Below are 72,089 nucleotides of genomic sequence, written 5' to 3' on the forward strand. Positions count from 1 at the left end.
AACAGCTATCATTTCATTATTGAAATGACATCCTATGAGGCATTATATGGTAGGAAGTGTAAGTCCCCTCTATGTTGGATTAAAGTTAGAGAGGCGAAAGTACATGATTTAGATCTGGTACAGTACACTTCAAAGATGGTTCCTTTGATCGGAAAATGTTTAAAGACAGCTTTCTGCAGGTAGAAGAGTTATGCAGATCCAAAGAGGAAAGGTATAGAATTTACAGTGGGTGACTATGTGTTCTTAAAGATCTCTCCCATGAAAAGGGTCATGAGATTTGGGAAGAAAGGCAAGTTGGTACCCCGTTATATAGGACATTTTGAGATCACGGACAGAGTGGGAACAGTTGCCTATCAATTGGAGTTGCCACCAAATCTTTCTCATGTCCACCCAGTATTCCATATTTCCATGCTTAGAAAGTATATTCCCGATCCTTGTCATATGCTGCAACCAGATACAGTGGAGTTAAATGAGGACTTAACCTTCGAGGAGCAGCCAATAGCCATAGTGGACTATCAGATGAGACATTCGGTCAAAGCATATCTCTATAGTTAAAGTCTTGTGGAGGAGCTAATCTGTAGAGGAATGCACCTGGGAGTCAGAGCGAGATATGCACAGCAAGTACCCGTACTTGTTTAATATGTAATTCTGTATTTTTATTCTGCTTTTATCTAAAATTCAAGGATGAATTTTCTGTAAGGAGAAAAGAATGTAATACCCCAAATTTTTAAATAATTTATTTTGTGTTGATACTAATGAATTTATTAATATAATTGTTTAGGTGTTAGAATCAGCATTCTTCTTCTGCCCAGCTACGCAGTGATATCTGATGGATTTGTGAGTAGATATTGATTTTATTTATAATTTCAATATTATTATATATTCAATGCATACCCATGAATTATTTATAAGTATATGTATATGCTATTATTAGGCATGCCTTGTGTTGCATTCTTATTTGATGAAATCAATGTGAGTGTTGCCTTAGGGTAATTTGGAGCTCTATGTGTATGTTGGTGCGTGTGGCGTGGTACTGGATATGGGTAAGATGGGCAAATTGGCTAGAGCTAGTCTCGCTGGGGCCAATCCTTTTTGTGATAAGTTGGGGTGAGTATGACTTTGAGTTGATCTCGTTGACCCCGCATTTGGATTATTAAGAGAAAGTCCAGCTTGAATTGATCTCGCTGGCAGGCATTGGATTAAGAGAGCTGTATAGGGGATCAGCTCCCATATGTATACATATGTTGATGTGACATACGGGTGTATGAGTGCTCCAAATTATTCTTTGAGTGCTCCAAATTATTCTTTGTGTGAATATTGTTTGAATTTGGTTGAATATGTTGGTATTTATTGCATTTCATCATTAGAGATGCATTAGTCTTAGATAGTTATAGAAATTATATTTAAAATCAATATCCTACTCTATGAGTTAGACATTTACTCCTGTTTAACTATTTTTTCTCAGGTGACAGGAGGAATCTTCAAGATTAACCTACTTTCTTTCTTGTAGGTTTATCAGCAGAACTTTTATTATGATTTTATTTACTTGTTTTATAATCTATAACTCTGCATGTACTAGTAGGGTTCTAAACTGGTTGGGACTGTAATGATTTATTTCTTTGAATTTGTAAACATATTTTATGGATATATTAGAATGTATAAGATGGGTAATCAATATGAATGAGGGAACTAAGCTCCCATTCGATTATCTAATTGTTTAAGGATTGTGGGGGTGAACGGAGCCCCCCAAATTGAGATATTTTGTGCTTACAGGTCGGGCGAACTAAAAACTCTCCATTGGATAATCTAATTTATGGTTGGACTCTGTCTATTTATTTCCTTGAAATTAGACTATAATTATAGGCCTTATAGTTGGGCTAATAATAGTTAGACTTACTACGGGCTTTGAGGGCTTTTTACTGATTCAAGTCCTAATGCCAGTTCAACCCAGAATTCGGGTCGTGACATTAATCCTAGATTTTTACCTTAAGGAGTGTTTGGTACGAAGTTAACAATGGTAATTGTTACCTTTGTAACTTTTAGCTCTTATTAATATTATTTAGATACTTAGAATAGAGTAAGTTAAATGTTAACCTTAAGAGGCCTAAGTTAATAATTATCCTCTTTAAAGGTTAAAACTTATAAGAGTAACATTTAACTCTTGATTTTTTAGCCTTTTACCAAACACACCGTAAGGATAAATTTCTATTAACTCCTGAAATATTGTCATTATTTATAGTTTGATCCCCTTCCTCTTTGTCTCTCTCCCTTTTCATCTCATTATCTCTCTCTCTCTCTCTCTCTCTCCATTTTTGTTCTCTCTCTAGCTTCTATGTCTCTCCCTTTATCCCCGGTTGTTGTATCTATGTCCCTCTCTACCTTTCTTCCCATTTTGTCCATTTCTTTATCTCTTTTTCTCTCCATTTCTGTTTCTTATTCTCTCTTACCCTCTATATGTAAGTGTGCCTCTCTCCCCAATTCTATCTCTCTCATTCATTTCGCCTTCTTTTTCTCAATCTCTCTATCTTCCACAATGGATCACAAAAGCCTCCAAAAACCAACACAAACAAACATTTGGAATAAAAAAGATAGATAATTGCACTTCTTTCAAAATAAAATCATAACAAAATATAACAAAAATACACAAGAAAATTTTAATTTCAATCAGCTTCTAAACTCGGACCCATCTTGTTAATGTTGGGTGGTGGAATCGGGGTTCTTGGGGACTAGCTTTGTCGTTTGGTTTGAGTCTATGGTGGTTTCTATGGCTTTCCCTTAGTTTTGTCTTTTTCATAGGATTTACCTAAATTAGTGTAGCAACTTAAGACAAAACCGGCCATAGGCCAAAATGTTCAGTAGATTTCTCCAACCCAATTCAAGAACAAATATTTATGGTTCTTCTGTGAACAACGGTACAAAATTCATATGATCATTGTCTTAACTTGCACCATTAAGAATCTAGGAGATGGATAGTCAGAACTCATCAGAAGGATCGTCAGAGGAAAAAATTGACTCCTATGAAGGAAATATCATCTCTTGACTTGAAAAGGGGTATTGAGATTACTAAAGCTCTGCGATTACATATGAAAGTTCAGAAATGGCTGCATGAACAGCTTGAGATTCAACGAAATTTACAGTTACGAATAGAAGAACAAGGGAGGTACCTCCAATGCATTGCTTTGATTATGTTAGAACCACTTAAGACAATAGGTTAGTGATAAAAATTTGTTCATCAGACTCTTGATTTCATTTAGATTTAATTTTTCCACCATATGTTTTCACCTGTGATAATTAAATATTGACTTCACTGCTTAAATTAAGCTCTATAATCTTAGTTATGTTTAGATTCATGGATTTAAAACCATCGATTTGAAAATTTAAAAAATCATAATTATGAAAAAGAATATTATAATCCCACCCGTTAAATTAAAGCTGAATAATAGTAATCCTCAATTTGGTAAATGGAAGCAAATCCACGACCGCCAATTAGAAAATTGGAAATGGTGGTTCTCTGTAGCACTTCGTTTGCATACGGCCTGTCGCTTGGGCCTTAACTTGGCCCAGCTAATGGAGATAATCAAATCAAGATATCTTATTTAATTAATTGTACTTATTATTTTATTGAAATAATATAATTTAATATTTATTTTTAAAATTACACTAAAATTTTATTAATGGTAAAATTCTTAATTAATATGTTAAACATAGTTTAAATTTATATTAAAAGAAATAAATTTTTTATTTCTTAAATAATTATTAATTATTTTTTTAAATATTTATTCATAAGAATATAACAATATAATATCTTATTTTTTTAATAGTAAATGATATAAATTTGTATTTATAAAAAATATAAAAATATATATCATTTAATTTTAAATTTTAAAATAAGCTAATTAGTAGAGCGATTTCTATTTTTCAAATATTAAATTGTAAATATAATTTTATATTATAGGAATTCTATTTTCATTTATTAAACTATAATGTTTTTTTTTTTTATTTTAGCTTTGAATTGAAAATTTTTTGAAAGAATTTTATTGGTGAGAAGCGTCTTGTTCTTAATAACCGCAATCTTTTATTATATATTGACACTTATCATTATCGGATTAAGCCAAATTAAATGGCAATATTTTAATATAATATTTGAAATCCAATATGCCGAGTCTCAATATTTTAACATGATATTTAAAGCTAAATGGCAAATTTTTGTGAGTCAATTTTTCAGTCTCAGCTTTAATAGGTAAATATTATTTACGGCCACTTAATTTTATAAATTTTTTATAAAAGATATTTAATATTAATTTTTTTATAAAATTTATTAAATTTTAATTTTATTTTATAAAAATTATTATAATTAAAAATTTTTATATTAATTTATTAATCTATTTATTATTTTATAAATAAAATTATCTTATTTTATTAATTTAAAAAAAATATAAGATATAAAATACATCTAACTATCCTTTTATCATCAAAACTCTTTTTTTTTCTCTATTAACAATTATTAGTTAAGTAATCTTATTTATAAAATAATTAAAAAATGATTAAGTTAATATAAAAATTTTTAATTTTTAATTATAGTGATTTTTATAAAATTAAATTAAAATTTTATAAAATTTATAAAAAAAATTAAAATTTAATAATTTTTATATAAATAATCGTAAAATTAAATAATTATATTATATATATATATATATTTACACTTTTTTTTTTTTAAGTTGTTTTAGCTAATTTTTTCAGCTTGGAAGGCTGGAGGAGACAAGAATTAATGCTGTATGCCAAAAAATCTTCCGTGCAAAAAGTATTGTCCTAATCCTACACAACATTCCCCATATTCAGGATTCGGTGGTTGGTAATGCCGCTGCTGTTGCTATTATTATTATTATTATTATTATTTGAATACATTTATTCATACTTTAAAGATATATTTTTTTTAAATTATTTTTGCAATGCAATTAATTGAATTTGACTTTTCTTTTTTAATTTTATTTTGGGTGATAAGAAAAAAAAAAACATGATTTGAGATAAAGAAGAAAATGAAATTATGAATAATATTGTCAATTTTTTTTTTATTTACATGTTTTGTATTTTTTTTCATGAAATTATATTTAAAAAGGTAAACTATAATATAGGGTTAAAATGTATATGTAAAAAATAACTTCATGAAATTTACTTCTTTGAGAGTGTTAAATAGGAAATTAAATTAAAAAAAATGAGATTATATATATATATATATATATATATATATATATATATATATATATATATATATTGAAAAATAATATCATATATAATAGAGAAAATTCATCCTTTTTCATAATTTATAGCATAATAGTGGAAACTCCGATCTTCATTTAATAATAATAATAATAATAATAATAATAATAATAATAATAATAATAATAATGTGTTTTTAATTATCTCCATTTTCTAAAAATGTAATTTCATATAAACATCCTAAAACCCTTAAGATAGTGTTTGGTATAAATGAATTCTATAAAATTTTGTGAAATTAATTTGTAAATCTAAAATTTTAGCGTTCGGTTTAAATGAAAGTTTTTTTGGAATTCTTAATAATCAATTCGATAGAATTTATTATTAACTAAATCAAATTTTATCAAAATTGATAGAATTTACAAAAAAAAATTTAAATTTAAAATCATATATATTTCAAATGATAAAATTATTCTCTTATTATATATCATTTTATTTTATTTATTCTAAATACAAAATATACCAAATAAAGAAATTCATTTATAAATAAATTTTATTATAAAATTCATTTATAAATAAAATAAATTTTACTATAAAATTAAACTAAACAGATGTAAATCTCTTTGCACATTCCCTCCTCTATCTCATATTTCCTTTTCTTGGCTACCCAAATAGAAGTACCAAATTCCATCTTTGATATGCTCAAATGTCCTTAATTGTAAATGTGACTTTTAACATTGTCCTCTTATTTGGAAACTAGAATTTTACAAGAATTAATTCAATTAATTTTTTCTTTTTTTTCTCGTTTAAAAAATAAATAAAAAAGCAAGCATGCTTATGTGAAAATTCAATTGAATTCTTTAATTGCAAATGATTTATTCTAAAGGAAGCCTATAACTTACAGAATTTTTTTTTGTTTAGACTTGGTCCACCATGGACTCAAAACACTATGTGTATGGTGAAATTCATTTATTAAATATATAAGTCTTACATATTTATATATTAAATCTATGATAGACTGAATCTAAATAAGAATTTCCCTAACCTATAAATTAATGTAACACTACTAAAGACCCGCACAAACTTAATTTTGCTCCTGGCTAATTACAAAATCATCCATTTGATAATTGCTTCTTTCATTGATGGCCTCCACGAGTTTCTGCTCATTATCTTTCCACTTTGCTCTACCCAAATCTCCTATCAACTCTTAGGTTTTGATTGATATTGCTAACAAAAGCAATTCTTATATAGCACTTGGGTTTTAAGGTTGCACTTGAGTTTCTAACATGGCATCAAAATCTAATCTCTTTCCTTCATTTATTGCAGGTTTATGTGAAGGTGAGCTGTTAATCAAAAATTTTTCTTACAAGAAATTCTTTTTAGTCCCTCATCTCACATCACTCATCCGTTTGGAAAGAGGTAGAGTAAAATAAAGTTTTATAAAGTAAAATTTTTCAAAGCAAAGTTTTTTATAGCTTTCAAATCTTCATAAATTTTTAGTATTCAAGAGAAAGGAAAAATTTTTCAAAGTATTTGGAGATTTTAAAGATAAAACTTTGTTAGCCCACTAATTTAGTGGGTTGGAAGGTTTTCAAAAATCTCCAAAAATCATACTTTAAAAAAATCTTCTATCCTTCCAAACACAAGTTCAAGGTTTTTAAACTTTGAAAAACCTTCCGTTACTTTAAAAAACTTCTTCCCAAACAAAGGGTAAGATCTATTTATAAGCTATTAACACCTCTAACCCTAGCCCCTGATTTTAAGGTTGAGCTTGAGTTTCTAATATATATATATATCATGTCAATTAAAGGTTGGATTTAACTCTAATATCAGCAAGAATTTATTGTGAAAATGTGATTTTGCATTACAAGTTATCTATGAATAATCAAGGGATGTAAAGAAATATCAATAAGCTTGTATGTGTCGTATTAGGCGATAGTTAGAGACAATGCATTAATGTCAAAGTTGCTTGAAATTGAAGGGATGAATTCAGTGTGATAACAATTTCTCCATGTACAAAAATTAATGGGTAGTTTGCCAGACTGTAATGAGAGGAAATTGACAAAAAACATGAAGGTGGTGGTGACTTATTATGTACTTTTAGCAACTTTGACACGTGAAGATGGCAACTTAAACGTAAAAGACATACGAGTTACGTCCAACAAGATTGAATAAAGATGATATGTGGTTAATGATTGGGTGTGAATGAAATTAGGGTTTTAAGTATGCTACAACCCTAGATAAATTTCCACCACAAGAGATGTTGTAGTATGAGTTAAAAATGGAGTTAATCAAGTCATGCATTGATTACTGTTACAGTAAAATACAAAAACCCAGTTGGAGATTTTGAAGACACAATATCACGTGATTATTGAATAACCGACTATTAGATGAACAATCAAACCTAGAATTATATATGAATTGTAATGTCCCACTAATTCCCACTTCGGTGGCAATTCAAATTTGGTTAACCATTTTAGGTCCAATAGTATAAAGGCTTAAAAATTATTTAAATCGGTTAGACTAGATGATATAATTGGTATCAAAATTACCTTGACTTAGAAAATTATACAAAGCTGGTGAAATTGTAAAGAAAGGTATAGTATGATCAGAGATGAGCGGTTCCGCTTGAGTCACCAACAAATTACAATACCCAATAATTTGATCTTGAGTTAGCAATTGTATACACTATAGCATAACATCAACATGGATTAATAATTCATTAAAGGAATTTATATAGCTCATGTCCAACTACTAGAAACAACTTGAGTTAATTATTTTGAGTAAAAATTTAAAAATTATTTGGACCAATTAAGTCAAGGAGTTACATGGACCATTATCATAATCTACACTATATACACGATTTTTAAGTGTCTAACAGAACAATCATGTCGTTACTAAATCCTTAACAGTGGAAAAAAAATTAGTGGGTTAAGCATTTTGACTTGGTTGATGCATGTTTATGGTACATATTGACATTAGCCCTTTGAATTGAAACCAAAAAGTGGCTAGGTTGATAGCTTAATTGGGTGCTTCTAGGCTTTAACAATTAATACAATGATGATGAGTTTATGCCAGATTCCATCATAAAATTCAGCTCATCATTACCAAGTGTGTATTATGCAATGGTTAGATTCAGGCTGGCACTTAAGAATTTTCATTAAAGTTGCTCCCCACTATACAAGAAGGCACATTGCATGCATGAGCTATACAAGGTCAATGTGCCCATACTGTGAGGACCATTTTGCTCTAAATTTCAAGGGGATAGATATAAGTTGATTAAGCAATTGAAGACAAATTCTGCAGAAATTTAAAAAATGAAATGCATATGCAATGCAGGCCCTAGTTGGTCCATGAAAAGAGAAAAGGAATGGAGATGAATCGTGTCTGGGGCTAACAACAAACACAAAAGAAATTGGTGTCTAATCAAAGCAAGTGGATTTTAATTTGCATAAACATCCAAGCACAATATCATTTTAGTCTCAAACTCCAACTATAACAGTGAAAAATCCTCTCTTGATAGGCATGTGCATGGATATTTAGAAATTTTGTCTTTTACTATTTGTTCTTTGCGTGCTAATATAATAATATGGCTGTAAACTTCTTTAAATTATGTTTTTCTAAACCAAGATTTATTTTTTTTTAAATTCCTATTTTAAATTAAATGAAAAAGAAAATTTAAAAAAATGAACTAGCTGTTAATGTTAATTTTGCACGTCTTTTTATGGCTCTTCTTTAGAGTCCCTCGTTTTCTTGTGATGATCTGACCTTTGACAGCACCACCATTTCTTTTTTTACTAATTTTTCTCTTCAACACCCTTCGTGTATTGAGCCGTTGAATATAACTCTCTCTCTCTCTCTCTCTCTCTCTCTCTCTTTATACATATATATATAAATGATAGGATAAGGGCACTCAGAGAAAGACGTTCGTGAATGTTTAACATGTATCGAAACGTATTGATACGCGTTACTTAATACGATGATACTTGTCCAGTTCTACAGTATTAGTAAGGGTTAAAAGGGATAGAAATTGTAAGCAACAATGAGACTTATGTGGGCGTGAACAGATATGTGCAAGCCTGAAACTGATGGTGACAAGTGAGCGTAGTCCTTGTCTGCTTGTATAAGCTCAATGAGCCCTTCTGAAAGGCTTTGCAAGAGCAAGGAAAACCTCCAACCCCAAGTATTGCACGTTAGATCATTTGGTCACATTAGAGTAGAGCTAAATAAGCTCTTACTCCAGGAACCAAGGTCATGAAGGTTATGACTCTATTGGGTAGCACCCTATTGATTATTGAATAGAACCAAAGAGCATATGATTATATGGAGGAATGACGTGGGTTTGCACAGTTTTCTATCTCATGCAAATGGGCAGCTCCTCTTCAAACACCAGAGAATATGGGACCAGTCAGAGGACAATAAACCAATCAATAATAGAAAAAAATTATTGAAAAAGTGATTTTGTGGATAATGAAAATGAAAATATTTTTGGGCTTCTATGCAGTGTTTCATGCAAATTCTCACCAACGTACAAACAAATACCAGAGACACAGACAGCTGAATTTATAGGTAATAATGATAATAATATGATCCGGTTACATCCAACAAAAACGACAAAATGAAAATGAAAAACCCACCCAGAGTGGTGTCGTTTTGGGGGGGCCTCAGAAATGGAAGTTTAGCAGTGGTCTTTTCACAGCTCATAAGGGTTGGCTTTCTCACACCGCCCAAATCCGTGTATCTCATCCCTTGTCACTTCTGATCTGATCACTCCCTCTCTCACTCTCACTTCGCTCTTTGCTACTTCTGTATTAAATTATTTTTTTTCTTATTGTATTTGGTATATTTTTTATGAAATCGTTTGTTTTTTTTTTTACTTGGCAGTAAAGCCCTCATGTTATGCTCCAACTTAATACAAATTTCAACTCTAAAAAAAATATAAATTAAATTACTTTTTCATTCATATATTATAACATAATTAATATTTAAATTTTTATATTTAAAAAAATCTTATATTTTAATTTCATGACACACTTTCATCTTTCTATCTATTTATATCATTTTAATTATTAATTAAATGTGATTAATAAGGATCAAAGTATTAATAATAATAAAAATTTTAAATAAAAATATTTATAATTATAAAATTTGAGGACAGTAATAATTTAGATTAAAAAAGTATTAAGGTATTGTCACATTTTAAAGTCGTTGATGTTCAGTTAGTCAAACGTCTAATCGATGATGTGAGCCTACAAGAATAATAATTACAGCTCAAATTTTTTACATTTTAAAAAGATTTTATTAAAATATTAATGGTTAAATTATTTTTAAATTAAAAATGAAATTAAATATATTTTAATTATTTTATTAAAATTAAGTTTATTAAAATATTAAATGATTAAATTATTTAATTTTAAAATTTTGGAGATTAAATTATAAATTTAATTAAATTGAGAAATTAAATTATAATTTTTCCTAAAAATTATGTTCAAATGCCAAACTTTAATTGGGTATTGGAAAAGTTTAGTAACCTTTAATTATTGTTCTTATATAAGCAGATAAAGAGGATAAAATAAGAAGATAAGAACAAAAATAGAATAATGGTTTTAATATTAATTAAGATATATGATAATATAACTAAATATGGATGATTGAGGTTAGTGTAGGGATAATAATTAATTTGTTCAACTTGCAAGACTAATACAAACCAGAATAATGATGAGTATTTAACGACATAATTAGGATATTAGTCCATTAATTATTTAATTATTTTTAGGGGAAAACAACATCATTAACTAACATTTCTTTCAATTAAAGCCAAAATAAGAATTGGTGAAGCTTCAAACGAATCTTAACTAACTTTCTATTTCCTCATTTTTATTTGTGTTAAAAATATGGCATGTTATGTTACGTAACATAAATTTTTGGGGGTTTTGATTTGATTTAAAAATTAATTAAATTTTTTGATAAATTAAATTAAAATTTAATTAAACTAAATAAATCAAAATTTTTAACTAATTAAATCGAATATTGAATCAAATTTTGATTTATCAATATGAGCTTTATTTTGATTTATCAATTTCATTTATATTTATTAATTTTAAATTCAATTTATAACCTAATAGAAATTAATTAGAAAATAAATTATTTCATTTCATTTCATTCTACCAATGTTTTATTGAAAATTAAATGGAATAGACCTAATTTTTCAAAATTAAAAATTAAATCAATCTGAATTAGTAAAAAGTTAACTTAAATTTTCAAATTAAATAAATATTTATACTTTTTAATTAAGGTTATATAAGTATTTATCCACAATAGGCCTTTGAATTCACACAAAAGTTAACTAAAGTTCTCAAAGAATATATAAATCTAATGGATGTTAAATATTTAAGCGATGTAAAACTTTTCACATGCCCTTCACTCTCACCTACAGCCAAGGCTCTAATATAACAGTGGGCCTTTGAATCTAATCCAAAAGCTAGCTCGTAAGTTAGAAATCTTCAAAAGATATACAAATCTAGTAAGTGTCAGATATTCGAGCGATGTGAAACTTTTCGTACAAGATATTATTTTTTTAATAATTAAATATTATTTATTATTTTTAATTAAAATAAAAATGAAAAAAGAAATTGAATAACATGATAAATAAAAATTATTTAATGTTATAATTATTATTTTAAATATTTTATTAATATTTTAATTTTTTTTATACTTATTTAATTGTTTTTTTTCAAGGATAAATGTTGGAGTACGGTGGAATCCAGTGGGAACCGGCCTAGCCTAAGTAAGTTAGAGGACAGAAGAATGGGATTAATTAAGTAAAAATTAGGAGTTAGGAAGTTGGGTTATGTGGAAGTGTTTGGTTGCATAACACATGGAGATATGAGTAATACGACACTCGTTTTCAGATGATAACATTCACGTGCTCCATTCCCTTTGTCTCCTTTCCCTTCTTTTGCTCTCCTCATCAACATGTCATGCTATTCCACTTTTGCCTTTATAATTTGCTTTTCCTTATCCAATTGTTATTTACTTTTCTCCTTTTAAATTGTGAAAGCCTCTTTTTACAAGAAAATCACTTCATATTTTTACTTTTATTTACATTTTATTTCATACTTAAATTTTATAAAAATGTAATTATTTAATTCTTTCTATTAATAAACACACAAATATAATTATAAGTGTATTTAGCACCTTGTTAAAAAGTTAATTTATTAATAGAGATACTATTCTAATTCTTTCTAATATAACAGTCAAAACGCCACAAGTTAAAAAGATATATGCAGGATGTTGGCTCACTAAGTTATTCTCACTCAGTATTAATAATTCTCTCACTATACTTGCTAAAAATTTTAACTTATGACCTCAATTTTGATATCAATTATTGAATCAAACACTTTTATTGTACTAAAAATTTAAACTGTTAATAGAAGCGCAACTCTAACCTCTTATAGTATAAGCAGCTCAAGCGCTATAGATTAAAAGGATTTAGACAATATGTTGATTTACTAAATTATCCCCACTCAATGCTTATATACGTGTGAGCGCGCGTGTGTGTATATATAGTGAAAATAAGTGAAGTATATGATTTAATATGAATCATTAGGTGAAATTAAGTAAGAAGCGTACAAGTAAGAATTAATGTGAGCTTTGATTAATGTATGTGAGACATAATTAATAAAAAGTTATATAAACCTTTGGATTAAGGTATGTGTATATTAATATGAACCAATAAATCAAGTTAAGCAGGAAATAATGAAAAATTGATAAGCACGTGGAAGCACCTAGAGCCGAAAAAGGATCAAATAAGTACCGGTATTTTCAATCGATATAAAATAAACTCAAAATCAAATTTTAGATTAAATAAGAACATAATTTTTTAATTAAAATTAAATAGATTTAATATTTTATTAAAAAAAATATTTTGTTTAATTTTTTAATAATAAAATATTAATTTTAATATTAAATATTTCTTTATCATGTTTTTCATTTTTTTTGTAAATATTTTATTTTAATTAAAAATAATAAATATTTTTAATATTTAAAAATAGAAAAAACATTTTATTATTAAAAAATAATATTTTATTAGGTATGACTTATTCAGCCTTAATTAAAAAATTTATCTTTATTTAATCAAAACTTAATTTTAAACTTATTTAAACCTCGACTGAAAGTACAAGATTTATTATTATTTGTTTCATTTTAGGACTCCAAAATTTCTCTCACTACAAGAAAAATGCGAATTAGAAAACGAATTTTTATAATGGATTGTAATCTGTTACTAATAGCAATAGACTCTACAACTAATTTTTTATTTCATTGTAATTTTGTAATAAAATTATATGGAGCAATATTGTAGTACTAAAAACAACATTTTATTTCTAAATCCATTGATATTATAAACGGATTTACATTCGTTACTAAAATTTATTGCAAATAGACATTATAAAAATATTTGAATATAAGTTGCTAATAGCAACAAAGTATCTAATCCGTTGCTATTTTACAAGGGAAAATCCCGCCATTAAAATTTTGAAAATGTATGTAATTATAATTAATAACAGATTATAAATCCGCTGCTAATTAGTAACGGATTTTGTAATTTGTTACTTTTTTTTTTTGGGGGGGGGGGGGGGTGGGGGGAATAATATTCGGTGTTTAAATTTAGATTCGAATTATGAATCTATTACTAAATCCGTTGCTAATTCGCATATGTATTTCTTCATACACTTCATTTCCATTCTTTATATCACTTGTTCACTTATTTTTTTCTTTTCTCTTTCATTACAATTTTTTCTTTTCTCTTCTTTCATTTTCTTCCCAATTCTATAAATTTTTTCTTCTTGTTCTTTCATTCTATTCACTTTATATTGATTTTCTATCATCAATTTCTTTCCTTTTATTTTATTTTTTTCCCATATCTCAAATTTTTCTCTATCTTCTTTCATTTTCTTCCCAAATCTCTAATTATTTTTCTTCCTTTTCTTTCATTTTCTTACTTTTTATTTCATTTTCTATCGTTAATTTCTTCATTTTTCTTTCTAATTCTCACATCATTTTCTTACTTTTCCTCTCATTTTCTTCCATTTTCTTCTATCATTTCTCTCATTTTCTCACTTTTCCTATGGCTTTCTTCACTTTTATTATTTACTTTTATTTTTCATTTTCATTAATATAATTTTCCCTCAATTCATTATTTCACCGTAATTTTTTTTGAATAATACATTTTGCTCTCATTATAATATATTTATAATAACTATTAATAATAATTTGTGTATCAATTAGAATTTATAAACCAGTTATAATATTAAAATTTTAAATTATAAATTTAAATGTTAAAATTAAAAATTTATAATATTAAATAACAGTCAAATTTGTAACGGATTATAATCAATTGCAATTAACAAAGGAATTCCATTGCTAAATCGGTTGAAAATAGTAACTGTTTTTATTTTACGAATTTTTCTATTTTTTAAAATTAATTAAATTAGTAATGAAAAACGTTGTCCATTGCTATTAGCAATGGATTATCCATTGCTAAATACATTGCTAGTTGCAACGAAAGTTGAAATCCATTACTAAGTGAATTAGCAACAAGCCTCGCTGCAACAGATAAAAATTAGTTGTAAATCTGTTTCTAAATCATTTAGTAACAGATTTTTAGGGATTAGAAACGAAAAAAAATCCATTGCTAATTCGATCTTTTCTTGTAGTGTCCTTTAGGCTAAGAATATGTTTCTAGCCTTGTTATAAAGAAGAGTAAGAAGGATGAGGAAGAGGGAAGTAGAGTAGATTGCCTCTATCTTGACCAATAATACAAGTTCTTAATTATATTAATAGTTTATTCTTAGTTTGTATAGAATGAAGAAATATTGTTTATAATTGTAAAATAAGTAAATAGTTGAATTAACTATTTAATTTTATAAGCTTTTTTTTTATTTAAGATGCATTGTTTTTTTTTTCAAAGGGAGATTATACAAATTAAATAATAATAAAAAGACATTATATACTTGTGTTGAGTTTAGGGTTATCATTACTAAAATGGTTTAAACCAATTATCGTCACTAAAATGGTTTAAACCAATTTGGCTTGGCTTTATAAGACACAGCTTGTGTCTAATGATACCAAATGAATTTTAGTCTAACTTGAAGAGTGCAAATAATTATCAAAATCAATTTTTATATTCAGTTTGCAAATTGCTTTCACCAAAATCACTTAAATCAATTTAACTCCTCTTGTTATATATTTTCTTTTATTTTTTTATTTACAACCAGTGTGGGACTCCAACAATGCAATGCTCTCTGGGGAGGTCCTTACATTTAAAATATTGTTTATGTTTTGCATTAATTTTTCCCTAACTTAATTAATAATAATTTACATCCATGTAGTATCAGTAAATCATGATGAATAAATTAGACTTTAATGGTGATGAAAATAGGTTATGTATAGTTAATATAATATTCTATTAGTTAATTTCTTCACTGCATTTTTAGCTCACTTTCTCAACTCACAGTGTGCAGAAAGTTAAAAAAGATCATTTAAGTTGTGATCCATAGTTCTGTGGATTATCTAGCCTCCAATCCCAAATGCTCAAAAAAGAATAACCATCACATAAGATAAATTTCAAGATATGTGTGGGGGTGGGGCGTGAGGCGAAATATCATCCATTAGAATTATATAAAATGCACCAGGTAATGCCCAGGAAAGATGGTGGAGTCACAATAGTCTCACTTAAGTACCACCTCCTTAGACAGCATTTCCTAGACATGCACTTCATACAATCCTAATAGAATCAAACCACTGGTAAGTACCGTCTTCCCATAACACTACCACGGTACTAAGGATTTATGCCACGAAGGCATAGATAGACAGGAGTCGCCACCCGGGTAATAATCGGGACATATTCAGTGTTTCTTCCGAGGGTCATGGATGGCAACTTACTCCTTGCAGAGTTTCCACAACCGTCATTACCATAGCCCAATGTCTAGGTTCGGGATAGTGGGTACGTAAGGGGAAGGTGTTAGGCACCCCTTACGCCTGGTCTAACCTCGTTAATTCGAGTGCCAGTCCTCTACTAATGTTTCTAAAAGTCTTGTTTATTATTCCTTTATTAAACTTTATCCTAAAAAATGCAATTCTAATCCTACACACGTAAGTAATTCACAAAAAGGGTTGTTGTTTACACACAATTTTCATGCACAAGTAATTCCTATCTATGGGGTTGCTAATTATTTAAATGATATTTACCAGATGACTAAAATTAATTTATTATTGGGAATTTAATTTACAAACAAATTCAATTTCAAATAACCCTATGTTTCTATTTAACCTAAATAATTAATTTTCACCAAGTTACCCTAAGGATAATTGAACTAAGTTAATTATGTACATGTGTAATTTATTCTAATATCACATAAGTCCCAAACAATCACAACCTAATAAAGATTTCTAACATGCAAATTTATTTTATAATTACCAAGTATTAAATTAAATTTATTTTACATGCCAATATTAGTTTAATTTACAAACAAGATTAATTTTAATTTACAAAGTATTTATTTAAATTAATTACATACAAAAGTCGGTTAAATTAAAAACAAAGTTAATTTTAATTTACCAAATGAAAGTTCTATTATTACTACAATTTCATGCCAATGGTTATTCGAAAAGTTTAGAGCTACTTACTTGTTGGTAAATGCAGTTGCCATTGGGACAAGCTACCCTTAAAAAAGGGTCTTCTCTTCTAGTATGGCAATGATATCCCTGGTTTACTCCCGTTTAGCTCCATATAAGCTCCGCGCAAATGTCCTCTTTGATACTTACCTTAGGGCTACTTACCAATTTTGTTTGTAATAAAAAGTAAAGAAAATAAAGAAAAATAATAAAAGTACGAGAGACAGAAACTAAACATGTACAGAGTTGTGTATCCCTTCAAATTAAACATGATTACATGATCTATATGAACATATAAAATAAATTGAAGACAAAGAGCATATAATTAAAATATTGCGTGGCATAGATCTTGAAAAGAAAACAATAAAAACTGACCTTTCAGAAATCTTGTATGAAAATCTTCTTGAAGAAAAAAAAAATAAGGAAAACTCAAAGAGTCTTAAATATCTCTAAATTTCTTATAGCTCTGAATTTTCTCTTCCTCTTTCCTCCCATCATCCTCTTCTTCCCTTCTCTAGTAGGGTATTTATAGGGTTTTGGGAGAGAGGTGTGATAGGGTTTGGAGTCTTAGGATGATAAAGTTTAGATGACTTAAACAACTACAATTGCAGAATTCGAATAAGACTGGGATATGGGTGAGGTGTTTCAACCAATAGGAAGACAGGAAAAAATGGAAGGCACCAATAGGGAATGAGGAAGAGGTGTGGTAGGATTTGGAGTCTTAGGGTGATAAAGTTTAGATGACTTAAACAACTACGATTGCAGAATTCGAATAAGACTGGGATATGGGTGAGGTGTTTCAACCAATAGGAAGACAGGAAAAAATGGAAGGCACCAATAGGGAGTGAGGAAGAGAGTGGGGCCAAGGAGGAGAGAGATATTTTGTTATTTTAATTTTTAGAAAATAATTAAATGGGTCCCATTTAAAATTCCTAACTAGGCTTTCTTAGGCCCATAGAGCCTAATTAAACTTAATTAGATCCATTTAAGAACTACCCATATTAAATTTAAACAAAATAAAATTTTATTTAAATTTAATTAAATTAATTTCCCCAAAACTTTATTATTATTTTTTATTTTTTCAAGATCATGCCACAGAATTAATAATTCAGCTCCATGCCTCCAATTACATCTTACAGTCATATAATTTTTCATCATCAGGTTTTCCACGGCCTCAATGCACATACTCATCACAAAATAAGGGTCTACAGTTTGCCCCCCACTTTGGCAAAAGTTGAAATCAATGCGAAAGCATTGCTCAAGTTTCGTCAAAGTGAAATCAAATTTCTAATAACTATAAAACATTGGCTATGAGAATCAAGTATATGTTGCTCGGTCGACATACTCTATGTTATGAGACTAGCTACGGTCTCATAACAGTAATAACTGTGTCATGTGAAAAATGAGTGTATCTTGCTCTGTCAATACACTCTGCGTCATGAGACTAGCTACAGTCTCATAACAGTGATAACTGTGTGATTTGAAATGTTGTGGATTCGTATTTAGGACCGCAGTCCTAAACTACCTACGTATTCCCCTCATTATCCTGAGGAAGAATCAGACCCACTCGTAGTTCGACACTTGAAACTGTGGTGATGCATGTTCTTCTACGCCTTACACACCTACAGGTGACATGTTAATGCGTGTTCTTCTACGCCTTACACAACTATGCCATATGCCCTAAACAACGTCTAAGGACTTATCAAAAAATATCTATCATGAAATGTTGTGGGTTCGTATTTAGGACCGCGGTCCTAAACTACCTACGTATTCCCCTCGCTATCCTGAGGAAGAATCAGACCCCCTCGTAGTTCGACAATTGAAACTGTGGTGATGCATGTTATTCTACGCCTTACACACCCACAGGTGACATGTTGATGCACGTTCTTCTATGCCTTACACAACTATGTCATACGCCCTAAACAACGTCTAAGGACTTACCAAAAAATATCTGTCATGATTTGAAAAATTTAGAATGATTGGGTCTCAAAATTCTCTCTGATTTTTATGTTTCCTGTATGCTACTTCCTATCATGGGCATGCTGATTTTACTAAAGATTCTAAAAAAAAACTTAGTCCTCTGGGGGATCTCTTTTTGCAAAAACTTTCTTATAGCCTCAAAGTTTTTTAGAAGAATTGTTCACCAAAAAAGACTTCCTTAAGGTCACAATACAATTTCTCTCTGATTTTTCTTTTTTTCTTCTCTTCCCCCATGGTTTCTATCTTGACTCATTTCTCTTTCATGAACTCCATTCTCTGTGCCCTAACTTTTGCCTGAAATGTCCTTTTGGATTTTCATCTCAGCAGGCTTGCTCTAACTTTTGCCTAAGCGGCCCTTTCGGGTTTTCCACCTAGCAAGCTCCACTTTTTTTTTTTGGAAGGCATAGATTAAATCAAAACAATGCAGTTCAATTACTTAATCATTTGATGTATCCCTCAAGGCACAAACATTCGCGATCATAATTAAATAAAATCCATTCCTAGTTAATGCAATAAAAAAATTCTTTATTTATTCAGGTACACCATTACTCCCTCTTACATTAGGTTTTGCCAAATTTCTAACCTTCCAAAGTTAGAAATAAGCTTTATAACCTGCTGAATGACCTTTTTAGGTTTTCCATCCAGATCTTCTCTCATCTCTCCTTTTGCCTAGATCGCCTTTCGCAAGTTTTCAATCTAGCATTTTTTTTTTTACCCTTACTTTTGCCTAGACCGTCGTTTGTAAATTTACAGCCTAGCGGGCCTATCTCACACAAAGTACCGTTTGAGCTTGTCTAAGTTGACTAGTTCTTGAAATTCATTCCCATCCAGGTCTGATATTCTTACAGCACCTTCTGACAAGATCTTTTTGACTATGTATGGACCATCCCAATTTGGCTTGAACTTTCCTCTTGGATCAAAAGGGATGGGCCGAGTTTGTTTCAAAACCATGTCTCCCTCTTTGATCTTTCTTGGCTTCACCTTCTTATTAAAGGCCCTTGCTATCTTTCTTTGATAAGCCTGCATATGATATAAGGCTCGCATCCTCTTCTCATCAATCAAAGCTAGTTCTTCAAATCTTTTCTGGGCCCACTCATTTTCTGGAATCTTAGCTTCTAGTATCACTCTCAAGGATTTGACCTCTAACTCAATAGGTAGCACTACTTCAGTCCCATATACTAAAGAGAATGGAGTTGCCCCTGTGGATGTTCTTGTAGTAGTGCGATAACCCCAAAGAGCATAAGGGAGCTTCTCAGGCCAATCCTTATAGGTTTCAACCATTTTTCTCAAAATGGTTTTGACATTCTTATTTGCTGCTTCTACTGCTCCATTAGTCTGTGGCCTGTACGGTGAAGACTTGTGATGCTTAATCTTGAATTCGGTAATTAATTCTAAGAAATCAATCACCTTTGAACTGGCTGCCGTTATCTAATACTATCTCATGGGGTACCCCAAACCTGCAAATCAAGTTCTTTCTCACAAACTTACTTATCTGCTTGGCCCCTACTACTTTATAAGATTCAGCTTCAACCCACTTGGTGAAATAGTCAGTTGCTACAATGATAAATCTATGGCCATTAGAAGCCGTGGGAGAAATCTTCCCAATAATGTCTATGCCCCATATTGAGAATGGCCATGGTGAAGTCATACTGTAGAGTTCACTAGACGGTAGGTGATTCAAATTTCCATGAATTTGGCACTCATGGCATCTTTTCACAAATTTAGCGCAGTCGGTATCCATGGTAGACCAGTAATAGCCTAATCTTAAAATTTTGTCCGCTAATACCCTTCCGTTCATGTGAGGACCACACACTCCTGCATGTACTTCCTCCATTATCTGCTCAGACTGCTTTTTTGTCACAGACAAGAGCAATAGTCCTTCGAAGAACCTTTTGCAGAGTTTCCCCCCAGCCAAAGTGAACTGAGTGACTAATCTACGAATTGTAGCTCTATCCCTACTATTGGCTGACTGTGGGTATTCTCTTACCTCTAAATATCTTCTTATGTCCTCATACCATTTCATCTCATCTTCTAGATCTAAATGTGCTATTATTAACCCTTCATAGCATGGGATTCTACTCCTCATCAGGATAACTGGCTGGGTCAACTTCTGATCACCCTTCTCCCATAAGGATGCAGTGGCTAGAGCATCGACCATCCAGTTACGAGCTCTAGGCATGTGCTTCATTGTCACTTCCTCAAAGCTAAATAATAGTTTCTTAGCATACTCCAGGTATGGCCTCAACTTTTCTTCTTTCAATTCCCATTCACCTTTAATATGGGAAACTACTAGCATTGAATCTCCAAACACCTCCACTTTTTTAGCCCCAACAGCTATTAATGCCTCTAGGCCACAAATGCAAGCCTCATATTCTGCAATATTATTAGTGGTTGGGAAACATAGCCTTTTTGATATTAACAATTGTTCTCCATTCGGTGCTTCCAAAACTACCCCTATACCGACTCCGCTTTTATTCATGGCCCCATCAAAGTACATTTTCCATGGCTGGACCTCTACTAGCTCGAGACTCTCATCTAGGAAGGCTGTTTCGACTTCTTCCTCTTCATTAACTGGATTTTTAGAAAGAAATTTGGCCACTACACTCCCCTTGATGGTTTTTCGAGTCTCATACACAATATCAAATTCAGACAGTAGGACCAACCATTTGGCCAATTTACCAACTAGCGTCGGTACTTCAAATAGGTACTTTAAAGGATCCATCCGGGATACTACAATAACTCGATGGGTCTGAAAGTAGTGCCTTAACTTCTTAGTTGCCCATACTACTGACCAGAGGTTTTTTCTATTAGTGAATAATTCTCCTCATAAGCAAGGAGTTTCTTACTAATGTAATAGATGGCTCTCTCCAGATTCTCTACTTCTTGTGCCAACATTGCCCCCAGGGCCATGTTTTCCACTGATAGGTAGAGGATTAGAGGGATGTCAGGGATGGGTGGTGACAAAATTGGTGGATTGCTCAGGTACTGCTTTATCTTTTCAAATGCCTCTTGACATTGCTCATTCCACACCACTGGCTGATTCTTTCTTAGTAGCTTAAAAATTGGTTCACAGGTAGTTGTGAGCCTAGCTATGAACCTACTGATGTACTGTAATTTTCCTAAGAAACCTCTAATCTCTTTTTCTGTTCTCGGGGCTGGCATCTCCTGGATTGCCTTCACCTTATCTGGGTCAACCTCAATCCCTTTTCTACTGATCATATGCCCTAACAGCTTGCCTGAAGTGACCCCAAACACACACTTGCTAGGGTTCAGTCTCAATTTATACTTGATGACCCTCTGAAAGAACTTCTCTAATGCCTCAAAATGTCTCTCCCTAGTTGGGGATTTTACTACCATGTCATCCACATATACTTCAACTTCTTTATGCATCATGTCATGAAATAACATAGTAGCCATTCTCTGATAAGTCGCACCAGCATTTTTTAGCCCAAAAGGCATGACCTTATAACAATAAGTCCCCCATTCAGTGATAAAAGTTGTCTTTGCTTTATCTATCAAATCCATGAGGATCTGATTATATCCCGAAAAACCATCCATGAAAGAGTACATGGCCATGCAAGCAGCACTGTCAATAAGCACATCAATGTGAGGCAATGGGAAATCATCCTTAGGAGTAGCCTTATTTAGGTCCCTATAATCTACACACATCCGAACTCGCCCATCCTTCTTGGGGACTGGCACAATGTTGGCTAACCACTCAGGATACTCAATTACTTCAATGAAATCAGCCTCAATGAGCTTTTTCACCTCTTGAGCTATCTTTTCTTCCCATTCTGGCCTAAGCCGACGCTTCTTTTGTTTTACTAGCCTCATGTTAGGGTCTGTGGGGATCTTGTGTTGTACTATGTCTCGATCAATTCCCGGCATATCTTTATAAGACCAGGCAAATGCTTCTTGGTACTTTATTAATAGGGCTATAAATTTATCTCTTTCTTTTTGGGTTAAATCTTTAGCTAACTTAATGTCTTTAGGATCATCTGGTGTACCCAAATTAATAGAGATTGATTTTAATGCATTAACAGAAACAGATTCTAAATGATTATGAATGCCATGCGTGTAGCCATTAGGATGAACATCAAACAAGGAAGCAAAAGGACTAGTCATATTATTTAACTTTGCCTCAAAATCATCATCAAGTACATCAGAAATAACAATATCAGTATCACTACTGTGACCATTACAAAAGACAGACTCAAACTTAGGGGTGTAGGTCCAAGTGCTTGGCTTCCATGCACACCTTAACTTGATGGCACTGACCTCTTGTTCTAATTCCTCAACATGCGGCAGCTCTTGGTCATCAGTCCATGCAATTGCGCCCTCCCTGATAAACTTGGTGGGCTTAAGTCCCTCTTTATCTTTAGTTGGCTGATAGCCCAACCCATATCTAGTGATCTGCCCTTTTATTTCTGGAAAAGTCACTAAGCCATTAGCTCGTTTTCCCAGACCCATGCCAGGAAAAAACTTCATCTCTTTCATCATAGTGGCCACCCTGGGGTCCATCCAGTCTCCATAGATCCCAGCAACTTAGAAACCAGACAATAGTGGTACCGAACCATCCACTTGCAGCATAGCTACTTCCCCATCTCTTTCAGCATTAACGGTGATTATACCATCTTGGTGCGGGATCTTGATCTTTTGGTGGAGTGTAGAGGGGACTCCACCTAAGGGATGGAACCAGATTCTACCCAATAGTAAGGAGAATGTCATGGGGATGTCTAGCACAGTGAACTCAACTTCAGTTTCTATAGGCCCCACCTTAACCATAGTCTTGAATACCCCTATCACGTTTCTTTTTAAATCATCATAGGCCCTGATAACCAGATCAGAACCAGTTAGTTCCGACATAGAAATTCCTAATTTTGGCAAAATCTTCAGAGGGCATACGTTGATGGCTGACCCATCATCTATCATCACACAAGGCACTTTCCACCCTCCAACCTCAGCGGTCACAAAGCAGAGCCTGCTATGGTTTCTCTCCCCTCGGTGGAGATCATGATCAGAGAAAGTAATATGACCCCCATCTTCTATAAGCACAACTTTGGCAATCTCTTCTGGAGTTATCTCTGTGGCGACCTTGAGTACACTCAGGGCCTTGGTCAGTGCAGTTCTGTGTTTTTCTGATGCCAATAGCAATTCCTAGACCATTACGCTAGCCTGAGTCCTTTTCAATTGCCTAAGGAATTGATCATCCTCTTCATATGTGTCCTCTTCAGCCAACACCTTGGCTTTCCCTCTCACGTTGTCCTTCTCCATGGGTGGATCAGGATAATATCTATCACTCTTGGTCATGTGGCTCACCCTACTCTTTTCCTCTCCATCAGAGTCAACCCAAACATCTAACAAACCTTCCTCATCACTGGAACTATCCCAAATATCAATTGCCATTACAGATCAAGGTTCATCAAGCTTTTGGATAGGTTGGATAAGGTTGAGAATTTGGTCAGGATCAATTGAGGTGGTGGAAATCATGTAAAGTCCTGGTGGAGGTGGAACATTATGGTTGGGCATTGGGTTAGTGCGTGTGTTGGGTCAATTTTCTGGGTCAGCTATTTTCTTAGCATCGATCAGGTCCTGAACTTCATGTTTTAGCTAAAAACATCTATCAGTGTCATGGCCATGAGTTTGATGGAATTGGCAATATAGGTTAGCATTGTAATTGGGTGGCAGTGGGTTTGGTGGTGGTCTAGGTGCCAAGGGTTGGAGGAGACCCCGAGCTTTGAGTCGCTCGAAGACTTTAGATAGAGGTTGGTTGAATTGAGAGAACTTTCTAGGGGTGCGGGACACGGTTTGAACCTCAATGACTTTGTTTTCCCGATGTGTTGCGGTGGTTGGTATCCTCCCCTCTTGGGCTGATAACTCTTCTTTTCATTGTTCAATACATCCTCCACTAATACCCCAGCATCATATAGCTGTTCAAAGGTAGCCAAGGGATAATAACAAAGTTTCTCATAATAACTAGGCTACAGACTTTTCACTACCAATCGCACTCGATCCTTTTCAGCAGGCCTATTGGTCATCTTCATGGCCTTTTTCCTCCATCTCAATAGATACTCTGAAAAGGTTTCATTTGGTTTTTGCCTAGTGGTCTCTAAGTCTCTCAGGGTAACATCTAAAGCTGTATTATAGGAGTATTGTTGCACAAATCTCCTAACTAGCTCCTCCCAATCTTTTCTCACAGTGGCTTCTAGCCCATGATACCATGAAGATGCAACCCCTTCTAGTGACATAGAAAAGAATTGAGTGACTTGGTTCTTAGTCAAACCAGTTGTTTTCATGACTATAAGATAAGACCTGAGGTGGGTTTTTGGGTCACCAGTACCATCAAATTTAGCCAAATCAGGCATCTTGAATTTTTCAGGTAGATTTCCATCCAACTGGATGTCAAAGTCATCTGCATCTAACAGCCCCATTCCCATAAATTCAGCTTGCTTTTTCACACTGGCCTGAAGTTTTTCTATTATCTCAGTAACAACTCTAATCTCCTCACTTGTCCCCTTTTCTTTCTTTTTGGCCTTGTTTTGGAGATAATCTTCTTCATCCCAAACATCATCAAAGGCCTTCTTTTTACTAGTCTCTTCTTCAGGCCTTTTCACCTGAATATCACTAAGCCCACCCATCTCTAACTTCTTCTCAAAGTTGGCTAGGATTTTTCCTTCAAGCTCAGCCATCTTGGCATTCAAAGCTTCTTCAAGCATCTGTCAAAACATGACCTTAGTGTCTTCCATTTTAGCTTGTGCAGGTGTAACTCTTACTAATCTCTTTCCCTCCCTAACCCAAGTGACCTGATTAGAAGTCTTCTTGATGTGTTCTAAAGCTATGTTTACTACAAGAGAAAAAAAATACAAGGTTTTAACATCTTATGCTATGTATAAATGCAATGCATGAATGCATGAATGCATGAATATGCACTTTCATTTTTACCTTTGCCTTTACAAAGCCAAAACCGAACCGTACTAATACGACCAAAACTGAACCAAAACCGAACTGTATAAACCGAACTAAAATCGGACCAAAGACTAAATGATAAACCGAAAAGAATGTCTCTAGAACTGAATCTTCGCCCTCTTATACCTTCAACTCTCACGTGTAGGGTAAGAAAAAAAAAATTCTATCCTAGGTTATGGTACACTAGACGCACCAACAGGGGTGGTCCAGGACGACCTTTCCTCTATAAACAAATGATTTGTATCCTTAAAGTTTAACCATAAGTAAGCATCCTCTTGCTTAGCATGGGTTTTAAAATGGACTTGGGCCTATACACACATTGGGTTTATGCATAGGCCTAGGTTCATCTCAACTACCACTAGAACTTATAGTTTGAACAGTAAGGATATGAATCCAGCACAACAAAAATTTACGGGGTACCTAGGGTTGAAATCTATGGCTCATGGGCTTTATTGGGTAGGAAAAGGTTCACCCATGCGAGAGCTTGTCCATTAAGCACAACGGCCGGAGCTGTGGCTCTTTTATATACTCGAAGGTACAGGCATGGGGTGCTAGCATTCACCAATTCGTCATAACTCGAGTAGAACCATGGTCTCCTTGGCTAGTACTAACGAGGCTAAAAGGGTAAGGGTGATCCGTGTGATAGTGTAGTGCAATGCAAAAAGTTTAATAAAGGAATAATATTAGACTAATAGAAACATGTTGGAGTAACTATCCATTTAGTCCCCAGTGGAGTCGCCAAACTGTGGGGAGTGGGGCGTGAGGCGAAATATCATCCATTAGAATTATATAAAATGCACCAGGTAATGCTCAGGAAAGATGGTGGAGTCACAATGGTCTCACTTAAGTACCACCTCCTTAGACAGCATTTCCTGGACATGCACTTCATACAATCCTAATAGAATCAAACCACTGGTAAGTACAGTCTTTCCATAACACTACCACGGTACTAAGGATTTATGCCACGAAGGCATAGATAGACAGGAGTCGCCACCCGGGTAATAACCGGAACATATTCAGTGTTTCTTCTGAGGGTCATAGATGGCAACTTACTCCTTGCAGAGTTTCCACAACCGTCATTACCATAGCCCAATGTCTAGGTTCGGGATAGTGGGTGCGTAAGGGGAAGGTGTTAGGCACCCCTTACGCCTGGTCTAACCTCGTTAATTCGAGTGCCACTCCTCTACTAATGTTTCTAAAAGTCTTGTTTATTATTCCTTTATTAAACTTTATCCTAAAAAATGCAATTCTAATCCTACACACGCAAGTAATTCACAAAAAGGGTTGTTGTTTACACACAATTTTCATGCACAAGTAATTCCTATCTATGGGGTTACTAATTATTTAAATGATATTTACCAGATGACTAAAATTAATTTATTATTGGGAATTTAATTTACAAACAAATTCAATTTCAAATAACCCTATGTTTCTATTTAACCTAAATAATTAATTTTTACCAAGTTACCCTAAGGATAATTGAACTAAGTTAATTATGTACATGTGTAATTTATTCTAATATCACATAAGTCTCAAACAATCACAACCTAATAAAGATTTCTAACATGCGAATTTATTTTACAATTACCAAGTATTAAATTAAATTTATTTTACATGCCAATATTAGTTTAATTTACAAACAAGATTAATTTTAATTTACAAAGTATTTATTTAAATTAATTACATGCAAAAGTCAGTTAAATTAAAAACAAAGTTAATTTTAATTTACCAAATGAAAGTTCTATTATTACTACAATTTCATGTCAATGGTTATTCGAGAAGTTTAGAGCTACTTACTTGTTGGTAAATGCAGTTGCCATTAGAGCAAGCTACCCTTAAAAAGAGTCTTCTCTTCTAGTATGGCAATGATATCCCTGGCTTACTCCCGTTTAGCTCCATATAAGCTCCGCGCAAATGCCCTCTTTGGTACTTACCTTAGGGCTACTTACCAATTTTGTTTGTAATAAAAAGTAAAGAAAATAAAGAAAAATAATAAAATTACGAGAGACAGAAACTAAACATGTGCAGAGTTGTGTATCCCCTCAAATTAAACATGATTACAAGATCTATATGAACATATAAAATAAATTGAAGACAAAGAGCATATAATTAAAATATTGCGTGGCATAGATCTTGAAAAGAAAACAATAAAAACTGACCTTTCAGAAATCTTGTATGAAAATCTTCTTGAAGAAAAAAAAATAAGGAAAACTCAAAGAGTCTTAAATATCTCTAAATTTCTTATAGCTCTGAATTTTCTCTTCCTCTTTCCTCCCATCATCCTCTTCTTCCCTTCTCTAGTAGGGTATTTATAGGGTTTTGGGAGAGAGGTGTGATAGGGTTTGGAGTCTTAGGATGATAAAGTTTAGATGACTTAAACAACTACGATTGCAGAATTCGAATAAGACTGGGATATGGGAGAGGTGTTTCAACCAATAGGAAGACAGGAAAAAATGGAAGGCACCAATAGGGAGTGAGGAAGAGAGTGGGGCCAAGGAGGAGAGAGATATTTTGTTATTTTAATTTTTAGAAAATAATTAAATGGGTCCCATTTAAAATTCCTAACTAGGCTTTCTTAGGCCCATAGAGCCTAATTAAACTTAATTAGATCCATTTAAGAACTACCCATATTAAATTTAAACAAAATAAAATTTTATTTAAATTTAATTAAATTAATTTCCCCAAAACTTTATTATTATTTTTTATTTTTTCAAGATCATGCCACGGAATTAATAATTCAGCTCCATGCCTCTAATTACATCTTACAGTCATATAATTTTTCATCATCAGGTTTCCCACGGCCTCAATGCACATACTCATCACAAAATAAGGGTCTACAATATGTAGGTGGCTATAGTGTTGAAAATTAATATACGTTCTGGCTACAGAGAATTCAAGCTTATATGAGAATGAGTTCATCAAATATTAGATTAAATATTTACACATATATTTTAATTAATTTCGCATACATCTTAATATAAATATTTAATTTAATGATTGTTAAACTCGTTTTTATATGAATTGGAGCTTATATTAAGAATTTTTTTTATCTATATCAATCCACTATGGATTAAAAATAAGAAATACGATAGAATTTATTTATTAAATATATAAATTTTATATATTTATATTTTAAATCTATAATAAACTGAATTTACATTAAAATTTCCTAGTAAATCTCCGATAAATATTTAGGAATAGTTAATGTTAGTCTGACTTGAGATTAGAGTCTTCAAGCTTGGGACCCAACCCACTTTTTTTTTATTAATTTAATAAAGAAATTAATTTGTATCCATGATCTCTAATGTTGGGGAAATTATTAAATACTGTCTGGCTGTGTATTGTTTGTTTCTCTTATAAAGTAAATGTATTTGATAATGAAAACTTATGGGTATTGTTAATTTTCTGTTTTTCTTTAAGGAGAGATTGTATTGTTAATATTAATATATGGAAGGGGTTAAATAAATTATATATATATATATATATATATATATATATATATATATATATATATATATATATATATATATATATATAGGCCAGGAAGCTATGTAAGATTTTTTTTAAAAAAAATTATAAATTAGAAAATGATTTATGATTTATTATTATTATTTGTTTAATATTAATATAATATTTAAGACAATATCTTTAAGCTTATTTATTATTATGGACATTTTTTTTTAGTTTTAGATGGTCTTTTTTTTAATTATTTGAAATTTTAATAAAATATAAATTGCGTTTAATATAATTAATAAGAGTTTTATCATTAACAAGTATGATTTGAAAATATAAAATGAAGAAAAATAAATATGAAATTATATTATTATAATAAAATAAAAACTAATTCACTTAATACATAGATAAAACGACTAATTATTATAATGTAATCTTAAATCAAGTAGTGAGATTATATTTAGTGAATGCGAATACTAAAATTAACTCCTAAATAATGAGAATAAAAAAAACTAATTATAATCAAGCTTAATTTTGATTAATTCAAATTTTATTAATTTATAATTTTTAGTATACAAATAAGGGATATATATATATATATATATATATATATATAACACTATTTCTTATATAATTTTTAGTTAGAATATATTATTTTAATATATTAATTTAATGTATTTACAATAAAAATTTTAAGAAAAAATTAGTGAAATAAAATATATTAATTATAATTATTATATATATATAATTTTAATTGTATATAAATATATAAATTATATTAAAATTATATAATATATTTAAAAAATTATAAAAAATGTGTAAGTTTTTTTTTTAAACTCTGCCTAAGTAGTTTGTACTTAGTCAGTCTCAAGCTCGAATAAAGGAAGAGGGTTGCAGTAGGTGACAACTAGTGTAAAAATTTCATTACACCTCATGATATGGATTCTTACGATATAAAAGTTGGGGCATCTTCTACTTACGACGCACTATATTGGAGCCCAGGTGTAGTGCGAGGAATATGCAAGAGTGTAGGGCGTTCACTGAAAGCGAGTGTGGTGTTAAATGAGCAAGGGTTCCCACATCATGGATGGGTGTGAGTAAAGAAGTTAGTCCATGGAACAGATAGTAGGACAGATAGTGGAACAGAACACAAGATAAGCATAGAGAACAATAGAAGATATCATAGAAGGAGATCAATTAGGAAGGAACAGGATAGGAGGAGAATCAAGGTTGGTACTTGAAATGTTGGATCACTTATAGAAAAATTAATGGAGCTTGTAGATACCTTGGAAAGGAGAAGAGTGAATATTGCTTACATTTAGGAGACTAAATGGGTAGGAGAGAAAAATAAGGAAGTAAGTAATTCAGGATACAAACTGTGGTTTACCGGAAAGGAGATGAACAAGAGCGGAGTGGGCATAATCATAAACAGGACATTAAAAGATGTCGTAATAACTGTGAAAAGAGCAGGAGATAGAATTATACTAGTAAAACTAGTACTAGAAGGAGAAACAATAAATGTGATTAGTGCTGATGCCCCACAAATAGGACTAAATAGTGAGAGTAAATAAAGGTTTTAGGAAGATATAGATAATCTAATGCAAAATATATCGAATGAAGATAATGTTCACATCGATGGAGATTTGAATGGGTATGTAGGAAGTGATAGGCAAGGTTATGAGAATGTTTATGGAGATTTTGGTTTTGGTAGCCGAAATGAAGAGGGAAAAAGCATTATAGATTTTGTCATGGCGTACAACCTAACACTAGCAAATACCTACTTTATAAAAAGGGAGTCGCATTTAGTGACTTTCAAAAGTGGACAACATAGAAGTTAAATTGACTTCCTCTTAACCAGGAAGTCAAATAAAGCTCTATGCAAGGTTATTCCGAAAGAGGCTTTAACAAGTCAACATCGGTTAGTGGTCTTGGATGTCAAGTTTAGGAACAATTCAAGTAAGGCTAGAAAAAATATTGTAGCTCGAGTAAAGTGGTGGGAGTTCAAAGGAGTAAAGCAAGTGAAGTTTAAAAATGAGTTTCTCGAGTCCAAAGCATAGAAGCTAGATGTGGAGGCTAATAGCATGTGGATATAGATAATATCAAAGATTAGAGAAGTAGCTAGAAAAATACTTGGAGAGTCTAGAGGACATGGATTGCTCTCAAAAGAGAGATGGTGGTGGAATGAGAAAGTACAAAAGGCAGTGAAGAAAAAGAGAGAATGGTATAAGAAATTACGTGAGTGTAATAATAATGAGGCTTATGAACATTACAAGATAGCAAAGAAGAGGCAAGAAAGGTGACTAGTCAAGTAAGAGCATAGGCTTTTAAAAAGTTATATGAGAAACTTAGCACTAAGGAAGGGGAGAAAGATATTTATAGATTAGCAAGGAGGAGAGAAAAGAAATGTTAAGATCTCAATCAAGTTAGGTGCATTAAGAATAAAGAAGGAAAAGTGTTGGTGAAAGATGAGGACATTAAAGAAAGATAGAGAAATTATTTTGATGACCTCTTTAATAATAATCAAAGTGATAATAGAGTGAATATAGACTACAGAGTAATAGAAAAGAATGTGAATACACTAGAAGGATTAGATCTTCAGAAGTAAAGAAAGCACTTAAAAGAATGAAAGTAGGTAAAACTTGTGGACCCGATGGAATACTAATTGAAGTGTGAAAGTGTTTGGGAGATGTGAGAGTGGCTTGGTTAACTAAATTATTTAATAAGATTCTAAACTCAAAGAAAATGTCTGATAAATGGAGAAGTATTTTAGTACTTATTTTTTTAAAAAAAGGAAGACATACAGAGTTGCTCAAACTATAAGAGAATTATACTCATGAGCCATATTATGAAGTTGTGGAAAAGAATTGTGAAACATTGACTATGTTATGACACTTCTATCTCCCCCAATCAATTTGGCTTCATGTCCGATCATTCAACTATAGAAGCGATCTTTCTCATTAGAAGCTTAATGTAGAAATATAGAGATGTGAAGAAAGATTTACATATGGTTTTTATCGATTTAGAAAAGGCTTATGATAGTGTTCCAAGAGATTTCTTAAGGAGAGTGTCAGAACTAAAAAGGGCATCTACTAGGTACATACAAGTGTTAAAAGATATGTATGAAGGAGTAATTACTATTGTACGCACAGTGGGAGGGGACACAAGAGATTTTCTTATCTCAGTTGGATTACACCAAAATTCAGCTATGAGCCCTTATTTTTTTTTATATTAGTTCTAGATGAATTGACAAAACATATACAAGAGAGTATCTCTTAGTGCATGATGTTTGTGGATTATATAGTTCTAATATATGAGACGCGAGAAGGAGTCAATAGAAAGCTAAAGCTTAGAAGAAGTACTTTAAAGTCAAAGGGCTTTAAGTTAAGTAGAACAAAAATAGAATACATGCATTGCAAGTTTAGTGAAGGTCGAACTGATGATAGGAAAGAAGTTAATTTAGATAGAGTGGTATTGCTCCAAAGTAATCACTTTAAATATCTCGGCTTAATCCTTCAAATAGATGGGTGATGTGAGGAGGATGTTAGTTATAGGATTAAAGCCGGATGGTTGAAGTGGAGACGTGCCACGAGAGTTTTATGTGATCGCAAAATTCCCAATAAGTTAAAAGGAAAATTTTACCTTACAGCCATATAACTGGCCATGTTATATGGTAGTGAGTATTGGGCAATGAAGGAGTCGTATGTATCTAAGATGAGAGTCATGAAAATGAGAATGTTAAGATAGATAAATGGTCATAATACACTAGATAAAGTCCGTAATGAGAGTATTAGATAAAAGGTAGGAGTGGTGCCAATTGAGGATAAGTTGAGAGAAGAGAAATTGAGGTGGTTTGGTCATGTGAAGCGTAAACATACGGAGAAATGATACATACGGATAGAAAAAAAAAAGAAGGGGTAGACTTAAACTGATTTAGAGGAGAGTAATACAACATGACCTAGAAGCATTATACATTTCTGAGGATTTAATCCAAAATCGTTTAGAGCAGACAAAGAGAATCTATATGGCCGACCCCAATATTTTTGAGATAAAGGTTTAGTTGAGTTGAATTGAGTATAAGTTTTTTTTTTTTTTTTAATTCTGTATGATTTGATAAGTATTTAATATGGTTTTAATTCAATTATTGAAAAAAAAATGAATCAAAATAATAAAATAAATTTGGTTTGATTCCTACTCCATTTTTTTTTTTTTCAATTCCTATTCTTTTACAGGAATCAAGCACAACCCATTTTGAGCCACTGCATGAACAGTTCAATAGTTGAATTCCTACCTCGTAATGCAAGAAATCTGGCTTCAAATCCTAACAAAGTCATTTAAAATTTCTTGAAATATATAAAAAGAAATGATATTTGAACCACCATACTCTTGAAAAGGAAAAAGAAAATTAAGCCTTCGCTGCTGCTTATGCTTGTGATGCACACTGTAAGTCTCTGTAATACAAAATGCATTTTGTAAGAAAGAGCCATTTTAATATCTGTTTATATATACTTTCCCACTTGGTGCATGTTCATGTTCTTAAATCTTAAGCATCCTCTCTGGATCATCAATTGATTTCACTCTTTAAGCCTTCCTTCCTACACAGAGAGAGAGAGAGAGAGAGAGAAAGAGAGAGAGAGAGAGAGAGAGAGAGAGATGGAGCTCTCTCAGCATGGTTTCTTAGAAGAGTTACTTCAAGCTCCAAGAAGGGACAGTAGTTGGCCAAATTTCCCTACTAATGGGGGTAATGAGTTCTTCTCTAATGGATGGAACTTTGATTCCTTTGATGGGAGCACTGCAAATCCTTCATTTATAGGATTCTCCACTACTCCAATAGAACCTACCTTTGACTGCCCTTTCAGTGACCAAGCTTACCCTTTTGTTGATGGCTTCACTGTACTTTCAGAGATTGAAACTTCATATACTACCAGGAATAATGATACACCTCCATTTCCAATCCAAGATCAAGATTACCCATCAGTGGTTGAAGATGAAGACTATGGTCTTCTTACAACTCACTCTAGTTTTGAAGAAAGATTTAGTGGCTGCAAACTTGAGATGGAACAAGCAGCTACCAATAATGCACAGGTTTTTACTATGGGTTTGGGTGCAGAGAAAAAGAACAAGTCCAGGAAGTTAGAAGGACAGCCCTCAAAGAATCTAATGGCAGAAAGAAGGAGAAGAAAGCGCTTGAATGATCGCCTTTCCATGCTAAGATCAATAGTCCCTAAGATCAGCAAGGTGACTTATATGAGTGCTTGATTTTCTTGATTTTAGAACTTGAGATTAGAGAAAAAAAAAGACAATGGTGCATTCATCTTTCAAACAGATACTTCATTACTTCAATTTACATTTTTTCTTCCTTCCCCTTTTGTTTAATGTATATATATATATAATTGATACAAGAATGTGAAATTTTTAGCAGATGGACAGAACTTCAATACTTGGAGATACCATAGATTACATGAAAGAACTTCTTGAAAGGATCAATAAGTTGCAAGAAGAAGAAGGTGAAGAGGGTACTAATGAAATGAACTTAATGACCAACTTAAAGGAGCTTAAGCCAAATGAAGTGCTAGTGAGAAATTCTCCCAAGGTATGCCTGGCTGCAGAACTTATACATTATAAGATCTCACAAATCAAAGACCCAATTCCTTACTTGGGTTTCTTTCTTCTTCTTCTACTTTTCTTTACACAATGAATGGCTTGGCAGTTCAATGTGGAGAGAAGAGATATCGATGCCCGGATCGATATCTGCTGTTCAGCAAAGCCAGGGTTATTGCTATCAACAGTGAATACATTGGAAGCACTAGGCCTTGAGATTCAACAGTGTGTTATAAGTTGCTTCAATGATTTTTCCTTGCAAGCATCTTGTTCAGAGGTAATTATATTATAATTACCATCTCAACCTTAATTAATTAACTTATAATTGCATTACCTTTACATTAGATTCATTACATTGCTTTGAATCAACAAAAAATTAAAGTGTTCAACATTGTTTCTTGTTCTTGTGTCAGGCTGCTGAACAGACAACGCTAGTAAGTCCTGAAGATATAAAGCAAGCATTGTTTAGAACTGCTGGTTATGGAGGAAGATGTCTTTAGAAGAACATGGTGACTGGACAGAGCCTGAAAGAGATGGAAATTGGCTAAGTTTGATCTTCAAGGAATTTAATTTGCAAGTGAGAAGTTGTAATAAAAGCATTTTAATAAGTGTATGTTCATTATAATCTCCTTCTATGATTTGGAAATAGACAAAAGAGTATATTAATTTATCTAAATTGTTTGCCTTTGTAGGAAAGATTTTGGAATTATCGTACCTAATTTTTTGTTTAGCAAACTTTTAATTAAACAAATAATAGTTGGATGCATATGAATTGTTACATCAGACAACCACACCAATAATTGAAATCAAGTGATACCCTCTCCCGTTGTTAATCCTTTCTCTTTCTCATTCCATATTTAAATTAATGATGAAATTCTATGGTACTTCAATATACATGCAATATACATGCCAAACATAAAAATTAATTTACTGATGAATTCTTAAGAACTCATTTGCATTTTCCTAGAATTCTTTTCAAGGTTAAATGAATTACATATTTCAAAGTTTATGCTATGCCTGGATGCTATATGATCTAAAACATTAGATTTAAAAATTGCTCAGGTTCTCAAGTGATAAGCCCAAGCTTGCTTTATTTCATGAGCAAACCTTGATTTCTGTTCATAGTTTTGAGAGAGATTTTTTTGCATTGTGGGGTGTGTATGAATGACAGTGGGACTGCTCCAGAATTGGTTCTGATTGAGACCTCTTGTTCTTGCCTTCCCATTTAAGAAAATGAAAAGGACCAGAAACTTAAAAATACAAACAAGATTGGTTTTGCAAGATAAATTTACCAGGCCAATAGAACTTCAATTGTAGGCATTATCATCATCATCTTTCACTATATTCATGCATCTTCAAGCATACTCTAAGATAAAGCTTTCATACATGCGGCCCATTATAGTCACCCAAAGATCTCTAGTTAAACTGGGTAAACTCCTACTAAACCTTCATCCCAACTCAGGTGAAGGTTACTATTCTAAAACAGAGGACCAAAGAATTAGCATTTATACAAGGCAGCACCAATTTACAATCCTAAAATCTTAGTAAATTTTGTTACCATTGGTCACCGTTGAAACAATGTCAGAAAGTAACATCAATTTGCAATGCTAAAATGTCAGTAAATTTTGTTACCACTGGTAAATCAATGTCAGAATCCATCAACTTCCTCATCACTGTTGATTTCATCATCTAAATCAGAAGAGTCGCCCTTGGCATCGGTTTGCAGATCTTGGAGCTTATTAATAGCATCTCTTGCATCAGAAACCAAGGCATTTTTTGCTGCTCTAACCACATCTATTTTCTGAATGTTGGCTTGCCCACAATTCTCTTTTCCTGCTCTTGCACATGCTGCCCTTCTCTTAGCTTCCCTGCAATGTAACTGGTCAATATATTTCTCATGCAAGGCCCTGTTTTTCACCTGCTTTAGTACTGGGGGACTAACAAGATCTAGCCCACATGAACTTCTAAATCTAGAGAGAGGCTTTTTCTGACCAGAAGAAGATCTCCCAAGGCTCTTCTGAAGAAATCCTAGTTTTTCTTGCAAATGCTGTGGGGTGGAAACATCATTCAGCTGAGAATCTTGTTTGGATGGACTCACATTGGGCTCAAGAATGGAGAATAGATCTGCTTCATTACTCTGGTCCCTGCAATTATGCTTTTGCAGCAACTGTCTAACAGTTTTCTGTGTAATACGACTCTTCCGTTTATAACAACTTAACCTTTTAACCATCAGATCAGGAGAGCTAAACAATTTGCCAGCAGAGAGTGAAAAACATCCAAGGGGTGATGAGTTCATTCTCTTTGCCCTTGATCGAGGCAAAGGTTGAGGTGGAGTTATATGTTCAGAGTGAATTTTCTCAAAGCAATCCTGAGCTGTCTTTCCAGGCACCTGCAATTGATTTTGCATGTATGGTTAAATAAGCTAACAGTTAACAAGTGATTAGGTAAAAACTGTCTCTAAAATAAAAGGACAAACTAACACTTCTAATTTCAAAATTAAAACAAGATTATATCTAGGCATTAACTTCTTCAAATGATCCATTCTACTGATGAATTCAGCTGTTGATATATTTCGTAAAACTGATATAATATTCTTTCTTGCTGGCATAGTTAATTAATACAAACATGTTCGCTGGTTCTTCAACATTCCTTTTAATGTTTATAAATGTACCAGTGGGATTGAATTTGGAATATAAGAGCTTGAGAAAAAAAACACTGATTAATCTTCAAGATACGTCTAGAACCAAATAAGACCATCCTATGTTTTAACGAACTTTACATCAAAGCTCAATTATCATTTGAACTTTGCACTCCTACTTTCAATCATATTCCAGGATCACAAATCATAGCTTAAACATAACCCAAGAAAAGAAATGAAAAGGATTGCTGATTCTAAATCCAAACTTCATCAATAAAAGAAGAAATGGAAGAATAAAATTGCAGCTTCAGCTTTGACTTTCATCTTCATTCTTCAGAAAGAAAGAAGCAACATCAAAGATATCTTAATCAAAAAATTAAATATTTAGATTCCTTTGCAATTTGCATCTTGACCAGGTAGCCCTTTCAAATAATTGTAAATTTTACCACTCAATCTAACATGAATTGTAAATGGAAAAAGGTTGGGTTGGATTGGATAGCTCCACTTAAATAAGTTTAACTGACTAACTGTTTAAATTCAAAATGTTCAGAGGTCATATTACTAGCAATTGACACGGTTCACATTGGTGAGACTGTTACAGGATTTGCTAAAATTGGTGACTTCAAGTGAAATACAAAAATAGTCCTGGAGTACTAATGAAAAATTATATTTGTATGGCCTTCACTTACTCATTTATTAGTTGCAATCAAGCTAAGTTGATTGATCACATCCCAATAAAAGAAAAGGATTAAAAACTGATAAGCATCATTTCCTAGCTTGTAAAACACGATAAATACCTTACTATCGACTTACTAGGTTGAGTTACTGTAGTGCACTAGTGCTGCTCTGAAAACTTGTAGATACACCTGAACCAGAAACTACAAATTTATTTGAGGCCAAAGTCAATATCTTCATTTTTTAAAACTCTGAGCTCTCTTTAAACATAAAACATCCATATTTTCATAATCAACCCAACCATTTTTCTAGCACTATCTTGGTTATGAGTTGATCAATTTTATTTGAACTGATATTTGTCTTACTTTGCTAGAATACATGAAAAGAAGAATATTAAAAGCTTCTCAGTAGCAGCAGTTCAAATTTTACTAAGGATACACAAAGTCAATTCACATAAACATCCAAAAAAACCACAAGATAAAACATTGCAACAGGAATTATGCTTTTCCAATTGATCATTTTCCTTCCTTGAAAAGTAAGGAGGGAAAGGGGGTTGAGAAAGGAGCAATTCATAAAATAAAAACACAACACAAGGATTATACAGAAATTAAAGGAACCAAAAAGTAGCACAAATACCAGTTTAGAAACCTTCTTCCAGAAATGAGGAGTGGGCTTGGCCGCAAAATAAGCTTTCTCCAATGCCAGTTCTTGCTTCCTTGTCCACACTTTAACACTTCCATAACGACCTTCCGCTCCTCTCTTCCTCTTCCTAATAACCCCAGCCTCTTGACTTCTTCCAAAAACAAATTTCCCTTTCGATGCTTCTAGTCCTATAACCAGTTCAACATCCAAACAATCCTGAGTCCTTATTTCACTTCGCTGCACAATCTCATCACACGAATCCACACCCACTTTCCCTTTTTCTTTATTCAACAATACCGCCTTATAATCTGTAGATTCATCCAAAACACGATTGCTCGGTTTCTTGCTAGAATTGTTATTCGTTGATTTATCTGAAGCAGAATGTCTGAGTTTCTCTGACTTACCACTGCTCTTCTTCGTTTCGTCTTGGTCACTCTTCTCTTTAAATGCATTAGTGTTTCCCAGTAAAGAAAGCCTCAAAGATCGCCTAATATTCGAAACGCACTCCACCCTCTTACTAAACCTCGGAGATCTTCTCAAACCAAAAACGGGAGTCGGACAAATTGACGACTTTCCATCGAAGTTTCTCAGTTCCTTGGACGCTTTTTGCCTGTTATCTCTGTGAAAGTTTGAGCGTTTCAGCTTGTCACTTTTCGAATGGGACTTTTGATGGAGAAATCTGTTGGATCGACGGAGAGGAATGATTACCTCGTGCTCTGCCTGTGTGGTGGTGGATGTGGTAGGTTTTCTGGAAGTTCTCCGTTTTGGCATTTCGTAGAGCAATTGGTGAGTGTTTTCTCGTTTCTTGTTCATTTCGCATTCGAGTGCATTGGGTTTAGGAGGGAGAATGGAGATAGGGTTGGCCGTTCAAATATTTGGGGATGTTGGTTTGGTTGGGCTTTGAGATGAGAACTTGCGATGCAATTCATGGGCCAAGACCCAATTCTTGCGCTTTCGGCTGGGCGTCAGATCTAATAAAAGTTGAATACATTCAATAAAAGATGTGTTCTACGATTATTTGATTTAAAATAAAATAAAATAAAATAAAATTATTTTATTATAAAAAAAAATTAAGTAATTTATAGAAAATTTATCATTCATTTCGATAAATTTTAATTAAAATTTTTAATAAAAATAAAAAAAATTAATTTATTTTATTAATTACACAATGTCAAATCAACATGATTAAAGAGTCATTAGAGTATTTATCTTTAAAATGCTAATAAAGCTCAAAATATAATTTTATCAAAAATTAAACCAAATATTTCTAAATATCAAAATAAAAAATCTTAAAATATTTTTTTATTTTCTCATTTTATTTTTATTTATTTTATAATAAATTAAAGGAAATTATTTCAATCTTTCTCAAGCATTATCGAAACAAATATGGACAAACTTGATATATTTTATGTTCTTTCACACATCTTTTCAATCAAATATCTCAATCAATTTTAATTATTGATTTCTTTGCAACTTTTTTTTTCTCTTTATCAAGCAGAAATTATATGTTATAATCTAATTTTAGAATAATTTTGTATGGATATATAAGTGTGTATTAGCTTTTAATCATTAAACTAAAAATAGGATTGATAATAAAATTAAAAATTCTTACTTTATATATAAAATAAATGATTGAGGAATTTATTTTATTTGCAAATAAATTTTATTAAAAATTAAATAAAATAAATTTTATTTTGATGTCCAGATAACATTTTATATATATTAAAAATAAAAAAAAAAATTAAATAAGTTCTTATACTTCCGGTCAATGACTAAGGGGGTGTTTGGTTTACCTATTGGGTGCAGTTGATAGCTGATAGATACCTAAATAAGTAAATTACGGTGTTTGGCAAGTTTAAAAAAATAGAGCTGATAGCTGATGGGCAACTGATATGATACCCATCAGCTGCAGTTTGTATCAGCTCTATTTTTAAAACTGTTTCTCATCAGTTGATAGCTGATCTAGTTTTATTTTTTATTTTGACCATATTATCCTTTTTTATTTAATTTGAAAATTAATATTATTAATATTTTTATTTTTTTATTTGTAATTTTAATATTTTAATTAATGTATTTCAACTTTGTTAAAATATTTTTTATTAATAACATAAAATATAAAACATTTATTTATATCCAAAAACTTGAAATTAATTATAAATTTTTCTATTAACAATAATAATTATTTTATTATTTTATCTATATTTTTAAAATTATTTAATTATCTTAAAAAATAATTATTTTCTTATTTTAATAATAAAATAAATGATATAATATAAAAGATTAATAATTATATATTTATTTAAATAATATAATATATTAATTTAATAATTATATATTTAATTTAATAATAAAATAAATAATATAATGTAATAAATTTATAATTTTATATTTATTTAAATAATAAAATAAATTATATGATATATACCCTTATTAGTCATTTCACATATTAACAGCAACAGCTAAATATAATTTTACCAAACACTTAATATAAAACGGCTATCATCAGCTATCAGTTATCAGCTATCAGCTAACAGTAACAGTTATCAGTTGTATTCAACAGTTAATCCAAACAGACCCTAAATAAGTTTATAATCAAGTTTTTTGTCCAATAAATCTTTATATTTTTTTAATTAAGGCAAAATAAGTCCACACAAAATAAAATATTAATTTTTAATAATAAAATATTATTTTTTCTGATTTTTTAAATAATAAAATATTAAAATTATAATTTTAATATTTAACAATTTTTGTTACCATGTTTTTAATTTTTTTTCTTAATTTTATCTTAATTAAAACTAATAAATAATTTTTAGTATTTAAAATTAGGAAAAAATATTTTATTAAATGTGTGCTTATTTTTCCTTAATTAGAAAACACATAAACTTATTTTACCCTAATTAGAAGGTACATAAACTTATTTAATCCAAAATATAATTTTGGATTTATTTAACAAAATATAAGAAATTATTTAATCTTTTTTTTTTACTAAAAATAGACCTCTCTCCTCCTCTATGAAGAAAAAAAATTGTTAATTTATAATTTATTTATAAAATTTATAAAATTTAATAGAATTTTACTTAAGTATAATAAATTTCATAAAATTAAAAATATAGAATTCTAAATAAATTGTTGTGAATATAAACTAAAAATGATAAGTGTAGATTTTATGGTTGTGAAATTTGTATATGGGATTAGCATGTTAGATTTAAAAGATACTGGAGATTACTTTTGAAACCATTACTTTATTGAAAACACTAATCTATAAAGCTCCAAAACCTACACCAAATACTTCTTTGTTATGCCTTCTCATTCATCATCCATGCCCATGGAAGCACATGTCCCTTTGAACATGATCACATAATATTTCTCAAGGTAGAGCAAAAGATTCACAACAAAAGAGGGATACCTTTTAGAGAATCCCATACTTGAATTCCTAAATGCATTTGCAACCCCCTCTCTCTCTCTCTCTCTCTCTCTCTCTCTCTCTCTCTCCTTTGCAAATTATACTTTGGCTAATTATTAAGTACACCAGAGCACTAAAAAATAGTGTTCCTTCTCTCGCAGAAAGTGTATCATTCTTATTATATAGGAAGTGGGTCCCACATAATTGTGAGATAAGGTGTATGTGCACCGGATGCACCTAATAATTCCTCATATACTTTTATATTGCAAAATTTGCAATCCTCTCTCTGTCTCTCTTTCTCATTTATATGCATATACCTAATTTTTTATACATATATAAATATTACTTTTTTTTTCACATAACCTAACTTATTTAATTTTAATAGAAAATATATCATTCACTTGATAGATTCAGGTTTGAGTCCTCACCCCTTCAATTCCCTCTACTTATATATATATATATATATATATATATATATATATATATATATAATGCCTTTTAGGCACTTAAGAGAGTGTTTTATGTAATTCCATTTATTTCACATTCCATTTATTTATATATTGTAAAATAATTTTAGCTAAAATAGGATGAAAAACGTGTTTAAAATATTTATTGAAATGAACCAATTGCATTGTTTTCCTTTGGTAGAATGATTTTATATATTGGAATCATCTTATGATTATGAGATTTTTAATTTGAGTTTCAGGCGAAATAAAATTAATCATTAAAAAGAAAAAAAAAAGAAAATGTTATATGTCCTTATTATTAAAGTATACAGACGTATGTTCCTTAAATATATATTTTTAGGGCAATAAGATGAGATGATTAAAGGCTAGTTGATTCCACATATAATGGCTGCTGGGGTCAATAAAAGCAGATTCCTTAATAATGCAAATAGATATGTATGATTAATCTAAACTTTGATTTAATATCAGATTTTGATTACAATTTCCATAACCCATTTGTCCCTTTTGAATTTTGATCGATGCCTTCCAAAGATTCATTGTTGTTGTTATGATAGACATCAAAATCATCAAATTAGTATATGATTACGCCACTATATTAAGTATTAATAATTATTAATTAAAGTGATTAAGAACATTAATGCATGACTGAGACAGCACATAATCCCTTTCTAAAAAATATTTACAGTTGTGGATTCCATGATTATGTAATCTAATTTTTTTTTTATAAATTATTGTTTTCTCTGAAGATTTTGAAAAGTGAATTTTTACTTGTAACTTTTAATATTTTTTATAAAATTATTGTTTATCCTTTTAATATTTTTATTTTTATTTCGATCTATACACTTTTATATAAATTTTATATTTATTTAATTTTGATTTTTTAATATTTTATATTTTTTTAAGATTTTATTTAATTTTTTTATTATTCATTTTTAACCTACAAACAAAAAAATAGGAGTCTGGCTGGAGGTATCATGTGCCAAAGATTGATCCTTAAATTTTCCAAATTAAATTTCTTTTCCATCAACCAGCCGTAAAAACTGGTAATAAAATCTCCAATAGAAAGAAACCGAAGGCCAAAGGCAGAGTGTGGGAGGTAGCAGTGAGATCCCACTTGCTGCCTGTGGGCCTGTGCTGATAAAATGATGGTCCATAGTCAAATCAAATTATGGCCATATTTTGTTTGGTTCAAATCATCTTCTCGAATTTTACTTTTTAAAAATTATTTAGTTTAAATAATTTTTTTTCTCGAAAATGAAAAAAATAATTTTCACATATTAGAAAGTAAATATTTATTTTTAAATAAATTAATTTTTTTTATATGTTTTAAAAATTTAAAATTCTTTAAGATGCTGATTAGTTCAATAACAAAATTTATTTGATTTGTAAATAAATTTTATAATTTATTAATAAATAAATTTTTTATTAGATATATTTTATATTAAATATGAAATTTATTTTTAATGAAATAAATTTATATTTAAAATAAATAAAATAATATATAATAAAAAAATAATTTTATCACTTAAAATATATATAATTTAAAATTTAAAATTTATTTATACATTTTATTTATTTTAATAAAATTTAATTTAATTATAATAAATTTCATAAAATTAATTATTAAACATTTTAGATAAATTTTTATTTAAATTAAATATTAAAAATTTATAAAACTTATTTATAACTCACTTATCCTAATTAAATAAGCCAACATCTATGAAAAAAAATTTTAGTGAAGAAAAACAAATTTTATATAAAGCAAATCAACCCATTAATGAAAATCATCACGGAAAGAGTACAAAAGCCGTTGTACAGGGGTAGCTAGGGAAGGAAAAGCACCTCTGAAACAGTGAAATTAGGCGATGAAAGAGGTAGACCTGTCTTTGTGGTACCACTTCTGTGAACCCTGAACTGAATTCCCAATTTGGTCCTTTGCGTTGCAAGTGAATTATCATGAACATTATAACGTATTTGTACACACAACAATAACCAAAGGCATAAAAAAAAAATTGCTATGCCAATCCCATTTCTTATCACTCTTTCAACTTCTACATATTAGTATGAAGACGGGCCTTCTGTTGTGAAATGCCCATTGATGTGTCATTGAGTATGATCTGGATAAATTCTGGCGGAGCTAGTCTGGGAATTCTCTTAATAGCTCAAAATGGTTAAAATTGGAAGGTGAAAAATAGTGCCAAAAAAGGCGAGGATGTTGAAAGCGTCGGCAACCCTGTAATTTTCAGAAATCAAGTTCTAAATTCCAAACACATTTTTTAAAATTTTAATCTTCTCCTTGTGAGCAGTAACTGTATACAAGAGGACCTAATCTAATGGGCGGTAAGGTATTGATCAAGCTAATAGCCTACTCTTCTTCTTCTTTTACATTTTTTAATTTTCTAAAATATGAAAAAAAAAAAACAAAATCAATACGGTAAATCCGTACTAAAACATAGGCACCGGCACTCGCGGCGGTTTAGGCGACGGCGGTCTGTGCACCGTGACGATTACTTCCTCAGCTCGAGTCGACTCACACGGACATGGCAATGCGATAAATTTCGGGATCTGATCTCCAGGCATTATTACTGGTAAGCTTTGGCTTTCATTTTGCTTCAAATCCTTCAGTTGTTTTCAAAGAAAAAAGAAGGACCGTCAGGCGATAGTACATGTAGACAACGTGTAAGTAAATTTTATTAGGTTTAGGCAGGAGAGAAATTACCGAGTGATGTGCGTGTGTTCTCGAAAGAAAAAAAAAAAAAAATTACCGTGTGAGATTTGGTAGGTGAAGCCTCGATGTCAACCTCGGGATCAGGGTCGTCGGAAGAAGTGCGACGGTTTGATCTGAGCTTGTCCCAGTGGTAGCAGCAGGAGAAAATACAACTCAAGGTGAAGACGATAATCAAGAGCAAGGCAGTACCAATAGGGAAGCCAATGGACGGGCGAGATGCGTCCACGTGGGGTAGTGGTGAAAAATCTGGACTCTCCATAACATAGACTAGAAGTAGCAGTAACAGGTGAGGAGGAAGGACCTCCTCTCTGAGGCTTTTAAAATGAAAGCGAAGCTTTTTTCGAAGCTTAAGCCTGGAGCGAGGGAAAGGAGAATTTATAAAATGTGAGGAGGAGTACGTGCCAAGGAACAACCTAATTTCCGGGGCCATGGTACGGAATAAGCGTGGGTCCGATTGCTTGGTGAGCATGACGAAAGACAGCAAAAGAGAGACCGTTTGCTTCGATTTGCTATTTGGCGGTGTGAATATTTTATATATTTTTTTAAATAGATTTTTTTTTTTTTTTTTTTTACATTTTCTTTTGACAAAATGTAAAATGGCGGCTTAAGAGACACCATTCAACATAAAATTTATTCATTATAATTTTATTTTTTTATATATTATTTAATTTATTTGCTTAAAATCAGAGATAAATCTGAGTGGAAGCTAAATTCGTAAGAGCGCTGTGTCTAGATGTGAAAGGAGGGATGACGAATGGGAGAATTTCTCGGCATAATAATTATGGGACAGGCACAGCAAATGCTCTGGCTGGCAAGCATTCTGCTTTCCCTTGTTTTTGTTTTTACTGGTCAGTGTGGAAACTTCGACACCTTTTCTTCATGACCCAATCCCAAGCATAAGGTTAGGGTGTCTTGCATGCAAGCTCAAACACGGTTTTTAGGTTATTTGCCTGTATATTGCCCTTCAGAGCTTTAGCTGTACAGTGGCCCTACTGCTTACAGTAATTCATTGCTAGGGTTTTTCAGTCGACGAGACTGTTTTTGCATCGAAAAAAACATAGAGAAGCTTCCCATTAAAATATTAGAATGCGTTTGAGATTTGAAGTTTCTGGCGTGTGGAACTCAAATTTCTTTGCATTGCTGAGGAAAGAATTGGCTTTTCTTTCTCCTATAAGTAGAAAGTGAAATCTTTCTTTCGATTTTCCTTCATCAATTATTTTACTTATTTTGTTTGCAAGTAACATGCTTTGATTTGATTATGAAACGTGGTGTATGCTTCTCTCGTGAATAACGACTCCGCAGCTAACCCTCTGCTTGGATGTATGAAAAGTAGAAGGAAAAGAAAATAAGATGAGGACAGTAAATAAAGAGAGATTCTCACTTTCCTTTATTTGTAAATAGAGGAGAAAATAGATGAGTAAGGTAAAATAATTTTCATTTCCATTAAATATTTTCTCAGGGAAAATAAAAAAGGAAATGTGTGAAAAGTTTATTCTTAACTTATAATATATATATATATCAACAATAAAAAAATAATGGTAAATTCATGAAAATATTTTTTTTCACTCTGTTTTTTAAAATAAGAAAAATAAATTTATTTTCTTTTTTTATTTTTTATTTTCTTTCCTCTAAAAATTTCTCAAAGTGTGAGAATATAATATATAAAAAAAAGTGACATATTGAATTTTTTTTTTTTTTATAATTAGCTCTAGTTGATATTTCAACATGAAATCTTACAATTTTAAAAATAATTCGAGTACGCGATGAAGCACGTTTATACATTTTAAATTTTAATAACGTGGGTCAACATCAACACAAAACACAAACTTTATGTTTATTGAATTAAGCTTTCATTTTCATTTGGCTTTCTTTCTATTATATTAAAGAAAGGAACTATTTGATTCCTCTATTTAAATAAAATTAATTATTTGAGACTTTATTTTAAAAAATATATTAATTAGTTTTTATATTTTTATTCCATTTACTTTTTTATCGTTTTGATTATTTTAGACATTAATTTGAATTTCATTTCATCTCATTAAATTTGAAAAATACAATTGTATAATCCTTTTATTTTTTTAAGTCTTAGATTATTTAATCTATGTAATGGTAATTTCTTTCACCTTTAAATATTTTGATTAATATAAAACTTGATTTAATTTAACAAATGGACTGAAAATTAGAGAGAAATATTTTTTTCAAAATAAAAGAATTAAATAGTCAGTTTCGTTAAAATATAGAGACTAAAAAATAATTTTTTATATATTTATTTATTTTTATTAAATATTATTGATGTAAATTCATTTTTATTTATCATTTCTCAATTTTAAAATTATTTTATTTTATTAAAATAAAATTTATAGATTTTAATTTGTGTTCTAAAAAGTCTTCTTTATCTGTTTTAATTGGTTTTTCAATAAAAGAAATGAAATAATCTAAGGATATATTATGATATAATTAAAATTGTAATATAATCGTGATTATATTATATATTTGATTATATTATTTAGTAACATAAAGAAATTTGATATAATAAAATGATAATTATGTCACGACCCAACCCATGGGCCGGACCGGCACTAGGACCTGGGCCAGTCTAAAGCCCCCGAGGCCCGTAGTAAGCCAAACTATTCATTAATCCAACTCTAAGGCCCATTTGGGCCCAATATCAAGAAATCAACCGGACGGAGTCCGGCCATAAAGTGGACCTTTCAATGAGGAGTTTTTTGCTCACCCGACCTGTAAACAAAATATATCATCAATTGGGGAGCTCAGCTCACCCTCCACATACTCATCAGCATAAAAATAAATGGGAGCTCAGCTCCCTCATCCAATACATCAAACAGGCATATCATTATATGTTTACAGGTCCAACATGATAATAAATTTTACAGACCAAAATCAAATAAATACTTCTAACATATGCGGAAATTCTAGGAGTTAATAAAATTACACAAACATTGATAAATAACCTGCGAGGAAAGGAAGCAAGTTAACCTCAAAAATATCCTCCTGTGACCTGGAAAAATATTGAACAGGAGTGAGCGTTCGACTCAGAGAGTAAAATATCAATTTTAACCATAATCTCTATAACTATCTAAAACTAATGCACCCTGTAGAGTGAAATGCAGCATCAACAATATTTTCACATCATAACATCAAAAAGGTAATTTGGAGCACTCACACACCCTGTAGTATCAATCATAATATATGGGAGCTGATCCCCTATACAGCTCTCTTAAATCCAACCTGGTGCCAGCGAAGAACTTAATAAACCAAATCGGGAGTCCCAATAAGAACTCAAGCCGACTACCCCAGAGGATCGAGTCCCAAGAACTCAAGCCGTGACTACTATCCATAGTCCACACCACATCACACGCGACGCCAACGCACGCACACCCTCCAAATTACCACAACAACATCCATGGCACTTTTTATCACTGCAACATAAATAGTGCCTAGAGTTTAACTACATAAATATATGCATATAAGTGATGCATGGGCATGCTTGAACATATAATAATAGTGAAATTATAATTAAAATTAATATTTTACTCACAGACTTGACAACGGTCACTGTGGCGGCTGGGCGGAGGAAGAAGGCTCACCCTCACACCGACAATTACATTACAATTTTTAATATAAATGACTCAATACAATCAAGAAAAGACCAAATACGTCCTAAGTCGTGCTAAAATCCTGAGAGTTTCCCTATACCTAGGACCTACCCAACCTCAAAAGGGTTCAAAACACACTTCTATATTCACAATCCATATATCCACAACTCAATCACATCACACAGGGCCCATCAAATCAATCATTCATCACAATATGTAAAATCTCAATTTAGTCCTTATAATTGATCATTTTTGCAAAAATTGCCCAAACAAGCTCTAAAAATTCTAAAACTTTGCCCCATGTCCTTAGCAATATTACTAGGCTATTGCAAAAAAATCATAATTTTCTCAGCTACCACGAATATTTTATGGATTTTTAACCCTATTTAAGCACTAGAAAATTACAAAAGCAAGGTTCGGTTTACCTTTGCCGATTCCGACTCGCGCGCGCGATGTCGACAATGGGGTAGCCAAAACCTCGGTCCAATAGACTTTTTTGAGGATACCTGCCCACAACACGGAGGTTAGTACATAAATTTTTCAGAATTTTCTAAGCTCATTTAATGCTCCAAAAGACAACTGCGAGTTCGGTGACCCTCCGAAAAAGCGATAAAAATTCGAAATTTATGTCGCCGCAAGCTCTCGACGAGTGGAGCGCTCTGGTACTCTTGGTTTTCGTGGGATTCACGGTTTGCGAAATCTAGCCCGAAGTCAAAATGGGCTAAAACTTAAAATTGGACAACCGCCTCGATGGATTTGGCGTTCTTGGTGTCTATGGAAAGCTCTCGCCGTAGATGATTTTAGACACAAGACCCGGCCCAATTGGGCCGGATCGGCGATTTTTTTTGGAAAGTCGAAAGCGTCGCCGCTACTGCGGCGTTTTTTCGCCGCTTTTCCGGGTTTGTGTGGGGCGGGGAGGAGGGAGGAGAGAGAAAGATAGAGAGAAGGGGAGGAGGCCGGAGGAAGAAAAAATTTGATCGGTCCAATCCGGTCCGTTCGATTCGGTTAAATACAAAATTTTGAATTTTACTATCAACTCGAGGTCCAAAAATTTCGAAAAAATTCCAGAAAACTCAAAAAAATTCGTGGACTCCAAATATATTTTTAGTTTTGCCACGTGGTCTTTAAATTAATTTTTAAAAATCATCAAAGTTTATATTTTCGGAAAATCGAACCCGATTTTTTTAAAATCTGAAAAATTTCAAATAATTTCTTAAAATTTAAATAAAATTAAAATACCAAAAATACTCATAAAATAATAAAATCTAAAATTTTGGGGTGTTACAAATTACATAATATAATCAATTACATTTAAAGTATCATAATGATATTTAACTAGTTTTTCAATAAAAAAAAAATGAAATAATCTAAGACTATTTTTGGTATGATGTAATCAAAATTGTAATATAATAGTGATTACATTACATATTTGATTACATTGTTTAGTAATAACAAAAAATTAATATAATGAAATGACAATTACATAATATAATCAATTATACTTAAAATAACGTAATGATCATTACATATAAAAATAAATGTAATTATGATTACTTCTTTTCATTTTTTATTTATTTATCGTCATCATTATCACCACCATCACCGCTATCCAACCACCATTATTGCTACCACCACTACTCTATCTTGTCATCACTACCACCACTAGCACTACCACCGCAATCACTCTATTACCACTATCGCTACCACCATTGCTTAAACTCCGTTATCACCACTTAGTCAATACTACATCTACCACCATCTGACCGCTACCTTATTAACCCTATAACTAATTTAAATATTAAAATCAAAATTATTATTATATTACATCGGTTATATTTTTATTTTACAATCAAATATAAAAATATAATATTAATTATATTACATTACAATTTTAATTACATTATATAACTGATTATATTACATTATATTACACTTTACCAAACATAACCTCAATACCTTTAAAGACCCAATCATCTTTCTCATCCATGGTCTCTCTCATCTCTTCTATGTCTTCTCATCCTCTCCATCTCTCTTCTATTATCTAATAATAATAAAAAAAAAATTATATAACAAAAGAGTTTATTGTTTGATTATGACTAAATTTAAAATCTTATAATTTTAAAAATATAATTTGAAAATTCAATTTCAGTACTTGTCCAGTGGCTTCGACACTTAATAAAAAAATGGCATGATCTAATTATATATGTAGATGATGTTGCTGTGACCCTTGGGGTCCTAGATGGATGTCAGGTTCCCAAGTTTTTTTTTCAGAGATTGAATTAAAGTATAATATAATGTAAAATTTAATAATTAAATAATTAATTTTTAAAAATTTTGAGACGAAAGTGTAATATAGATCAAAATCTAAGATTAAATAATTAAATTTTTAAAAATTAATTACTAAAATGTAATATAAGACAAAACCTAAAGATGAAATTGTAAATTTCCCTTTTTAAAATTCTAACATTTAATTTTGGAAAATTTTCCCTTTTATATATTTTTTTGTTAGTCAAAATAATTCTTTTTATATATTTTTTTTCTAGTCAAAGCAATCCAATATTTAGTTTGTTTCAAGAAAAAAAAAATAATTAACCACCTTTTAAATATTTGTGAATTTTTTAAATAGTAAAATATGTTTTGAGAATTTTTTTAAGAAAATTTGTATTCTTAAAAATAATTTTTTTTGGAAAATTTTTCTTGAAAATTATTTTTCTTTAAAAAATTTTTTCCAGGAAATATATTTTATGGAATTTTTTAATTTTTTAAAATAAAAAAATTTTGTTAATGGGAGGTAACTATAGAATTTTAAATATTTTTATCCAATGAAAAGAATAAAATGTTAAAGAAATTAGTACTAATATCAAATTAATTTAATTTTAAAAATATATAAACATATTCATTAATTTTTTTTAAATCTAAATTAACTAATTAATAATTTACACATACTTTCATTCATTTTAATGAAAAAAAATATCTTTTAAGATGAAAATATATTAATTAATTAAAAGATTTAATTTATAAATATTAATTTATTTAAATCTCAAAATATTAATTAACCAAAAAAGAAAATCTTATTTAAGTAACAAAGAGGAAGGGCTGTTTTAAAAAAAAAAAAAAAAAAACTTGGCATCACTTAGAGCCCATGTTGAGTGGTTGCTGCAGCTTTTTGCAAGCCCACTAGTAAGCCTGGGCTTTTATTTCTTTTTGGGCCTCAGCTTATAATTTACTATCTGTCCATGTCAGTGCGAGTCACGTGCCTTTAAACCTAACGCTAGCTTCATAAATTGAAACGTTTCAAACTCCAAGAAATTACTGTATTATCTAATTTTTTATTTTATAATTTTTTTTAATAAAGTTACAGGAAAATAAAAGATTATTTTTTAGAATATTAAAAAATTATTTTTTAAAGTAAAAAAATTAGTTAATTTTTTTTATAAAATAATCCAATTACAATTGGGAAAATAATTTTTTTGGATTGTTTAAATTTAATATAATTGAATATTGGTATGTATTAGCTTAAAATTATTTTAATTAATTAACATCTTTTCATAAAATATAAAGAACAATATATAAAAATTAAGATCTTTTTATCGAATATATAAAAATTAAAGATTAAAATTTTTAAATTGTAGGATTAAAGAATGAAAAATGAAAGCAATGGATTAGGTGGGAGTGACGTGGGATGATGTGAATGATGATGGGTATGGTAAGCATCCATGGGCAATTGGGCATGGATCATGAGGCATGAGATACTGTGCCCAAGCATGCAAATAACAAGAACCAGTTAATGATGCTTTAATAGGCCCCATTTTAATTTAATTTAATTTAATTTAATTAGTATAATATTTATTTATTTATTAGTAGTGTATTTAAATTATGTTTGGAAAGAGAAGAGGAAAATAAAAGAGAGAAAAATAAAAATAAAAAAATAAAGAAAAAAAATAAAAATTATTTTTTATTATTTGAATTGAGAGAAGAAAATGTTAGAGTAAAAATTATTTTATGAATAAAAAAATTTATAATTTTATCTTTAAATTTTAAAAAAAATTATTAAATATAAAAATTTTTTTATACTTTTAAATATTTTTTCCTCTTTTTTTCTCATTTTAATAAAAAATAAAAAATAATATTTATATTTTTCTTCTAATATTTTCTTCCCCCTTCTATTTTTTAACCTAATTTAAATAAAAAAATAAAAAATAAATTTATTTTTTCCTTGCATATTCTCTCCCCTCTTACTTTCCTCCCTTCCCAAACATGGTGTAAGTAGTGAGAGAAATTTAGAGATTCAGCATCCGGCAAACGGGACTTCAATTGTCGCTTTCTTGTCTCCCAATCTCACTTCTTCCCCTGTTTTCTCTTGTCCCCTTCCTTTCTTTTTTTTTTTTTTTTCCTACTTTCCTTTTTTGCCCTTCACACTAATGCGTTATTATTATTATTATTTAAAATTAGGTACCTTCATAAAATATCTCATTCGAGATTCGTGCTGTCTTTTTTAAATAAAATACTTATTTTTAATTTAACCTTTAATTAAATTTCTTTATTTTTATAAAAATTTAATTTAATTATTAACTTAATTTAATTAATTTTTTCTATCAACTATCATACTTAAAATTAAAAAAATTCAATTTTTTTAATTTAAAAATAAAAAAAAATAAAAAATATACTTATATAATAATTCAATTAGAATTCTTTTATAAAATTAATAAATGAAAAATTATAATTTTTTTAATTTTAAAAAAATAAAAATTACAAATTCATTTCTTATAAATGATTTTTTTTAAAAGAAATCAATAAAATTTCAGATTTTATTTTATTTTATTGTAAAATTATCACATAATATATAATTAAATATAAAAAAATAAATCACAGCTCCTAATAAAGACCTTTTTTATTGTGAAAAATAATCAGTTGACTAACTTCTACACTTTTTTCTCCCCTAATACTAACCCCTTAACATCCCACTCTGTATAGCTAATTCAATTAATTCATTTAATTAATTTCTAAACATATTTAAGCCACTTAATTTATTAAATAGAATAAAATTAATTAAATTAATTTTTAACTTAAAATTTATTAAACATCAATTAAAGACACTAACAAAATTAAAATTAAAATAATGAATGCTTTTCAAAAATAAAATTTTTATTTAAACTCATTTCATCACGATGGAAGCGAGATTGACATGGTTATATTCTCTATAATTTTAATTTTTAATTAGAAGCAGTTTGAATGTGAGTATGTACTTTTATATTTGCTTAAAAAAATCTAATAAAAATTTATAAATGTTGATATTTATCTCAATTAAAAGAAAATAGTCCATATTATACCGAGTTAAAAAATAATAATAATTTACATTTTTTAAGTTTTAATTTAAGTAATAAGAAATAATGAGTGAAATGCATTAAAAAGAGACTTAAATTTAAATATTATATTGATCACTAAATTTAAGATAAATATAAATATATATTGACTCAAATTTAAATATATAAAATTTACATATTTATATTTTTAAATAATAATAAAATATACTAGATAATTTTATTATTATTATTATTATTATTATTATTATTATTTGCCCATTTTAGAGGAGCAGAAGCACAAGTCAAAGCAAAGGGTATATGGCAATTTAGAGAATGGATATAGTGATGTCGGGAAGCAACGAGTGGAGTGGTTGAATGAGCTGAGTCTCATAATTTTGGGCAGACAAGCCATGGGTTTTTTCCCGCTCGTAATCATCGTTTCTGTAAATTCCATAACTCCTCTCCTTTCTTTCTTTGTTTCTTTGTCTTTATGGTCCATATCCCAAACAAACAATTAACCTAAACCCCCGTTTAAGGAAAGCCATTTTTTATCTTTTTAAAAATCCTGTTTAATTATCATTTTACCATTTCTTATCCCTCGTAATACTAATGATATTTCACTTTTAATTTTATTTTATTTAATTTTTAAACTTTATAAAAGTGTAACTATTTAATTTCTATATTTAATTAAAAAATTGACTTTTAATTTCATCTCATTTGATTTTAATTATTTAATTTCTATGATTAGTGACTTATATTAGTGCCTCTTGGCCACATCAATGATAACAAAAGAACGCTGGGACAGCGTTAACAATAACATTTAGTGTGTTTTTCCCTCTTAGAGAGGCACAATAAAGCAGGATTTTCGAGTGATTGTGTCAGTCATGTCTAATGACCAATGCAAACGAGGCATGCACTGATCAACTCCACTCGGTTTTAAATTCATTTTTTAATTTTAAGGAAAAAAAAATTATAGTAATTATTACAATTTATTTAATGTTATAATTATACAAATTTTAATAATAATACTTTATTATCCTTAATCACCTAATTAAATGTCTATTCTTGTGTTTTACTTATTAGGATACTAGTGTTTAATAGTTATATTTTTATAAAATTTAAGTATCCAATTACGATATTTTCACACACACATATATATATATTTTAATTATCAAAGACAATGAAATAGTTTGAGTAGTGAAAAGTGTAGAATCTAACATGTCATTAGCTTTACCAATTCAGCCACATTACTCCAAATAATGCAGGCAATGTTATGATCCGATCCTACAGGCTGGATTGATACTAGGACTTGGGCTGGTATAAAATTCTCGAGACCTGTAGTTAGTCTTATTAATCTTAAATTCATAACTAGGGTCCAAAACTGAAGCTCAACATGTAAATAAAATATTATATTTTTATTTGGATCAATTTAACCTGATAATCATAAAAAACTGAAGTTAGGGGAGCCCTACTTAATTCTGATACCATCATTTATAAATTATTTAAATATCATAAAAATCTTCATTTATTAATATCAAAAATTTAAATTAACACAATTCCTAACAAAGTCTATAATACTGCTAACACATGCGGAGTTATAAATTACAAATTTAAAAAATAATAATACAAATAAATAATTGCGAATAAACCTGTGAGAGAGAAAGCAGGTTACTCTGAAAAAAATGAACTTCTCCTGTAGTCTATAAAAATAGGTGAACAAGAGTGAACGTTCGACTCGTAGAGTAAGATATTAATTTTACATACAATTTCTATAACTATATAGTACTAATGCATCTCTAATGATGAAATGCAATACAGATCAATAATTTCACCAAAATCAAATAATATTTACACAAAGAATAATTTGAAGCACTCACACACCCATATATCACAACAGATATATACATATGAGAGTTGATCCCCTATACAGCTCTTTTAATTCAAAGTCTGCCAGTAAGATCAACTCGAACTGGACTTTCGCTTAATAATCCAAATGCGGGGGTCAGCGATATCAACTTAAAGCCATACTCACATTGACTTTCTCAAAAAGGACTAGGCCCCAAGTGAGACTAGCTCAAGCCGATTTGTCCATCCTACCTATATCCATCACACCATACCACACGTATATCGACACACGCACTTAGCTTTAAATTATCCTAAGGTAACATCCACATCTATTTCTCAATTAAGAAAATGCAACATAAAACGTGCTTAGTATTTAACTACATACATATATTTATATGTGATGCATGAGCATGCCTTGAATATATAATAATATTGAAATTATAAATAAAATCAATATCTACTCGCAGTACTTCACAAGTCACTGCGGCAGTTGAGCTGAGAAAGAAAGCTGGCTCGGCTCACCTAAATAATTACATTACAAACTAATCAATATTTATTTAAAATAAAACTTTGAAAGAATCAAAGACAGCCTAGGTTTTGTCAAAAATTCGATAAAATTTCTTTTGTATCTAGAACCTAATTGTTGACCCCGTGTAGCTCAAAATGAGCATTGATTTTGATGATAACAAAACTCAAAGAGAATCTATCTAACCTAACCTTTAAGTGATGTGTAGATTCTTTGTCTTATGCATAAAGAACCTTTGAAGTTGCATCTAAGAAGAAAAGATACTCAAAGGCATTCCAAGACAAATCCAAAATGAGAAAAAGACTATGGAAGCCAAGACTCAAAGAAAAGGTATGAAGAGTATAGTGTTAGAGTCTTAGGCCTTTTTGTGAAAAAGAATAGATGAGAATTTAGTCATATGGAGCTCAAAAATAAAAATTTATTTTCTGATTACTTTTTCTCATCATGACCTTGAACACAACCATTGAAACATTTTTCAAAGGTCTAAATCATTTTACATTGCAAGTTGAGACATGCAGCTGTTGACTTAGTTTCCTAACTGGTTTGCTAAAATTTTCGGTTTGCTAATATGTTTGCTAAAAACATTAGTTTGCTAACCAGTTTGCTGACTGCTCCTAAAATTTTATTAGTTTGCTAACTGTCCAGAGCTGCTCAACTTCGCACAAAAGGACAAAATAACGGCCATTTTGTCTTGGGCAGTGTGTATAACGTTCCAAAAGGGTTTCAAACGGTCTAAAATAATTTGGGACTATATATACACCTCTCTACTTCATTTACAATTAAATGAAAGCTTACATTTGATCTCCAACATTGAATTTTCATTTATTGCTTTCATTCAAGAGCATTTAAAGATTTTGAGCTACCATTGGCAAATCAACTCATCTCTTCTTTATAGTTTGATTTGTATTGAGTAAGAGTGAGTGTTGAAATATTGAATTGCATTCAAGAGAGGTTGTACAAGCACCTATTGAAGCTTGGAAGTGTAAGTGCTTGTGATAGCACTTGTGGAGGTTTCAAGCTACCTTGGTGTAAAAGCTTGGTGTTGAGAAATTGTAAAGGGCTTTTGGTCTCTTGCCTTCAAAAGAGCAAATAGTGGAGAAAAGACTCAAAGAGGGTTCTTTGAGAGAGTGGATGTAGGCTAGCTAAGCCGAACCACTATAAAATCCTTGTGTTTGATTTCTCTAACCTTTACCTCTTTACTTTTATGCAATTTAAATTTCTTTTCTCATATACATGATAGTGAATGTTGGTTAAATAGATTGAGTTGATAAATTTGTGGACATATTGAGAGACTTGAGAAAATTAGTTGATAAATGCTTTATTAGAGATTGCCATATACATTGATTGAGAATTGAATTGCAACATAGAAACACATTGTTGAAGCACATATTACTTTCGTTATATAGAAGAATCACATAGTTGAACAAAGCCACAATTTTTCATTAGGCTATAAGCAAGGGCTGAAAAATTATTAAAGTCCAATTCACCCCCTCTTGGACTATTTTGGGACAACAAATTGGTATCGAGCTTGACTCTCTTGCTTAGGTATTACAACCTTAGAGTGATCCATAATGGCTAGTTCATCTAGTAACACCGCTGCATACCGCACCTTTAGTTGAAGGCTACTCAATCACTAGACCACCGCTTTTCAATGGCACTAATTATTCATTTTGGAAAGTAAGAATGAGAAATTTCATACAATCTGTAGATATTGATGCATGGAGAATTATTAAAAATGGTCCACATGTTCCTCAAAAGAATGGTACTGGAACTACAAAAGTTCCAAAACATGAAGATGAATATGATGACAATGATTGGAAGAAAATCTCTATAAATGCTAAAGCTATTAATATTTTGCATTGCTCACTTGATCTTAATGAATACAATCGTGTTTCAGGATGTCAATCTGCTAAGCAAATTTGGGATAAGCTTGAAGTGACTTATGAAGGAACTGATGTTGTTAAAGAGTCCAGAGCAAACCTTCTGATTCGAGATTATGAGTTGTTTGATATGAGGCCAGGAGAATCAATTGCAGATATGAGTACAAGGTTTACCGATCTTGTAAATCTTCTCAAAGCACTTGGTAAAAAATTTGAGGAAGCTGAACTTGTGAAGAAAATTCTTAGATCACTTCCAAAGTCTTGGGAAGCAAAAACAACAGTTATCCAAGATACCAAAGATTTCAAAACGTTCACCTATGATGAACTCATTGGTTCTCTCATTGCACATGAGATGGTATACAAGAAGGATGAAGTTGAATATGAGCAAAAGAAGAAGAAAAGCATTGCTCTCAAATCAAACAAAGATGAAGATAAGAAGAAAGGAGTTGCATTCAAAGCTGACTCAAGTGACAACTCAAGTGTTTCAAGTGATGATGAAGATGAAATGGCTGTGCTTGCAAGAAAATTTAAAAGAGCTTTCAAGAAAGGAGGAAGCAAATACAAGAAATTCTTGAAAAAGCATACTCCCAAGGACAAGTACTTTAAAGATTCAAAAGAAGAAATTGTATGTTATGAGTGTCACAAACCTGGACATATCAAGCCCAAATGTCCATTGCTCAAAAAGAAGAAAGGAAAAGAAGATAGGAGCAAGAAAGCTATGAAAGTAGTATGGAGCAACAGTGAAGAGTCTTCAAATGATGAATCGAGTGACAAAGAGGCTGCTCTTCTTTGTTTGATGGCATGTGAGGAGAAAGTTGAGAGCTCACAAAAAGATGAAGAAAGCGACAATGAGGTTTGTTGCAAAGGAATGAAGGAAAGTGATAAATGGTATATAGATAGTGGTTGTTCAAAGCACATGACTGGTGAAAAAGACAAGTTTTCAAAAATTGCAATGAAAGATGGAGGATATGTAAAATTTGGAGACAAAGGGAAAGGAAAAATAATTGGAAATGGCACAATTGGCACCAAACCTTGTATTGAAGATGTATCGCTTGTTGAAGGTTTGAAATACAACTTGCTAAGTGTAAGCCAACTGTGTGATAAAGGCTTTGAGGTAAAATTTACTTCGTCTCTATGTACAATCAATAGTTTAGATAATGACACATTGTTCATTGCCAATAGATCAAATAATGTTTACTTGCTTGACATGAATAATTTTGAAACTAATCATGGTACATGTCTAGTATCTCTTGATAACTCTAGTTATTTATGGCATAGAAGACTGGGTCATGCAAGCATGCATACACTCTCAAACTGTCTAAGAAAGAACTTGTTAATGGTCTTCCTAAGATTAAGTATGAAAATGAATTTCAATGTAGAGCATGTGCACTAGGAAAGCATACTAGAGCATCTTTTAAGTCTAAGAATATTGTGTCTACCACTAGGCCATTAGAATTGCTTCATCTTGATTTATTCGGACCCGTAACTCCTACTAGTCTTGGTGGAAAGTCATATGCTTTGGTTATTGTTGATGACTATTCAAGATATACATGGACATTTTTCCTTGCTCACAAAGATGAAACTTTTGAAAAATTCACCTCTTTTGGTAAAATGGTTCAAATTGAATAAGGCTTTGCATCTCATCTATAAGAAGTGACCATGGAACTGAATTTGAAAATCATTTGTTTGAGAAATATTGTGATAAATATGGAATCAATCATAATTTTTCAGCTCCTAGAACACCACAACAAAATGGGGTAGTAGAAAGGAAAAATAGGACTTTGCAAGAAATGACTAGAACTATGTTGAGTGAAAATAATTTGCCAAAGTACTTTTGGGCTGAAGCTGTTAATACATCTTGTTATGTGTTGAATAGAGTTTTGATTAGATCAATTTTGAAAAAGACCCCCTATGAGCTATGGAAAGGAAGGAAACCAAATATCTCTTATTTTAAAGCATTTGGTTGTAAGTGCTATGTGTTAAATAACAAGAAGGATAACCTAAAGAAATTTGATGCTAAATCCGATGAAGGAATCTTTCTTGGGTATTCAACAAAGAGTAAAGCCTATAGAGTGTTCAATAGAAGAACTTTGGTTATTGAGGAAACTATTCATGTTTTGTTTGATGAGACTAACCCTTCTATTAGAAGAAAAAATGCTTGTGATGAAAATGAGCAGGTTTTTGGAAAAGAGAATATAATAATATCAAGTGAAGAATTGGAACAAGTTGATGACAAAGATGAGGAAACTCAAGGAGAAACTACAATAGATGTCCATGATGCCAATGAAGATCAAACTAATGAAGAAATGCCAAATTTGGAAGATTTACAAGTAAATGAGCCCCAACATGAAGATTTACCTAAAGATTGGAGATTCCATAGAAACCATCCTCAAGAAGACATTATTGATGATCCATCTCAGAGGATGATGACTAGAGCACAATTGAGAAGATATTTTGGTAATGTTGCTTCTGTTTCACAAATTGAACCTAAATGTTTTGAAGATGCTCAAAATGATGAAAGTTGGATTCTTGCTATGCAAGAAGAACTAAATCAATTTGAGAGAAATAAAGTTTGGAATTTAGTACCTAGACCAAAAGATCATTCAATTATTGGTACTAAATGGGTTTTTAGAAACAAAATGGATGAAAAAGGCAATGTTGTTAGAAACAAAGCTAGACTAGTGGCTCAAGGCTACAACCAAGAGGAAGGGATTGATTTTGATGAAACCTTTGCTCCGGTTGCTAGAATTGAAGCTATTAGGATGTTGTGTGCTTTTGCATGTTTCAAGGATTTTATGCTTTATCAAATGGATGTCAAGAGTGCATTTTTAAATGGTTATATTGATGAGGAAGTGTATGTTGCACAACCTCCAGGTTTTGAAAATCATGAACATCCAAATCATGTTTATAAACTTACTAAAGCCTTATATGGTTTAAAGCAAGCTCCTAGAGCATGGTATGAAAGGCTTAGTAAATTTCTTTTACAAAATGATTTTCAAAGAGGCAAAGTGGATACAACACTTTTTGTTAAGAAGCATCATAATGATATGCTCATTGTGCAAATTTATGTTGATGATATAATTTTTGGTGCTACTAACGAATCTCTTTGCAAGAAATTTTCTAAGATTATGCAGAATGAATTTGAAATGAGCATGATGGGTGAGCTTACATTCTTCCTTGGACTTCAAATTAAACAAATGAAAGATGGCATCTTCATAAATCAATCAAAGTACATCAAGGATATGCTAAAGAAATTTAAGATGGAAAATTTGAAGAGCATGGGCACTCCTATGAGTTCAACAATTAAAATGGACAGTGATGAAAAAGGTAAAGAAGTAGATACCAAACTTTATAGAGGTATGATTGGCTCTCTTTAGAATCTTATTGCATCTAGGCACGATATACACTTTAGTGTTTGCTTGTGTGCAAGATTTCAATCATGTCCAAAAGAATCTCATCTAAGTGCGATTAAAAGAATTTTTAGATATCTCATAGGTCACAATCAATTGGTTTATGGTATCCAAAGTGCGAATCATTCAATCTTGTTGGCTATAGTGACTCGATTTTGCCGGAAGTAGATCGATGAAAAAGTACCTCGTACTTGTCAATTTCTTGGTCATGCACTAGTTTCTTGGCACAAGAAGAAACAAACTTCAGAGCTTTATCTACACCGAGGCGTAATATATAGTCATGGTAGTTGTGTTGCTCAAATTTTATGGATGAAACAACAATTGGAAGATTTTGGTTTAAAATATAATCTTGTTCCAATTAAGTGTGACAACACAAGTGCCATAAACTTGGTCAAAAATCCAGTCCAACATTCAAGAACTAAACATATTGAGATTAGACATCATTTTATTAGAGATCATGTTCAAAATGGAAATATCAAAATAGAGTTTGTTGCCTCTGAAAATCAACTTGCTGACATCTTTACAAAGCCTCTTAATGAAGAAACCTTTTGTAGAATTAGAAGGGAAATTGGTATGTGTGAATCACTGGCTTGAAATCTAAGTCATTTGCATTTTATTGAAAGTGTAACTGATTTGCTGAGATATTAGTTTGCTGAAAAATCTTTAAAGAATATTAGCTAACCTGTTTGTGTACTCGTGAAATTAGTTTACTAAGTTGTATACTAATATTGCGTGGCTAAAATTAGTTTGCTATATTAAGCACTGTTCAAATTTCAAACCAAAAAGGTGATTGTTCTTGAAGTTTTCTACGTGTTCACCGATGCATTTATCTTTCCACATTTGATATCATACTATCAGTAATGTGTCAGACATGTAGAAATTTTTTTTTGTATATAGGTATAGGTAGACTTGTTTGAAATGAAAAATAAAATAAAAAAAAAAGGGGGGAAAGAAAAGGGAAAAACTGGTTCAGTTGAAAGTGCAGTGACACTGAAAAGCGCGGGACTCAAGAGGACTTAAATCCTCTGCCACACGAAACCTCACATTTTCTCTCTCTCTCTCTGTTTCGATTTCCGACATCCCCAAACACCATACCCGATACTTCCTTCAGGCGAAACAAACCCTAACTCACCCAAAAAAATCTCGAGTTTCCTTTCCTCTTTCACACTTACCTCACCGAACTCCCATTATCCGATTTCATTTTGTCTCAATGGCTCGCACCAAACGAAAACAAAAATCCCCTGTTGTTGCCGATGCTTCATCTTCCTCGTCAGCCTCCGACGATGTCCCTGTTGCGGCATTGCGGAAGAAACTGAAAGGACAGCAAAACGTGTCGAAATCAAAATCAGTTAGTGAGTCCTCTCACTCATCCAAGGGTGTCGAATCCTCTAAATCGACGCCAGAAAAGAAGAAGACGATACTGAAGCAAGGGACGGATGCTAAAAAGAAAATGGGTATCGCAAAGCTTTCGGGTTCAGTGGATAAAGCACTGTTGGATTGCAAATTCATCAAATGGGAGAACTTTAATCAGGTAAACTTTCACTTTAAAGAGCTTTTTGAGTTTCAAGGATGGATGGATGTGTGTGAATATACAAATGAGTATTACCCTAGGCGTGTTCAAGATTTTTATGGGACTTTTCGAACAGTTGATGATGAGGATAAATTTGAGGTAATTTTGAATGATAGTATATATGGTGTCTCTGTTGAAATGATTGCTACGGCTTTAAACTTGCCAAATGATGGAAATAAAATTTCCACACATAAGGATGTTGCTAGAATAGCAGGCTTCAATTTGGTTGAGTTTGAAAACGAAGTGTTCCCTGCTAACACTGCCACAAAAGAAAAGTCTACTAGCACAAAAGCTTTTCAACATATCAAAATCATTCACAGTATGGTGAACTACATTTTCTATCCTAAATCTGGTAGCTATTGTTATTTGAGCCACCTGGACATGTGTATCATGTGGCACATTGTTAACAAAGTAAGGATGAATTTGGCTTATTTGATTTTTTAAGAACATGTGCAAAGCTTATGGAATTGGAAAACTGACTTATGCACATTTCTTGACTGCTGTGTGTAAAGAGCTAAATGTAAATGTCTCTAAGGAAAGCTCTAGGACTGATTTGATTATGCTTAGAGAAATTCACTCTGACTCTGATGGAAGAAAGAAAAGGTTTGAAAAGGGTGGCTCTTCCTCAGCTAAGGTTGGTTCCCATTCTACAAATGAATTTATGAGTGAGCTTCATGTTTAGTTTACTAGTCTGTTTGCTACTATTGGTTTTTAGTTTGCCACTGCACACCTTACTGCGTTTTAAATTTTGGCTAACATGATTCTTTTTGGTTCTTTTCTCCTGTTTCCTTTTTGATTGATGACAAAAAGGGGGAGAATAGGATGGATATGATGGATATGAATATGTGAATATGTGTGTGAATATGTGTTTATAGAATGGATATGAATGTGTTGATACTTGTGTTGCTGGATATATGTTTATATTTGTGATTGATACTTGTGTTGCTGGATATATGTTTATATTTGTGATTGATACTTGTGAAGTGTGAATATGTTTTATAGCATAATTTCAGGGGGAGCTTATGTACAGAAAATGGATTTCTTGGAAATTATGTGCATGTATTTAGGGGGAGCATTTTCGGTATACTATACTTGGATTTACATACTCACACATATTCTCACACACTTTTATTTTTGACTGATTGATTCAGTTGAGTTTTGTCATCATCAAAAAGGGGGAGATTGTTGACCCCGTGTAGCTCAAAATGAGCATTGATTTTGATGATAACAAAACTCAAAGAGAATCTATCTAACCTAACCTTTAAGTGATGTGTAGATTCTTTGTCTTATGCATAAAGAACCTTTGAAGTTGCATCTAAGAAGAAAAGATACTCAAAGGCATTCCAAGACAAATCCAAAATGAGAAAAAGACTATGGAAGCCAAGACTCAAAGAAAAGGTATGAAGAGTATAGTGTTAGAGTCTTAGGCCTTTTTGTGAAAAAGAATAGATGAGAATTTAGTCATATGGAGCTCAAAAATAAAAATTTATTTTCTGATTACTTTTTCTCATCATGACCTTGAACACAACCATTGAAACATTTTTCAAAGGTCTAAATCATTTTACATTGCAAGTTGAGACATGCAGCTGTTGACTTAGTTTCCTAACTGGTTTGCTAAAATTTTCGGTTTGCTAATATGTTTGCTAAAAACATTAGTTTGCTAACTGCTCCTAAAATTTTATTAGTTTGCTAACTGTCCAGAGCTGCTCAACTTCGCACAAAAGGACAAAATAATGGCCATTTTGTCTTGGGCAGTGTGTATAACGTTCCAAAAGGGTTTCAAACGGTCTAAAATAATTTGGGACTATATATACACCTTCTCTACTTCATTTACAATTAAATGAAAGCTTACATTTGATCTCCAACATTGAATTTTCATTTATTGCTTTCATTCAAGAGCATTTAAAGATTTTGAGCTACCATTGGCAAATCAACTCATCTCTTCTTTATAGTTTGATTTGTATTGAGTAAGAGTGAGTGTTGAAATATTGAATTGCATTCAAGAGAGGTTGTACAAGCACCTATTGAAGCTTGGAAGTGTAAGTGCTTGTGATAGCACTTGTGGAGGTTTCAAGCTACCTTGGTGTAAAAGCTTGGTGTTGAGAAATTGTAAAGGGCTTTTGGTCTCTTGCCTTCAAAAGAGCAAATAGTGGAGAAAAGACTCAAAGAGGGTTCTTTGAGAGAGTGGATGTAGGCTAGCTAAGCCGAACCACTATAAAATCCTTGTGTTTGATTTCTCTAACCTTTACCTCTTTACTTTTATGCAATTTAAATTTCTTTTCTCATATACATGATAGTGAATGTTGGTTAAATAGATTGAGTTGATAAATTTGTGGACATATTGAGAGACTTGAGAAAATTAGTTGATAAATGCTTTATTAGAGATTGCCATATACATTGATTGAGAATTGAATTGCAACATAGAAACACATTGTTGAAGCACATATTACTTTCTCGTTATATAGAAAAATCACATAGTTGAACAAAGCCACAATTTTTCATTAGGCTATAAGCAAGGGCCGAAAAATTGTTAAAGTCCAATTCACCCCCCTCTTGGACTATTTTGGGACAACACTAACCAACCCGCAAAATGGCTCAAATAACACTTCTAAATCATACACCTCAATCCATATCCCATTAACATCATATGGTCCCTCATAGGCCCTCCAAAACAGGCAAAACTTATATATTACACATAAAATAATTATTTAAAAATTCGAGGTATTACATTCTTCCTCTCTTACAAAAAAATTCGTCCTCAATTTTTAAATAAAAAAAAGTGCCAAGGAAAAGAAGGTGGTTATTCGTTGTTTCTCTGACTCTGCTGTAGTGTCCTAGCTATCATTATCATTTCGTAGTGGAGCTCTTACCTCTAACTATTCATTGACCCTTTTTCAAACATCTAAAGTACTTACTATACCTCCATCGTGCTTCACTTGATATCTCATAACTTCAATCAACTTTGGTGCTTACCCCTCTTCCACTGCACCCCAACGTGCTTGTTAGTAACTTCAGTCCTCATTTCTCTATTTCAACAACCTCTGCTCCCTAAAGACATGACTTAGGCTTCTTATCCTATGGTAACCTATGAGATACTTTCCTGCAACACCTATCATAGGCATCTCGTTCGAAATTCTTACTTGTCTTATGACCTCAATGGTCAATACCTATGCATCTTCTCACTCCCATGATACTTCGAATTTCCAATCTCTTTTGTGTCATTTCTAAGGTCCTTAGACCAACTCCTGTTCATCTTATGTAACTAGTCATGTAGAGTTCCATTCAAGTGCCAAGTGTACCCTACACCTTCTATCAACATTGTCAAGTGAACTGGGTCTCTCCTCCTATGTGACAAAAGTGTTTGTGTTCCCTGACAACCCAGTTAATGCGACCTTATCATTTTCCACTCCTTCTCTGGAATGGAAGTATCTTGGCTTCTTCCTAAAGCTTTTGATTATGTGACATACTTTCTGACACATTGGCACTTAGATCGAGACTTCACTACTCTTTTAATCTATCATCTCATTATAACTTGTTTTAAATATTCCTTAGTGTGTCCCTAGAATACTTATTCCTCCTTATTCTCATCATTGTAACCAACTCTACAGAGCTTTTCTCCTATCTTTTAGATCTTATCTACTTCCTTTTCCTGTTTTTGCTATTGTTGATATCTTTTCAACCTACTGTACTTATTCTTTAACCTTTATCCTTTCTCACCTTTATACCTTTTTCCTTCAAGGATGTCCATCCCATCATCAACTTCAACCTGACACATTGGCACTTAGATCGAGACTTCACTACTCTTTTAATCTATCATCTCATTATAACTTGTTTTAAATATTCCTTAGTGTGTCCCTAGAATACTTATTCCTCCTTATTCTCATCATTGTAACCAACTCTACAGAGCTTTTCTCCTATCTTTTAGATCTTATCTACTTCCTTTTCCTGTTTCTGCTATTGTTGATATCTTTTCAACCTACTGTACTTATTCTTTAACCTTTATCCTTTCTCACCTTTATACCTTTTTCCTTCAAGGATGTCCATCCCATCATCAACTTCAACCTTCTTTTTATTTCTTAGTCCCATATTGATTACTAGTTCCATTACTTCTGGAATTTTAACCTTAAGATTGGCTCCTACTAGCACATTATTCACGTTACGTAACACTTGTAATTAACTATAGAAAATTCTTTTTATATCTCCTTTCCCAACTTAACTATCATAACATTATCATTCCCTATCATCCTTTGTAGAAAATTGCTCATCATTGTTAGATAGAAACCCTTGAAACTATATGTTCCACCTGAACTAACATGGATGTGGGAAAAATGTGCTAAGCTATAATTTCGGTCAAGATACTTCACGTGTTCATTTTCCTTAATACAACCACACATACTGCCCACGGCTCTCCAGACTTTAGCCTCAAATCTACCCATCAGCAGCAATTTCACCCATTGTAACTTATCCACAAATAGCACTTCTTCCAGCTCATAGTTTAGAAAGGTTCCAAACCTTAGCAACTAACTTGATCTAACTCCGGTTACTACCCTAATTATCTTTTCATCATTGACATTAGGTATGCACTCACCATCATTTTTGCCTTAAAAAATTGGATACGTACTAAGGCCCATCAAATTTTCAATTAATTGGGTCACTTTGACATGACTTCTCTTCTTAATATAATTCCCTAGAATCGAAACACGAGCTAATTTGGAAAGAAGGAGAAATGTTCTCCCACCATTTACTGTATACCATTGTTTGATAAACAAGGTTTAGCTCATATCCCTGAGTCTTCCTTTTTAGTTTCATTATTTCTTTGCAGTTGTTGTGTTTTATCATAAGATATTAGCTGTACCTATCCATGTTACACTGTTGCCCCATCCAACATATTATCTTGGAATTTATAATCTCTTTTATTCTCCATTACTAACGTTCTGCTACATATTATTATACTATTATTATTTTATATATATATATAATTATTCTATTGGTCACACTGAAAATATCTGTCCACCTCTAATTATAGACTCTAGGTCTCATCATTCTAAATTTTAACGTCAAGCCTCTATGGCATTATCCCTCATTCTTTTCCCTCATCTTGCATATTTAAATCCCTTATGTTAACTTTTAATCAGCTTGCTCCTACTGACTTTGCTTATTTGTCTTATAAGACAATTCAAGTTACCACAACACACTTTACAACTACTACTTACTTTGGTTGCACACCTCACATAACTTTTCTCATACTGTCAATAACCAAAAGGGTTTTTATGTCATCGCCTCCTTATTCTAACTTGGTGATAAAAAATAGATCCAGTTAATTACACATAACATAATTATTTAAAAATTTGAGGTATTGTTACCTCCACTACTACCTTATATTAGCTTTTTTTACCATTGACCAATTGAAATATTTGCAAGTCCTTTTGTTTTTAATTTCAATTATAATTACCATTATTATTTTCACTCTTAAATTTGTCAATTAATTATCTATTTTAGGCAATTATACAATTTTTTGATTGTCATTAGTTATTCCCAATTGACATATAAATATTATTAGAAATAGAATTTAATTTTTAGCATCATAATTAAATTTTTTTAGGTTAAAGGATTAAATATTATTTATTATTATATTAAATAAAAATATGTTGACATTTAACCACAACATTTTCCTAATAATTATTTTTATAAATTATCCATTATACAAAAGACTAATCAAAATCATATAATATTAAACCATGAAAATATAAAAACGATTCAATTAGTACTTTAATAGTGTTATATATATATATATATATATGCTAGCTTGCATTTAAAAGTAAAAAAAAAAAGGCTATAATTGCAACTTGGGCCTCATAAATATTTCTGAAGGGAAAAAGAAAGGCCATCAATTATGGCCAGCCGCAAGTCCATCTACTCAAACTAAATTGAACTACTGGAAGATTGAAACTAGAAACAAAACCCCAAATCAAAACCCCTTGTCCTCAAAACCCTAGAACGATAGGAGGAACCCTTAACAGAGCACTCATCGCTTCCACTGCTGGCCACCACTAGGAGTTGAATTAAAGTTGAAGCCAAATATCTTCAGCAACCGAAGTAGCTCATCCAAACACAGTTACCCTGCCACAACAAAGAAAACTTCTGGAATCTCAGCAAAACAATAAACCTAGCTTGCACTGGCAAAAAGGGGCTGGCGCAAAACTCTTATGGCACTTCAAGCCATCAAGAAGGCCTTACCAGTCGTGGTGTAAAAGCAGTTTCTAGAGATGCGCAGACAACTAAACTTAAAGGGACCTCTTGCTTTGCAAAACCAAACCGTAGCCCAAGAGACAAAACACCAACTAGAGGCCTCCAAACTGCTTTTAGCTGTCACCATTACAGCTCCAACCAAAGACTTCAAAATTAAAAACCCACACAAGTACTACCATATAAGCCATTTCGTTGAAGATTAGCCTGCATGCAATTCCACTAAACACAAAATCGCCGATCTATATACATTCAAATCCTATCAGAAAGGGTGATCTCTTAAAGCAAGATCGGAGAACCAAAATTAAAGCCTTCCCTTCCCTAAAAGCAAAGGAGATTGACAGAAAAGACACTTGATAATTCGAGAGAATTAGAAAAAAAATTTCTCTCTCTCTCTGTTAAAATAAGAGAGAGTTAATTGCAAATAGATATTATTTTCTTGGAATTAATTTCAAAAAAAAAATAGATATTATTTTCTTAATTGATTAAATAGTACATACAAATAAAACATTCGTAATTAGGAAATGTGATAATATATACTTAAAAATAAAATACTCCCTTAACTGGTACAAGGACATATTAGTCATTTAAGTGAAAAGGGTAAAATAGACATTTGATGTCCAAACCACACTTGAGCCAAGAAGCAGGAATCTGAAACCAGAGACATTTGTTGCACTTTGTCTCAAAAAATAAATAAATAAAAAAGAAAAGAGACAAACGACAGCGACGGATAAAATATTCCGCCCTTTTATACAAGATCAACGGATCAGATGTCTCCTGTCCAAACAGATGTCAGCCGTCCGATTACTACCTCACCAAGATCGGCGCAAGTAAACAACGAGCAGGTCCCAGTTCAGGGAGACTTTCGAGAAAATAGCACAGACTTTTGGTGACTAATTTCCTTTTTGCCCATTTGGCCTTTTATTTTCCTTTAGCTTCAATTTACTCAGGCTGAAGCCTCTGTTGCTTTCTGGTTATTGGAAGGACCCTGAGCCTTGAGCCTGAGCCTGAGCCTGAGCTATTTTTCTTTCTTGCTGCTCTTGTTCGTTGTCGCCTGCAATTCTTGCATTTTTTTTTGCTGATTTTCCTTTTCTTCTTTCTGTGATTTCTTAGCTTTTCAGGTACGTGTTTTTGAAATTTCATGAGCTGCTTTGTTTTCTTCATTTAATTATTTTCCTTTTCAAGTTGGTTTTGCGTAGAAGCTAATATAGTTCTTCTATGCTAGATCTTGATGCTGCGTTAGTTCTCTGGTAAATGTATGTTTAGTGTCTCCTTCTTCTATTTCTTTTTAATTTATTATTATTGTTTTGAGGGGAAGGTTGGTTATGCTTTTGGTTTTTGTATTTCTTTGCATTTCTTTTCCATTTATTTTTGATGAAGATCGTTTGAATTTAAGGTTTTTATTGTTAGATTTTTGTTCTTTATCTGTTTGCTTTTTGGTTGCTGGAAAACTGAAGTAAAAATGAAGCTGAAATTTCATGCAAAGAAAACAGAAAATTACAGAACGAAAAAGAATGAAAAAAGGAAAAGAAAAATCAAACTCACTTTTGAAAGGGAGAAAATATGCATAAAACGCAGTTGACATCCGTCTCTACGACATGCCCATGTATTTATTAGACAACCCCACCTGACTCGAAGGCGCAGATTAATCCCCGGTACCTGAGGTGCTGCTCCTAATCGTAACCCACCATAACTCGAGCACTGAGAGAATCCATTGATTTGAACCGAGTCAGCAACGTGGGGGTTACACCCGAAGTACTTTGCATTGATGTCGTTTTGGCTCTTAAAGAAGAAACCATGTCTAAAAAATGCTAAAGAAATGCCACTTAAATCTTTTCTGTCCCTGTTTTCTCTTTTGATCACCGCTCTAATTTTTCCGTGCTTCAAAATGGCTGATAATCTATCAGGTGACCTTTTGGTGGGTGTTGTGTGTTGTATCATGACAGAACATGATTGCGACGTTTTCTGGATAAACTTCATTCTATGGTGTCAATAAAATTCATACGTTTTATTTAGTTTAGTTTCTTTTTCATTCTATTTTTTGGGCTTAGAATTTTTCTTTTGGTATTATGTATCTGCTGAATGAAGCAACAAATTTGACTTTGGATTTGATTCATTCTAAGCAGTTGGAACCTAAAGAGACTAATTTGTGAAGACGTGATGTCTCCAGCTCTGCTGGGTGTTGAGGAGGAAGGGCAGAGCAATGTCTCTTTAGCGGCCTCTTCGACATCCATTGATTGTATCTCCCGGAA

General features: G+C 31.5%; 5 protein-coding genes across 7 annotated transcripts in view; 2 read left to right on the forward strand and 3 right to left on the reverse strand.

Moving 5' to 3' along the window:
* Positions 1-20,269: 20,269 nt before the first annotated feature.
* Positions 20,270-21,592, reverse strand: LOC131169412 (uncharacterized). Its single transcript, XM_058128637.1, has one exon. The coding sequence runs from the start codon at positions 21,590-21,592 to the stop codon at positions 20,270-20,272; it is 1,323 nt and encodes a 440-aa protein (XP_057984620.1).
* A 12,062-nt stretch (positions 21,593-33,654) lies between these two features.
* LOC110639898 (transcription factor bHLH93) lies at positions 33,655-35,593 on the forward strand. Its single transcript, XM_021791012.2, has 4 exons — positions 33,655-34,524; positions 34,709-34,879; positions 34,997-35,164; positions 35,301-35,593. The coding sequence occupies exons 1-4, from the start codon at positions 33,940-33,942 to the stop codon at positions 35,385-35,387; spliced, it is 1,011 nt and encodes a 336-aa protein (XP_021646704.1). The 5' UTR covers positions 33,655-33,939; the 3' UTR covers positions 35,388-35,593.
* Positions 35,594-36,198: 605 nt separating this feature from the next.
* Positions 36,199-39,723, reverse strand: LOC110639892 (uncharacterized). The gene is made up of 2 exons (XM_021791006.2): positions 38,837-39,723; positions 36,199-37,276 (listed from the first exon to the last, which is right to left on the reverse strand). Exons 1-2 carry the CDS (start codon positions 39,653-39,655, stop codon positions 36,536-36,538), a joined length of 1,560 nt encoding a protein of 519 aa, XP_021646698.2. The 5' UTR covers positions 39,656-39,723; the 3' UTR covers positions 36,199-36,535.
* A 5,181-nt stretch (positions 39,724-44,904) lies between these two features.
* Positions 44,905-45,801, reverse strand: LOC110639891 (uncharacterized protein At5g65660). The gene is made up of 2 exons (XM_021791005.2): positions 45,478-45,801; positions 44,905-45,331 (listed from the first exon to the last, which is right to left on the reverse strand). Exons 1-2 carry the CDS (start codon positions 45,697-45,699, stop codon positions 45,158-45,160), a joined length of 396 nt encoding a protein of 131 aa, XP_021646697.1. The 5' UTR covers positions 45,700-45,801; the 3' UTR covers positions 44,905-45,157.
* Positions 45,802-70,774: 24,973 nt separating this feature from the next.
* LOC110639917 (auxin-responsive protein IAA9) overlaps positions 70,775-72,089 on the forward strand; it is a 4,563-nt gene continuing 3,248 nt past the window's right edge. For 2 of the 3 annotated variants that reach the window (XM_021791038.2, XM_021791041.2), the window contains exons 1-2: positions 70,777-70,958; positions 71,964-72,089. The exon at positions 71,964-72,089 is cut by the window's right edge and continues 582 nt beyond it. In XM_021791038.2, coding sequence (XP_021646730.2) covers positions 71,998-72,089 — 92 coding nt within the window. In that variant the 5' untranslated portion in view covers positions 70,777-70,958; positions 71,964-71,997. Of the gene's footprint in view, positions 70,959-71,062; positions 71,094-71,963 lie in introns of all 3 variants that reach the window. The other variant, XM_021791039.2, reaches the window with a different exon arrangement.

Source organism: Hevea brasiliensis, chromosome 10 (genome assembly GCF_030052815.1).
Source record: "Hevea brasiliensis isolate MT/VB/25A 57/8 chromosome 10, ASM3005281v1, whole genome shotgun sequence".
NCBI classification, from domain to species: Eukaryota; Viridiplantae; Streptophyta; class Magnoliopsida; order Malpighiales; family Euphorbiaceae; genus Hevea; species Hevea brasiliensis.

Excerpts from the sequence above, each read along its gene's own strand:
- LOC131169412 (XM_058128637.1), bottom strand. The coding sequence starts at position 21,592 with ATGGATCCTTTAAAGTACCTATTTGAAGTACCGACGCTAGTTGGTAAA.
- LOC110639898 (XM_021791012.2), top strand. The coding sequence starts at position 33,940 with ATGGAGCTCTCTCAGCATGGTTTCTTAGAAGAGTTACTTCAAGCTCCA. Across the intron at positions 34,525-34,708 it reads TAGTCCCTAAGATCAGCAAG|ATGGACAGAACTTCAATACT; the intron begins GTGACTTATATG and ends AATTTTTAGCAG. Across the intron at positions 35,165-35,300 it reads TGCAAGCATCTTGTTCAGAG|GCTGCTGAACAGACAACGCT; the intron begins GTAATTATATTA and ends TTCTTGTGTCAG.
- LOC110639892 (XM_021791006.2), bottom strand. The coding sequence starts at position 39,655 with ATGAACAAGAAACGAGAAAACACTCACCAATTGCTCTACGAAATGCCA. Across the intron at positions 37,277-38,836 it reads GGAAGAAGGTTTCTAAACTG|GTGCCTGGAAAGACAGCTCA; the intron begins GTATTTGTGCTA and ends AATCAATTGCAG.
- LOC110639891 (XM_021791005.2), bottom strand. The coding sequence starts at position 45,699 with ATGGAGAGTCCAGATTTTTCACCACTACCCCACGTGGACGCATCTCGC. Across the intron at positions 45,332-45,477 it reads CACCTACCAAATCTCACACG|GATTTGAAGCAAAATGAAAG; the intron begins GTAATTTTTTTT and ends AAACAACTGAAG.